At 38.2% G+C, this 72,089-nt stretch overlaps 2 protein-coding genes across 2 annotated transcripts; one reads left to right on the forward strand and one right to left on the reverse strand.

Annotated features, from left to right (window-relative positions):
• Window positions 1-3,384: 3,384 nt before the first annotated feature.
• On the reverse strand, window positions 3,385-37,924 carry LOC137944349 (mitochondrial Rho GTPase 1-like). The gene is made up of 14 exons (XM_068790008.1): window positions 37,457-37,924; window positions 37,222-37,354; window positions 36,927-37,079; window positions 30,591-30,767; window positions 30,130-30,381; window positions 29,127-29,195; window positions 23,959-24,014; window positions 21,611-21,692; window positions 6,678-6,889; window positions 6,241-6,310; window positions 5,582-5,694; window positions 4,399-4,549; window positions 4,042-4,228; window positions 3,385-3,921 (listed from the first exon to the last, which is right to left on the reverse strand). The coding sequence occupies exons 1-14, from the start codon at window positions 37,669-37,671 to the stop codon at window positions 3,848-3,850; spliced, it is 1,944 nt and encodes a 647-aa protein (XP_068646109.1). The 5' UTR covers window positions 37,672-37,924; the 3' UTR covers window positions 3,385-3,847.
• Window positions 37,925-62,860: 24,936 nt separating this feature from the next.
• Window positions 62,861-64,878, forward strand: LOC137943536 (putative pectinesterase 14). Its single transcript, XM_068789028.1, has 5 exons — window positions 62,861-63,297; window positions 63,660-63,831; window positions 63,963-64,169; window positions 64,265-64,524; window positions 64,607-64,878. Exons 1-5 carry the CDS (start codon window positions 62,861-62,863, stop codon window positions 64,815-64,817), a joined length of 1,287 nt encoding a protein of 428 aa, XP_068645129.1. The 3' UTR covers window positions 64,818-64,878.
• The last annotated feature ends 7,211 nt before the right edge of the window (window positions 64,879-72,089 follow it).

Genomic DNA, 72,089 nt, shown 5'->3' on the forward strand with positions numbered 1-72,089 from the left:
TGCTCCACACTAGGGTTACTTTTTCACCTTTGAAATTGAGCGGAAAGTATTTCTGACTATGACCATTTGATTGGAATATGAAGCTTGGTCATATGGCTAGGAATAATTTTTTCTCTCACCATTATTGTGTCAGTTGGGTCTCTTGACAAGAACAAAGAAACCACCAGCTTGAGGGAGAGTCTTGGCAGATATGGTGGACTACCAATTTATACAGGAATATCTTATACACCATTTGCATCAAGCTGGATGTTTATGATGCTCTCTCACCCCCAACTTGAGGGGGAGTGTTGGAAGATGGGCCCAAACGCACACGACCAAGGAAGACCACATGTCCAAGTGTGTGGAAGATGGGCTCAAGCCCACAAGACCAAGGAAGGCACACACATCCAAGAGAGGCAAAAGATGGGCTCAAGCCCACATACCAAGGAGAAGGCCCATACAGTTGTGGCATGATGGTAAATAAAGAGTCATTTCATAAAGATGGTATTGTTGTAATTAGTTTAAATTTCAGAGGTATTATTATAATATTATAATCTTATCCATCTATAAATTGTGCCTCAGGGGGAGGGTTAGGACACAAGTCCATAACCCTTTTCTTCCTCCTATTTTTCTCCCAACATGTCATCTCTCCATTTCTCCATGAACTAAATACATGGAGTCCTAAATATCAACACAGTATGAGATAAGAAAACAAACAACTTGTACCAATCTCAAAGGTACTTGTCATCCTCTATCTCATTTTGTATCCTTTGATTCTTTGTCTAACAGTTATTATAAGTTTGTCTTGTCTATTTCCACTTACACTATTCCTTCTTCGGTGCGTGAAGCTCTTTTGTTTCCTCATTGGAAGCAAGTCATGGATATTAAGATGGAAGCATTAGTAGATAGAGGTACTTGAGAGTTGTGTGATTTAACTGTAGGGGTTGTAGTGGTTGGTTGTCAATGAGTGTATATAGTAAAGTGTAATATAGATGGGACCGTTGAGAGATATAAAACATGCCTAGTCGCCAACGGATACACCCAGACTTACAAAGTTGATGTCTCTGAGAATTTTTCTCATGTTGCTCGCATGTCTTTTGTTCATATACTGGCTTCTATCGCATTGAGTCAATGATGGTCTCTATACCAATTGAACATCAAGAATACTTTCTTGTACATTGACCTTGAAGAAGAAGTGTTCTTGGAGCAACCTCTCGGGTATGTTACTCAAGGGAGACTCATAAAGTATTTAGAATCAAGAAAGTTATTTACGGGTTAAAACAAAGTCTATGAGCTTGGTTTGAAAAATTCAGCCAAGTAATTATGTCCAAAAGATTTTTCATAAGCCATTGTGACCATTCCTTATTTATTATGAAGAGACCATCTGGGATTATAATCTTACTAGTGTATGTAGATGATATAATTCTATCAAAGAGTGGTGGTTCTGGCACTAAAGAAGTTAACTTGGCAACTCACTTCCAAACTAAAGATCTAGATCAGCTAAACTATTTTATGGGGATAGAAATAGCAAGAAGCAAAGGAATTGCTTTGATACATAGGAAATACATAACTGATATGCTTCAAGAATGTGATCTTTTGGTAGCTAAATCAATCGATACACCTATGGAGGTAGGACATGATCTCCATGATGATCAAAGTACGGAATTGAAAGCTAGAACAATGTATCAGAGATTAGTGGGCAAACTTATATATGCTACAATCACTAGACCGAATATCTCATTTGCAGTTAGTGTAGTGAGTCAATTTATGGAGCATCCATGTAAGATTCATCTAGAGGTTGCACAGAGAATTTTAAAATATCTAAAAGGAGCACCAGAAATGGGTCTTCTCTTTAGACCTAGTGATCAATTGAGGATTGAAGCATTTTCTGATGCTGATTATGTAGGTTCTAAATTGGAGAGAAAATCAACCACTAGGTACTCTGTGTTTCTGGGAGGAAATTTAATCAATTGTAAAAGCAAGAAACAAAATGTGATTGTTTCATCTAGTGTAAAAGCTATAGAGCAATGACCTACACAATTAGTGTTAGGAGTTAGGTTTCTATAAGAACGAACCTCGAACTATTTTCAATGATATCTAGGTAGCTATCTTCATTGCCAGTAAAAAATACATAGAGATAGACCAGTACTTCATTCGAGATGTTGTGATAGAGAAGGAGGTGATAATCCCATATGTTCGATCTAGTGATCGGGTTGGTGATGTTTTTACTTGAACACTGGGAAAACGTGAACTTGTGAGCTTTTATAACAAGCTAAGTCTCTTCAATATATATGCCCCATCTTGAAGAGGAGTGTTGTAACACCAACCCAAAGGCATTTTGGTCATTTCACCTTATCCTCATACTCATATTCTTTTGTAATCTTGTTCTCTATGTTAATTATGTCTATAGTCTACGTTCCATGTACATAGAACATATAGAATGGGAGATAGTCTAAGTTTCACTTAAGTGAAGTTACTTTTGTAGTGCAACTAGACTCAATTAAATAGGTTAATGGTCATGCACGACTCTTAACAAAACTCATTCTTGAACCTTTCCATCTCTCTTCCTTTTCTCTCTTATTCTCTTCACTCTCTTTATACTCTTACTTTTTATAGTCATTTCAAGCATTTTCTTTTTAAATAAATAAATAAACTCACCTAGAGTTCCAAGATATAAACCCCACATTGAAGTTCATAGAATTGCCCCTCTTGTTTTGGTGCCTTGCACTCGATCATCGATTTCTTATGGCCCTTTCCATGCATGAAGCACCAATCAAACCGTAACGTCACAATTGCAAACATATACTACGTGGTTGATCCTACCAGTAGTCATATGTTTGTCTCAAAGATTAAACCATGTATATATAAGTACGTAATCATATGGTTATCTCAAAGATTAAACCATGTATATATAAATATGTAGTCATATACTTTGTCTCAAATATTAAATCATGTATATATAAATATGAACTATTTTTTACTATGAAATTGCAAATGACTCATTCACTCACTTAACCTCTCACAGTTTACATAAACAGCTTGAAACACATGAACATATGTTCAAGAAAACTTCCTTCTTTATTAATATACGTACTAATATTAAAGCTAACTGCTCGTATGATGGAGCTGACTGATTAAAAAACATTTATTGTTTTGTGAAAGAATATGAATATTAAGTATTATCGTTATCATACTAGGGACTAGATCCCATTTACCCATTTAATTTTAATTGACAGACATTTAACAGCCAAACATAAGATCGTATTTGTTTCCTTGCCTACATTATTTGTTTCCATGGGCCTACAAAACGAGTCCCCCATGAGATGACTACAATGCACCATTTGCTTAAATTGAACGAATCAAGTATCCTAGAATTACTTTACAAGAATGGAGTCAAGATCGAAGTAAAGAAATCACACCAGAAACATATTATTGTGCTTGTAAAGTTGAAAACCGCTTGGGGTGCTTCCATACCCAAAACTAAAATATGCTTTTGAAGAGATCACATTCAAATATGTTCCAACGAGAGATTTTTTCAGTTCCTCCCCGTTTACAAAACTGCAAGAGACAAGTTATCTGCCTCGATACCTATTCTTAGAACTAACGATGCAGGCATAAATACGGAGCAACTGACATTTTGATACACCCCAGAGTATTTTTGGATCGGTATAATAGGACCTTATTTAGCCCAAATATTAGCCCACTGAGGAATTACAGGAGATATAATGAGGCTCATGAAAATTGCAACTGCTCTGTACATGCCTACTCTACCGAAGATGAACCAAAGAGTATCGACTGGCATACAAAAAATCATTCCAAAAACAAATAGATACCAACGTCATTCTACGAAGTTGCGGAAGATGGAATCCTAACCAGACACGTTCTTCCTTGTGGCATATACCCTGTAAGCAGCAAAGCCAACAATGGCAACTGCAGCACCCACTGCATAACAGAAATGTAATGGGTCCAAGGTTAACTGACAACAAGAAAAGGAGAGAAAACAACTACAATAGCAGAAGATAAAATAAATAAGGCCACAAGAAAATTAGAAGCTTGCCATACCTGAAACAAACATGAGAGAGCGACTAACAAGGCGTTGATACTGTTTACGGTTTCTGCCAGCTTCAGTTTCAGGAATGCTCATATGGGGGTGTTGTGCTGCATTAACAATTCTACGGAATACATTATTAGAATCCCCAAGCTTCATGCTCACAGGGATTGGTGCTTCTACTCCCATATCCTGGCTAACCTACATAACAAACAGAAAATAATAATAATAATAATAATATTTTAAAAACATTTATGTAGAAAGTCGCAGACAAACCAAAAGAAAATTATCAGGGAGGCTTTAATCTGGTCCCAATCATTATGGCCAACAAGAGAAAGATCAATGGTTACACCAATAGAAGAGTCATGTACCCTAGTAGAATCCTGTACAGCCTGCGATGATGGTTCCATATCATCCTTTGCTGGCACAATAAGACAAGGCACCTCATAGCCAGTGTTTTCTCCATGAGCAGCAACAGTCAAAAGTAATTCTTTTGCTTTCTTCCAAGAACTCTCATCAGAACTGACAAGTGGAAAAAAAGATTAAGAAGATATCATCACCAGTATTTTCAGGAAAAATTATGAAACAATAAGGAGGATTCCTGCAATAAATCAGAAACAAAAGAAGACACTATTTAATCTATTCTAAGTGAGCTCCAATTTGATGAGCAAAGGAATTTAATTTAGGGTTAATCATTCTCACCCTCTCACAAATTGCGAGCTACTGTCAACCTCTGGATTTCAAAAATTATTGCAGTCACTCTCTCATTTAAATTTTTTACCCAAAAAAAGTCAACAAATCTAACCTTATTTTAGTAAATCATACATGTTTCTAATATTTCAATAATTAATCATACAACCTCCCCCTCCCTGAGCCCTAGCCCCTCCCCATCTGGTAGTGAAGGGGGAGGCAGGGCCTTTTCCCCTCTCCCCCCAACAGCAGGCAGTGGGAGGAAGGCCAGCCATCTTGCCTTTCTTCTTTTGTAAACTTCTCTGTTTATAGAGAAGCAACAGAGAAGAAAGAAACGGAGAGGGTAGAACCTTCCCCCCTCTCCCCACACCATGCCAGGCTACTGATGGCAGCCCTGCAGGCCCTACTGCTGTGTGGGGAAGGGGATGACAACCCCACCCTCCCCTTGTTTTTCTCCGTACTGTTTACAGAGAAGCAACAAAAAGGGGGAGAGAGGATGGCCCTGGCCTCTTCCTTCACTACCAGAGAGAGGGTTGCCCCATCTTTTTAGAAAATGAAATAGAAATTTTAAAGGAAAATTTACAGAATATGAATAAATAAAATTAGATTAAAATCAGGATGGACTTGTCAATTTTTAGTGAAAAATAATGGGATGGGTGTAATGACTTTTTACATCTAGGGAGGACAGTAATTTGCAATTTATGAGATGAGAGTAATTCCACATTTTCCAGGAGGTGAGTAATTAATTATTTATTATCTTTCAAAATGAAAGAAGGTAAAATAAAATAAACAAAATAATGCCACTTTAACCAAGATATAATAAAGCAGAGAACAACCAAAGAAAGAACTAAGTAGTTCAAGTACCTATCATAAACAAACACAGCAATATCACAAGCCGCTAACGACTCTTTATTGGCAAGCAGCTTCTGAACCTCATTTTCGGTTACCTCACGCATTATAAGAGTCTTCTTGGCTCCCTTCATCAACAAGACAATTTTCAGATGCAGTAAGATATAAAACGATTATGTACATTTCGAACAAAAGCAAGTAAATGACACAGGAAATTAACTAGTCAATATTTGACTGAAACAACAATAAATGGCTTTTCTCAAACTGCTAGAGATTGTATCTTTCATGAATATAAGGTTTTACTTTCTTTTGCCAAAGAAGTGTGCACATTGGGCCCTTGTCTTAATTGTATTTATTGCTTACTTTTTTCTCAAGTAAACAAACAAACAAAAAAGTTTCAATACATTCAACCAGATATGGTCCATGACAATTAGAACATATTCTACCCAAGATAAATCTGTCCAGTATCTCAAAAAGCCCCATGGACATTCCATGGACAATTAGAACATATTCTACCCAAGATAAATCTGTCCAGTATCTCAAAAAGCCCCATGGAATGTATCTAGAATACGTAAAGAAATCTATCAAAACTGTAAAAGATAAATAGAAGAAATACAATGCAGTAGTGAATCATATCAGAAGTAAACTAATGCTTCTTAAAGAAGAAATCTTACCCCCAGTTGTTCTACAACATTGACAGCAAAACGCTCATGGGATGTAGCTGCATATCTATCTAAGAAGGGCCTACACCAAAGAGTTACCATTTTTAGGTCTTCAAGGTAAAGGGAAGTCAAAAATACTTGTAAACACAGCCAACTAACGATAAGAGCTCATCGCAACCAAAGAGATAATTAAGGAGTTGCTTATGTAAGTTGCAAAACAGAGCTAGAATTGTTTCCAACTTCCATGGCTTGATTCAGAAGCCAATCCAGCAATTCAAAGGCAGTTTCAACATGCAAAATTCAAACCAATAACATGTGGATAGACTATTATTTCAGGGAAAGAATTCCCATCTCAAGCATTACCGCAGCTCTAGGATCTCCTAAGAAACAGCTCCCTGAAAATAAATCTGCTCGTCCTTGCTCAAAATGTAAATTAATGCATGATATACCTTCCAATGAATGAGTTCAATAATGTAGACTTTCCAGCACTTTTAGGTCCAAGAACATAGCATTGGAAGACATTTCTTGGTGATTGTTGCCGTTTACGGTCAAATCGTCTACGTTTGGTTATATGGAATGCTGAAGCAGGATCGCCAGCATAACCAATGTATATCAAATTAGCCAGACTACTAGCAGGGTCCAGCAAAGTCATAAGGGCCCACTGCAAAAAGAGGATATAATTTGCTTAGAAGACCGAAATGCCTAGAAAGTTGAAGAGAAAGCATATATATTGTAATTCCACTAGTCCAAATGGACATAAACAAGAAATATTCTTTACGATACAGAGGCTCTGCTTTTTTTGGAATCAACTAAAAGAGAACTGTTAGATAAAACAGTTCCTCTGTTTACCCTATCTAAACGGTAAGCCAACCTGTCTACCTGCTACAATGACAACCTTACTAACAAACCTATCATTCAAGAAGCTATATAGAAACTCAACAACTTTTGACTGGTAGCTCAATTTTCATAGAATCCTATTATCTATAAAGTACTTGTATTGCTTCTATTTGTCTGCAGAAACTGAAAAGCCTCATAGTGTTCAAGTGATAATGCACTGTTGAATAATGTACCTTCCAGAGGTATTTTGGTAATTATACTTGGGGGTAGTTAAGTAATTTAATTATTCTCTCACATAGATTCCTTAGAAGAGTAAATAGTTAAGCTTCTGCATTTCTGTAGCAAGGAGTTATAAAGAATAAAGTGATAACAAGATGGGTATTTTTGGGTTCTTGACAAGTGTAACTTAAGTGACATAATAAGAGGAGAAGATGATGTTTTTTGTCCCTTAACTGACTCTGGTCTTCTCACATTGAGAGCCAGAATTCTGCAGCAGCTTTTCCTGCCTCTCTTTTTCTCTCTCTCTCTCAATTCTCGTTGTCACTATACATCTACAAACTCTATGTGGTAACAAAGCTGTAGAAGAGATTGTGGCAGACTTCTAGAAATCTTTCTATGCTTTTCTTCATCTGCACCAACTTCCAAATTTGGAAAAATACTATCTTTGTTTGTTAAGAGGACATTCAGGTTTGTTGTTCTCATTCTTCTTGTGCCACAGACAATGGGCTGATGGTTTAACATGATTTGTGAAGGATTAATCATGCTGTGCCCCTAGTTGGGTTTAAGACCAAATTTGGTCAGTGCAGACCAGTTTTTGTCCTTCTGAAGTTAAAAGTTTCTTGCTGTTCTGGTTGAGTTCTTGTTGATTGGTTGTTAGTGGTTCACTGGAATTGAGTGATTGGAGATCTAATTGCTTGCTGGGTGAATTTTGTGCATGCAAATCATCTGCATACATATCTGTTTTAAGTATTTTGCTGCTTCTAGTGGTTGAGTTTGGTATTTAGTGTGACACAAAGTGCTGTTCAGAGTTGAGAAGGGTAAGTGGTGGGTGGAATTAGTGTTTGTTTTCTGTTCACCAATTGATGGCCTCTTCAAATAATTGTGAAGGTAGTTCAGATGTTAATAAGGGAGTAGAGGAGGATGTTTCCCACATGCAAATTACTAGCACAAAGCTTTTGATGTTTCCATTCGTGTTCTTCGATGTAATAAAGGTCATGAGCATTGTGAAGTATATGTTTCGTTACGGTAATTCGGCAGAGGTTTATATGGAGCAACCACCGGGTTATGTCGCTCAAGGGGAGTCTAAGAAGGTATGCAGGCTAAAAAAAAACTATATAAGGACTGAAACAAAGTCCAAGAGACTGGTTTGAGAAGTTCAATAAGGTAATCATGGCCTTCACTTCAGAGAAGTCATTGTGATCATTTGGTGTTTGTCACGAATAAGTTTGGAATCATAGTCCTGACTGTATACACGTGATATTGTCATTTATGTTAGTGATTTATAAGGTATCGAGGAAGCTATGGACCATCTAAAAAGTCGCTTTTAAACAAAGGATCTTAGACAGTTGATATTTGGGAATTGAAGCGGCAAAAGCTAAGTCTAGGTTGGTTTTGTCACAAATGAATTATATAGTGACTTGTTAGAAAAAACTGGAGACTTGGGGGGCTAAACCAGTAGATGTTCCTATGGATAGTCATATTGATCTACATGATGAGTACAGCCCAATATTACATGACAAGACATAGTACAGAAGACTAAGTTGGAAAGTTCATCTCTGCTACTATTACCAGATCAGACATATCCTATGTTACCAGTGAAGTCAGTTAGTTTATGGAATCACCTTGGAAGATTCATCTCAATGCACTCTACAGGATATTGAGATATCTTAAAGATTCGCATGGGAAAGATCTTATGTATAGGTTGAATGGACATTTAGAGGCTAATTATTTGGGTTGTAAAGTTGCCTCCCCTCCGGGCACGTATTTGGGACTTCCGCTTTCCCCTATCTAACCTTCAAAATCTACTTGGCACCCAATCATTGAGCGTCTTGAAGGTAGATTTGTTCTTATTAAGTCTTGTCTTCATGGTATACTGTCTTATTTTCTGTCTTTGTACCGTTGCCCTGCTTCTGTCAAAAATAGAATTGATTTCTTAAAAAGAAGATTTTTATGGGGTGGGCAAAATGGGGAAAGAAAATACTACCTAGTGAAATGGGTTGATGTTTGTAAACCTCTTGTTGAGGGTGATCTTGGGATTCAGGACACTGCAACAACAAATTCTGTTTTGCTTATGAAGTGGATTTGGAAATTTAATATGCAACCATCATCGATTTGGCGGAACATAGTGGCGGCAAAAGCAGAAAAGTTTTTAGGATGTGGACAGGAGGAAGGTATAAGAAATTATCTCAAGTGTGGAAAAAGATAGCACAATTGTTGCCAGCTTTCAAAAACACCGTCAAGTGTTACACTGGATCCGGTAGTCGGACAAAATTCTGGACAAATTGGTGGGTGGGCTCAAGTAGTTTCAATACTAGCCATGGTCAAATTTTCTCTCTTGCCAAAAACAAAGAGGTGACTATATCTACAATCGGGAAGAATTCTGATGACTGGAACTTAAACCTCCGAAGAGCGCTGACGGATGATGAAACCCTTGAAGTTGCCGATCTCATCAAGAGATTATTGACGGTTCGTATTAGAAATGCTTCAGACACACTGATCTGGACTCCATGTCCCAAAGCTGTGTTTTCTACTTCAACTGCCTATAACTCTCTTCTCTCTCCCTCCTCTACTCAATCCTATCATCCATCTGCCATTGCGTGGTCTTTACTCGTGCCACCGAGAGTAAAGTTTTTCATCTGGACAACATGCCAGAACAAAATCCTGACATCTGATTCGTTAATGCGCTGGGGAACGCATGTTCTGGATCCCCTGTGACTGCTTTGTCAGACCTCTCCTAAAACTACGGACCATATTTTGTTGCATTGTGATTATGCTCACTTTGTTTGGACTGGACTATTCAACAAAATTGGTTTGCAATACTGTCCCTCCCAAAATCACACATTTACTATTCACACGGTTACAAACACCCACCTCCCAAAGCTTGGAAAGTTATTAATCTCATGCTACGTTGGTCACATCGTTTGGGCCCTATAGAAAGAAAGGAATAACAGGAAGTTCAATAGAAAATCTCTTCCAAAAAATATTCTAAGCAATAGAATTGTTGGGCAAGTTACCTCTTGGATTCTTATGCGAAAAGGATTTAAAAATCTTAAAGGAGTAAACTTACGAGGAAATTGGCAACTTGTTGCGGCAATGTCTCACTTTCCCCGCCCTCCAGTTATGAAAACTTGGACTCCTCCAGTAGGCCATTTCAAATTAAATTTCGATGGAAGCGCTTGGGTTGTCTTGGCCCTACAAGATATGGAGGGGTTATCCATGACGATCAAGGAAACCTTCTCTCTTTTTCTAGGCCAATTGGCGAATCGAACTCAACAACTGCCGAGCTATCTGGTTTATTTAATGGATTAAATCTTTTTCATCAACGGATGGTAGGTCCTCTTTATGTCGAAGGCGATTCAAAAGTTGTCATCAACTGGTGCAAGAAGTCTTGCAAACCTCCTTGGCGGCATTGGGCTCTTTTTGAGGAGATATGTAATTTAATTTCTCAATTGCAATGTAGTTGGAATTATATTCCTAAATCTGCTAATCACTTGCAGATAATCAGGCTAAATTACGTGTTTTCCTTCAACATCTTGTTGTGAAGGAAGGCTTTGTACAATAAGGTATGTATATTTTCTCTCAGTAATACATTCACACCATTTTCTCAAAAAAAAAAAAAAAAAAAAAACTATGGACTATGGAGGGTCACAGTGGATGAAGGCCTACAAGTGGATATCGTAATTGTTGGATGAAATCCAGTAACTTAGGAGTAAGATGTAGAATGTAGTGGCACATTACATGGCAAACACAACTTGTGTATGAAATATGTTATGCTTGAGTTTGGATCTGAAATCAAAGAGCAAATTGTTGTGGAATGTGATAATCAAATAACTTGAGCCTTTGATTCTCTTTGACTCGATGGTCACATGGGGGCGGGGGCGAGGGGGAGGGGTGGTTATGTAATGTAAGGGCTTGGGTTCAAGTCTCACCAGAGGATAAGAAGGTTATGTGGGTGTCTACACAATATTCAAAACAAAAAAGAAGAAGTGATAATCAAGTAGCTATTTACATCACAAGTAAATCAGTTTTTCACGAATTCACAAAGCCCATAGAGGTGGATTGTCATTTCATCAGATACACGATATGAATGGGAAGGTTTGTACTCCATATGTTCAATTAGTAAATCAGCTTGCAGATTTGTTTACTAAAGCTTTAGGAAAACACTAGTTTGAGATCCTTTAAATCAAGCAGGTCATGCATATTGCAATTTTTTAATGCATGTATATTGCATATCTATAGCCCAGCTTGAGGGGGAATGTCGAATAATGAATCTTTTGGAGTATTTTTGTCATTATACTTGTAGGTAGTCATGTAATTTAGTTACTCTCTCACTTTGGTTCCTTAGAAGAGAATCTAAGTTACTTATATTTTTGCATTTCTGTAGGAGGGAGTTATAAGGGATAAAGTTATAGTGATTTTTGGGTTTTTAATAAGTGAAACTTAAGTGAAGTCATAAGAGGATTAAGGGACAGCTGTCTGTCCCCTAATCAAATCTGGTCTTCTCGCATTGAGAACCAGAATTCTACAGCAACTTCTCCTGCCACTCTCTTTCTCTTTTTCACTCTACATCTCAAAATTCTACAAATAAAATGTTGAAATTGCAACTTATACACATTACAGCAGGTTCCACCTCAGAGATGCCCTCCAGGGCCAATTTCAATGAGGTAGATGCTGTGCGTTTCAAAGAGGTGCTAGAGGACACGGTATAGTATATAAGATTTTGCTTTTGATTTCGACTGTTTTATCTGATAGCCATTTCCATCCATGACATCATTTGTTAACTGTGGGACTGAGAAGGTACTGGAAGCACTGTCTCTGCGCTCAAAAATAGCAAAGATGAGTCCTTTTCCTTCATCATGTAGAACAAAATTATATTGCATATTTCTGGACCATGAAGTTCTCTTTTTTTTCTTAATGTTGATGACACACACTGCACCCTTTTCCTCCAGTGAAACTGAACCCTAGACCTCACTCTAGAAATCCCACCATGTACCATTAAGCCAAAGGCCCAATTCACAGTTTTCTTTTCATCCAAATCCTTCAGTCTGTCCTCCAAAGCTTCATGAAAAGTGTTTAGACATTCCAACCGAACTTGAATAAACAATCTTTTATCTAACGATTTCACCACTTGGTTCATCACATGTCCATGTTGAAAAGCAGTGATATGGATTAAGGATGGCGATGAGAGAGGCGAGATGCAGCGACTGTAGCGGGGAACCTCACTCACCTGTCCGGCAAGGCAAGCCTGCTTTGGATGAGGCGATGTGGATCGCTCCCACAGAGGTCTGCATGGGACACTGTGGACCCTTGCTTCCCTCACAGACCTCTTCTCCAGTAGTGATGCAGCAAAGGCTTGAGAACCACTGCAGACAAGGAAGACGAGCAATGAGTTTGGCAGACCGTTTCCAATCATGCTGAGAGAAAGACAAGCATCAACAAGAAGCTCCACCACCCACAGATTTGGCTTCGGGAAAACAAACATCATCATTTGTAGATCTTTAGAGCGATCTGGGCAAGCTATTCGCGAACCAGCGACAAGTCTTCATTTCCATCCTGGTTGTTGCTGGTGCTTCATTCATCAAGCCGTTTGACTCGGTAACTGTCCACACCTCCAGGAACAACCACACAAAGGAGCTCTGGACCGGCGACCTGGTCTTCTAGCTTTCAACTCAGTTTCATAATGGCTCTAGGGAGTGCAAAATCTCTCAATGTCGCCAGGGATCTATAATGGGTATTCTTTATATCCCTCAGCTCACCAATTCCAATTTTGGATGGGAAGCCTTCTGCACCAGCTTACTCCCAACTCCAGCCCCCCCCCCCCCCCCCATATCCGACAAATTGAACATTCATCGAACTTCATCTCTATCTCTCTCCCTACCTACGCGCTCTCTGTGGGCAGGAAGAGACTGGCCCACGCCCTTTTCGTTCATGATTTACCACATTGTCATCTGGCCACCTTATCTCAAGTTGGTTTTCAAGTCACCTTCATCTTGATTACACCCCCACATATCTCTCATGCTAAAAGACACTTGGATTCTCACCTTTCAAAACCCGGAGGATAAAAGCCTCAACAAAGGAAGTCATCTCCCACCCAAGTTCGCCCATACTTGGTCTCTATGTCTGGAAACCTACCCAAACCAACCAACTCCTTTGGTCAGTGGGTTTCCATCAAAGGCCTACTAGTGGAACTCTGGTGCATGCACACTTTTCATGCATCGCCAGTGCTTTCGGTTCACTCCCACAAACAAGTCAACTTGGCAACCCCTGTCTCCAATAATTGATGACCCCAGCCCAATGCACACCCATCAACTGTCGGGGCCATCTAACATCCAACTCACGTGGTCTCCTATCTTGGAGGTAATTGATACTCCCAGTGGAAGTGAAGCTCCACACAACATTGAGCAAAAATCAATCAACTGATCCCACCAACAACATGTACCCGCCTCACCACCCACTTTCCCCTATACAACCCTCTATTTCTCACCCCAAGATGCATCTCCTTTCCCCTACCCCTCTCTCAGTCATGAACCCCTGACACTCTCCCCTAGCACCCCAGCCCCTAGCATACCATTCTGATTCAAACTCTTCCCCCTCCATCACTACCACTCCTCACTCCTGCCTACACACTCCCCCAACCTCCCCAATCCTCTCAACTACCCTACGAGTGCCTCTTCCCCCTTTTGGCCACTAATAGTAGGATAGGGAAAGGCCGACTGCGCCATCCTTCCCCCAGGGAGACGAGTGATCCCCTACAACTCCTAGATGACCAGACCTCTGGACAAATTTCCTTCCCCCATTCGATGAACGATCCAGACAACTGATTGCGAGACTCCAATTAGAGAAACACAAATATAACTAGGGGACTTGAAATCAAATGATGGAGCTCACTAATAAATTTGAGCAGTCTACTATGGTCAGCTTCCTGGTGTTGACGGGTCTGTTGGAATCCCTAAAACAAACCAATGATGATTATTGTCTTCTAGAACGTCAGGGGAATTGGCTCGCATCTCAAGCGGGCTATCATCTGAAACATCTTCACTGATAGTAAGCCCTTTATTGCCATCATCCAGGAATCCAAAGCCCAATCTCAGGAGAGCAGCAGTGTCCATGACCTCTGGTACTGCCCTGACCTTGAATGAACTGCTATCAATGCCATTGGCCATTCTGGCAGCCTGCTCTTACCCTGGAATCCCAACAATGTTGAAGTTCTCATATCCATTTCGAGCATCCACTCTGTCAGTCTAGCTCTGGATCGCCAATTGGGCCATACCTGGGGACTTGCTGGTATCTATGGTCCCACCCGATACCGTGATCGTGCAGCCCTTTGGGACAAGCTACTTGACTTGCTTCAGTGTTGGGACTTACTTGGATGCTTGCTGGGGACATCAATGTCATTCAGTTCTGCAATGATAAATCCATGCCAGCCACCACGATCATGTCCTCCATGAGAGCCTTCGCAGACTTCATTGGAAGTTGCAATCTTGAGGAATTCCCCCTCTCCCAGAAAGAATTCACCTGGTCTAATGGGCAGCAACATCCCATTTTATCCAAGCTCAATCGATTTCTTGCCAATTCCTGCTGGCTTTGGCTCTATGAAAACATCTCGGGCAAGGTCCTCAACTGTGCTTGTTCTCACCATTGGTCAATCCTCCTTGACACAATGTTTGGACGCTGGGTGAACAAGCCATTACAATTTGAGAATAACTAGTTAAGAGACTATCAATTTGATTCTTGTCTCACAAGCTGGTGGCAAAATCTCCAGCCCAGCGACAACCTGAGCTGGATATTTCCACTCAAACTCAAGCTCCTCGAAGCCAAACTCAGATCCTGGTCCACTAGTCATCGCTCTACAGCCATTGCTGAGAAGTGCTCCTTCCTCAACCGCATCTCCGATCTCAAACACACTGAGGATCAAAGGTCCCTCTCTCCCCTTGAGCTCCCTCATTATAATAACCTTACTCAAGAATTTCAGTCCATCTCATACAATGAAACCATCCTCTGGAAACAAAGAACTCCATTCCGATGGTTGTCCGATGGAGAAGGAAACACCAAATTTTTTCACTCCATTGCCTCAACTAAATGGAGATCTAAAAGAATCACCTCGTTGAATATTGGAGGCTAGGAGTGACGGGCCCGACCGAGTGGAATTTCCCAGCCAAACTTAAGATGCTAAAGTCGTTGTTGCGATCATGGGCCTCTGCGAGAAAGGCCTCTTCCCCAGCCGAGAGAGCCGCCGTCATTTCTCAGATTTCCACTCTTGACTCTGAAGAGGAATCTAGAAGCCTCTCTTCCTCATAAGTAACTCAGAGATACGCCCTTCAAGGGCAAATGCAATCCTTCGCTCATAGTGAGCTCGTGCACTGGAAGCAGCGTGCAAGATTTAAATGGCTCGTTGAGGGGGATGCCAATACTAAATTCTTCCATGCAGTCGCCTCTGCTCGGAGAAGAGCCAACCGCATCACCGCGCTCAGCGTCAATGGTGAGAGTACCTCGGATCGATCCCTTATTTCAGACTCACTGGTGAAATTTTTTGCAAAATTATACTCTGATGGCCAACTAGTTCGCCCTTTCTTCGAAAGGGTTCATCTCCAGGCTATTCCTTCGGCCGCAGCTAGTCTCATCGAACTCCCTTTCTATCTCCGATGCTGGCCCTTCATCAGAGACGATATTGCTTGCATGGTCCACTGTTCCATCAACATGGCATCAGATATAGGAGCATCGGAGCTTCGTTTATTGCCCTCATCCCTACAAAAGATGGGGCGGAAATTCCTTCTAACTTTCGGCCGATCAGCCTCACCACCAATGCTTACAAGGTGATTGCGAGCCTCCTTGCCAATCGCCTCAGGGCGGTTCTCCCTATTGCCATCCATCATGGCCAGAGTGCTTTTATCAAAGGAAGAAATATATTAGACTCGGCTATGGCATGTCACGAGCTCATCCACCATTTTAAGGCTTTAAAGCTTCCCAGATTCATCCTATAGCTTGATTTTGAGAAAGCCTTTGATAGAGTTAATTGGAAGCTTTTGGACACTCTCCTGGGGAAGATGGGATTCGGGAAAAAATGGCGCTTCTGGATTCAAAGTCATCTCCTCTGCAAGCTATTCCGTTCTTCTCAACTGAACGGCTTGCTATTATTTTAAGGGATCCATGGGAATCAGGCAGGGATACCCCCTTTCCCCTTTGCTCTTCAATGTGGTAGCGGAATACCTATCATCTTTGATCTATTCGGCCAAAAACCTAGGTTGGCTCCTCCCGACAACGAACTATGCTTTGATGTGCCGGTCCTTCAGTTTGCAGATGATAAAATTTGCTTTGGGGTTGATACTATGGATCAGATCCAAAAATTGTGTGCTGTATTGGAACTATTTGAATTGGCTTTTGGATAGAACATTAATTGGAAGAAAACCACTCTCCTAGTCTATCATATTGACTCACCTGTGCTTCAGGGAATGGCTGACTATTTGGGGTGCTCAGTGGGAAATTTGCCATCTACATATCTTGGACTACCACTCTTTGACTCTCGGCCTTTGGCGACGCTTTGGTCCCCCCTTATTGAGAAATTTGTGAAGCGACTAGCTACTTGGAGGGGCAAGCTTTTATCTACGGCTGGGCGGCTCACTCTCCTCAAGTCTTGTTTAGCTGGACTGCCAAACTATTTATTATCATTCATGCATTGTCCGGCCTCCGTTTGCAACAGGATTGATGCCATCCATCATCATTTTCTCTGGAAAGGATCAGAGGACACCTTCAGATACCATTTGGTGAGTTGGAAGGATATTTGCATGCCTCAAAATCGGGGTGGTTTAGGCATTTGGCCTACGAAGTAGATGAACAATGCCCTTCTACTCAAATGGATCTGGAACTTCAACATCAAGCATAATAGCCTATGGGGTGATATGGTTAGGTTCTATCTTCAACCTTCGGGTGCTTGGTGGAGGGAGGATGGCGCTACTTGGCTCCTATCCCCGATATGGAAATCAATTCAAAAGCTCCTCCCAATATTCAAAGATGCAACTTCCTTTCACACAGGCAATCGAAGGACCCTCCTCTTTTGGTCGGATGAATGGTGTGGCCCCCGCCCCCTCTCCGAGGATTTCCCGGGACTCTCTAAGGTGGCGAGGGACCTCTCTTGCTCAGTGGCTGATTCTTGGAGAGATCGCTCATGGAGTCTTACGTTTCATTGGGGATTAAATGAGGAGGAAATTATTGCTTTTTGCTCTATCCTCTCCGGACTCAGTAGCGCTACTATTCGTGCGCATGCAGTTGATAAACTGACATGGAAGCCCAACATTAATGGCCGATTCACAGTTGCATCTGCCTACTCTCACATTATAAAACAAGATTACAGCATGCATGAGCAAAAGGCAAACCTAGCATGGAAGCTCTCAGCGCCTAATAAAATCAAATTCTTTGTGTGGACAGCCATCAGGGAACAGATCCTCACCTCTGACAACCTCCATAAAAGAGGTTACACTGCCCCCGATCACACTTGTCCCCTTCATGGTGTGTGCGATGAGACAGTCCAGCATGTTCTCTTACATTGCGGTTTTTCATGGCAAGTCTGGATGAATTTCAGAAGATTGGTCTCCAAATGGGGCTACAACAGGACCTTTCTGGCACCTTTGAGATGCTTATGGGGATACGCCTTCCTAAGTTGGGCAAGATAATTCTCTTGGCATGCCTTGCGCATGTCCCATGGTGTATATGGCTAGAGCGAAACAACCGGAGATTCAACTCCAAGGCCAGCAACCCGGATAATATAGCTTCTCAGGTAGTGGGCCTTATCTCAAGCTGGCTACATTCTAGGAAAGAGTTTGCTTCTCTATCGGGCGTCTCCCTTCGAGAAAATTGAGGTTTGATAGCGCACATGGCGGGCCCCCGTAGGAATCCGATTATGGCCACCTAGGATCCTCCCCCATACGACTGCATCAAACTCAATTTTGATGGCAATGCTTTAGGCTGTCCTGGGCCGTCTGGAGCTGGTGATGTCTTCATAGACAGCAATAGAGACCCTATTTTATCCTATGCAGGGCCGGTGGGTATTGCTAATTCAAATACTGCTGAAGTGAGTACTCTTCTGTTCAACCTCCAAATCTTTAAAGAGCGGTTCCATGGCAAGCTGATTATTGAAGGCGATTCAAAAACTGTCATCAACTAGTGTTCAAAAGAAAGCTCCCCTCCTTGGCGGCACTGGCCAATCACTAATTGTATTATTGACATTGTGTCATCCATTCATTGTAATTGGAACCTCATTCCTAGATCAGCCAATTCTTTGGCTAATAAATTGGCAAAATCCGGAACCTCCTAGCAACCTCTCATTGTTTGGGAAGGCTTCCCCTCGTGTAATCTGCTCGTTTGAACTCTCATAATAAAATTCAGCATCATTTAAAAAAAAAAGAATATTGGAGGCTAGGTGAACTCAGATACTCTCAATTACTAATGCCATGTGAATTTTTTCATAGAACTATACACTAAAGAGTGTTTCAACTAACCCATCTTCCAATTCCAATTCAAGCAAATCAGCAGCCAAGCTGCTCTTCAACTTGAGCAACCTTTCTCCAACTCAGAAATTGAACCTGCTGGCCTCGGTATGCCTCTTGACCGGCCCACTGGTCCTGATGCCTATAATGGGGAATTCGACTGCCGTTGCTGGCATATTATCAAGGATGATATCTCTGCAATTGTCTACAATTTCCACCAATGCGGCATCACCTACTGTGCAATGGGGGGCCTCTTTCATTGCTTTAGTTCCCAAGAAGGTCAATGTCAAGCGCCCACAAGACTTCCGGCCGATTAGTCTCACTTCTAGTACCTATAAAGACATTGCCAGGCTGCTTGCGCATAGAATTAAGGTTGTCCTCCCCCAAATTAAGCAAGGGCAATGCGCAAGCATCTGTGGGTGGAACATCCTAGACTCCGCCATGGCTGCTCACGAATTGCTCGACTCCTTCAAGCGACCAAACCTCCCTAGATTTGCTCTCAAAATGAATTTCAAAAAAGCTTTTGATCATGTTAATTGGAAGCTCACGAACCGCCTTCTCATGTGTGTATGGGTTTTGGCAACCGATGGAGATTTTGGATGCGTAGCTGCATCTCAACGATGTCCTACTCCCTCAACGACGCTTCTTGTGGTCATTTCAACAGCTCGTGGGGAATCAGACGAGGAGATCTCCCCTTTCCTCTTCACCATTATAGCGGAGTACCTATCTACCACGATTCAGCATGCTAAACAAATCGGCTGGCTCGCTCCAAATTCTGGTGAGCAATGGCAACCAAACAAAATACTAGACCGATTGGTGGCTAGGCAGCAAGCCTCTGGTAAACTCCTGTAACATCCTCACAAGCATCACAACGAATCTCTCCGCAATAGTGGCTAAGGTCTGGCAGGACAATTACAAGTGGAACCTCCAGCTCCGGTGGCTTATCCAACATTAAGGCCTTAGCAGCATCCGAACTTGTTTCAGACCTGTTGAAGCCAAAATCCAATCCCAAGTCCCCAATAGGCTCATCAGGCTTGCCGACCCGAGCAGCTCCTTCTCGGTTCCCTAGGCTTACTCTCAGTAGCACCATGTCCTCACTTCAGACGGCCAGCCTCCTGCTGCCAATGACTGGCTCCTGTTGGCCCCTTGCATGCTCGGTCTTCATTTGGACAGCCAGCTTAAACAAAATTCCAACCACTGAAAAACCTCCTCTGGCATGGTAATTCAAGTCCAGACCCTAAATGCCCTCTTTGTAACACCGAGGCCAAATCTGTCAACAATGTTCTCCTTCACTGCCCTTATGCTTGAAGCGTCTGGACTAACTTGCTGCATCGGATTGGCCTCCAGATCTGCACCACCCACGATATTCCCTCCATGATCCAATCCCTTCAGGGCTCCCACCTTCCCAAGCTCGGTAAACTTCTCCTCTCCACCTGCATGGGCTTCATACCCTGGTCCCTCTGGAATGAATGGAACAGCAGACATTTTCATTGCAAATTCACCAACATCGAGTCCCTTGCTGATGCCATTGCTGGCCAGGTATATCCACCTGGCTCCTGACCAAGAAGAAATACCTCCATCTGCAAGGCACGTGCTTGAGAAGTAATTGATTGCCTAGATGGCCGGCCCCCCTCAGCTTGCTACCATGGCTGAATGGCAGCCCCCTCCTGCTGGCTCCTTCAAGCTGAATTTTGATGGCAGTGCCTCCGGCTATCCAGGTATGGCTGGCTTTGGTAGTGGCATTCGCTCAGATAATGGTTCCCTCCTTGCTGCCTATGCTGGGCCTCTTGGAATCTTTAACTCCCCCTCTGCGGAGCTTGCAGGCCTACTTAATGGCTTCATTATCTTTGGGCCACTCATCATTGAGGGAGACTCCAAGGTTGTAATCGACTAGTGTGCTAAATCCAAAGCCCCTGCGTGGAGACATTGGAACGTCTTTTTAGACATTTGTAATATCGCCTCCAGCTTGCTTTGTACCTGGGCTCATGTCCCTCAGGCAGCAAACTCTTTTGCTGATGGTCAGGCTAAATTGGATACATCTCTTTTAATCTCTTGTTATAACGGGAGGAGCCCGCTAGTTTGTACTTTTCTTTCTTTTAATAAATTCACTCTTATTCAAAAAAAAAAAAAAAAAGTAGTGACATGGACAGTGTGATTAATTTCCATCTCTAAAAGGCTCAGAACTTCAGAGATTCCAGAGGTTTTCACTGGAGCTGGCACACAGAGGTGGAATGAAAGACCATGATCCCATACTCATGCTCTCCTGTCATAGGTTTTCAGTATGTAAGAGACTACCACAAAAACTTGCAACAGAAATCAATCCTATAAACAAAAAACAAGGATGCACTGTGGATTATATTTGAGCAGTCAATGCAACTACTGCATTTCCTTGACAAGAATAAACACAAAAATCAAATTAGTTCTTTCTGGCTCCAAGAATACTGCTCTTTTTTACTTGATCGAAAAAAAATTGCAACACAAACTGATAAAAGAAAGGAGCCAGATTCAACCCACAGAGCCAAAAAAAAATAATAAAGTTTGAAGCACCTGCAGGTAATCATCACCCAACCAGAACACAAGAATTGAGATTCTATCCCCAAGTGCCCTGAGGACTATAATAATGTCTCAAAATTCATAATGCCATGCAACCAAACAAAAAAACAACATGCTACCACTGCCTATTGTAAGCCAGGTGAGAAAAGATAAGCGGAAAAGCAAATCCGGAAAACTCCAAAGCCCAACTCATGGTGCTCCACAGGAAAACAAGATAGCGCAGCAGCAAATCAGAAAGCTGTCTCCACTCATAAAAAAAACTACATGCACAACAAAGACATACAAGAACAAACCTCTGATAGAAACCCATCAAGCGACAATCCTCCTAAAGCACTTTTTTCAGCAGCATCCCTGTATGGAATGTCACTCCAAGGACTACAGCACATAAAAACATACTTTAGAGAACATCATTACAAAGGAAAGGTTATGCAGTCCCCTTTTTTGAGAAAAAGGTGCATTTCATTTCTCCACTGCCTTGTTATACAATCCCATGAATAGAAATCAAAAGAAATTGCAATTTTAAATAGTTACTAAACAGAAGATAGATATGAGCTTTTAGACAGAATTGTAGGAACCATTAATAGGAGTTTTGAGAGCATAAAAGAACTACATTAGATTGAAAATATTTAAGAACCGGGAATTTGTGTCAGGAACAGGCATCTTCCCCATGCATTACACAATTTTGGAGGGACCCATATAATTTGCTTAATTCAAGTTATGGATTGATAATGGAAAATATAAATGAGTGACTTGACCAAACGCAGCCAAACGCAGGCAACTGTAGTTCTTTCTTCTTTTTGAAATAATGCTAATCTACTCATCCAATCAATAGGTCTCAACATGGGCAAAGTACCCTTTTAGTGGAACAATGCTAATCTACTTGTTCAATCAATAAATCTAAAAATAGGACACAGTACCTGTCAGAAGACAGCTCAAATTGCACCTACTTGTGTGTGCTATATATTGGCATCTTTTTTTGGACGAAAAATGCAGACTGCATGAATTTAACTGGTGTCTCTCATAGAAGTTCTACAATTCTGCCATTCACCATTTACACAGACATGATGTACTCATAGGATCAGAGGTCATTACACAAAAAACCTCACATCTCCTCGCAGGCAAAGCATGCAGCATCTATCATTCATGCCTCTTAATTTTTCAGACTGTCCCTTCCCACAGGCCATATTCAACTGGTTGAGACAGCCAATACTGGCAGCAGTCAGCCAATTGCGAAGGGCTGCACAAGAGCAAGACTCACACAAACTTCTATTTGCCTTAAGGTTTTGGACTAAATCACAGTGAAAATTTTCTGTTCTAGTTGGTCATTCTAGCAGCAACATCAAAGGTGTGAGGGGAAAAGGGACCTTCCATAGAGACACTTTCTCATTCAGCGAATGGTCATAGCTGATGCTTTATATTAAGAGGGAGTTACCCTCCAATCCCTCATTGTAAAGGGTTCCCATCTTTGATTTATTCACTTTCCCTTCGGGCTTTGGGATGAAATACGGCCCATTAAAAAAAATCTGTTCAGTATTTAGATGATTTGAAGATTGATTTCAGCACAAAATGGCACATCCCGTGCACGAGGAAACTTTGCATGCAGAATAGCATTTTCTTTTTTAAACTTAGACTAGCATTTATGTTAGTGAAAACACCAGGCATGTGTGTCAGAAGACTGTATGATCTTCAGAGAACAGAGGAAAGAGGACTTCTGATTCCAATTTTCTGATCGACAGAGGACACCTCCAGTAGGACACATCCAGCAACCAAAAGAAACTCTGAAAAGCCTTTTCTTTAGTATGAATTGGACAGACATAACCAAGATTTTGAGTCTCTGCTCTCTCTTACTTTTTTTTTTTGAAAAAGTGTGTAAATAGATTATAAAAGAGAAGAGTAAGTACAAACAAACCTAGGTCGGAGGGCCTTCCTCCACAACAAGGTGTTGGAGTGAAATGCCCGCCTTAGCCTGGGTGTCTGCCAAGTGATTGGCAGAACGAAGAATGTGCTTCCAATTATAATTCAAATGAGAAATTAAATTACATGTTTCCGAGTGCATATCCCGAGTTCAAATGTCTTCTGCTCTCACTCTTACTTGACAACTCACTGCCTACAGGAACCTAAATTCTAAGGGAGGACTTATTAGCAACATATTTCAGTCTACAATACCTAGGAGGGCATTTGGCCCTGCCTCCTACAATCTAATGAGACAGTTTAACAGAATGGAACCTAATATGTCAAAGAGCTCAATCTGAAATTTTCTGCTTTTGTTAAGGCTGAAATTCAGTCTCCCAAGGGATCTAGACATCCAGCAGAAGATAAATTGTTCTGAAGAACCCGTTTTACCCATGCAGCAGCATCTGGAAGCTCAAACCTTAACACAAGCTTAGCTCCCTTTATTCTACGATTGTAGCTCTTGTGCTGCAATTTTATCCTCCAAGGAGTATCATAATCAAGCATATGATTCTAATCGATTACAATTGCTGGCTACTGACCAATCTCATTTACAGGTCAGACACAATAAATTAAATTAAGCGGCTGCAAAATCAACTGCTTCTCACAGGAATGCCTCTGCTTTAACCATAATTCAAGAAAAAGTAAGGGAATTCAATTATGAATTATCAAACATTTGAGCAGATTTTACCTTTCTGGTGCAGTTGAAAAAAGATCCTCCAACTCTGCTGGTCGTAGAAAACCATCCTAGAGAGCCATAAGAAAAAAAGACGCTTTAGATGCAAGTTGTTTTCAAAATAGCAAAGCTTTCTTGATCACAAAGTTACCAGATTAGAATTCGTAAGTGTAAATATTGGTAAAATACAGAAACAGAAACACAGTTCCTTTATGTTCATATTTTGAGCTCCTTGTTGCTTTAACAAAAAGGCCCTTGTTATGGAGATCCTTGCTTTTGATCCACTTTCAAAAAGAAAATAAGGCAAAGCTTCCAGGGCATTTCACATTAATCAAGCTCCCATATACTACACATTGTGCTAAAAAGAAGCGGATACTTGGATCTCTCAAGAAGAAGGTACTGTCCAAGTGTTTGCGTGTAAGTTTTCCTTTCTTTATTTTCATTTGAGAAGAATCTTGCCAACCTCTTGGGGAGATTGCGTTTGTAAAAAAGTGTATTGAACTACACGTGACCTCAAGAGAGCTGGAATCCCTTTATGTAATTCCAGCTAATAAAGCTTTTAAGAATAGTGGAATTTCACACACAAGGGTTTTCGATAACAAAAATTCTCTCTTATGGTGTGTGCATGATTATTTTAATTTGCAATTGCTTTGTCGCATAATTGTTGATTACATGCACTACTTAGTTTTTAATTTGAAATTCTCAATTCACCCCCCTCTTGAGAAGCCACCTGGGCCAACACTACCTACAAAATTAGCATAAAAATGTTGGGGCATGAACACCCTCCTATCACATTTCTTGGCCATGATGGATGGCTGATTAACATCTTCAGTCCCTTGGAGGTTCAACGTACTCTAGAGCAGGACTGCTCGGCCAACAATGAAATTTTTGTTGACCTAGGAGAATTCAATTCCAAAAGTGCTATTGAAAGTCTGAAACCTTGAGAGGGAAGTCATAGAGGGGGGAGACAACACAAAATGGGGATGGAGCTTTGATTAAGGTCCGGCCGCTTCTATTCATCCCACCCCCTACAAAACAGTCTCTTCAAGGACGCATCAAAATGGCCTCAATCAAATGACCTCTTAATGACACCATTTCAGCTAAATGCTCTCCCCCCCCCCCCCCCCCCCCCAGCAGCAGCAGCAGCTCTGCTTAGAGAAACACTTGGTTGGTGCCTACATGAAATCCCATTGAGTGCAAACTTATTTACGTCGGCTAATGGTCAACAATTGCTGCCTCACTGGCCCTTTCCTCATAGAAGGAGATTCTAAAGTGGTCATTGGTTAGTGCTCAAGCTCGGCATCGCCTTCTCAGAGGCAGTGGACTAATTTGTATTCTATTTTTAACATTACCTCTATTATCTCTTATTTCGGGGCTCACGTTCCTAGATCAGCTAAATCTTGTGTTCATAAGCTTGCCAACATCGGGGCCTCCCTCCAACCTCTCATTGTTAAGGGAGGGCCCCAGTAATCTTGTTTTTCTGTTTACAGCTTTCAATAAAATCCAGCACCATTTCAAAAAAATTTAAAAACAACTGCCAAGCACTAGTGTACATGAAATCCCATTGAGGTCTTTCTCTTTCATACCAATAGAAGGCACCTATGGCTCAAGGCGGTTGTTATAGAAGCCATGCACTGGTGTAGGCTTTAGGCAATCCACCTGTTGTTAAAAAGGATATGGCCGAATGGAAAGCAGACTCATGAGAGAACAGGTTCTGCCCAATTTTAATGAATAGGAGACAAAAACAACAGACTCCCAATCCATGAAGGAATATACTTAGACTTAGAGACACCTTATGCACATAAAACTCCAACAGACATTGAAACTTTGCACAAGGAAAGACCTGGAAAGAGATGTAATCAATTGGGAATCAACAACCGAACCCTTCTGATGTCTGAAATGTCAGCAAGCAGTTGCTGTTATAGCTTGTCCGATGGCAAGGAGGAAAGATAGTCATGTTCCAGCAGCAACCAATAACCCAGCTGCTGTTCTGTTTTCTTTGCTTCCGCAGACACGTAGAGCTGTATAAAGTTGAGAAGAATCAGAACACAAGTGCGACTCTGAGGTGGCGGGCATTAAATCCCTTGATGCTGTCATCTCCTGGACTTGAAAAAGGGGATTGGTGAAGCTTCAGAATAGTGATTTCTGCTGGAAACAGACTTTGTCAAGCAGCTATATAAACAGAGACCACTCCACTTCAGCTGCTGGAACATCCAGAACATTTCAGGCCATCATAATTCTGCTGCTGGAGGAGGTTGAACAGACCAAGACAGCAATCAATATGCTGCTGCTTCCAACATTTTCTTCAAGTAGGTAACCCAAAGGGACCACTCAAAAACTCTGATTGACCTTTAATAACAGAACCCTAATTGAACTAAAAGACAATTATAACAGCTTCAAATATGAATCTGAATATGATTCTATCTCAAGATCAGACCACCAACTGTGCTGACATGATTTAAAAAAAAAAAAACGGCCGCCCAAGAGAAAGCTCTGAGAGGTATGCTTAGGAAGGAGTGTGTGTTATGCTAAATTACGAAAGCAGTGCTGAGGGACGGGACAATCATAGTTGGACACAAAAGAAAACATGGAAGAGTTGCACCAATCCAACTCTAAATCAGAGGCCTATTCTACTTCAAAAACTAAGAAAAAATCGAAGGGAGCAATACTCTGATTCAACTCCAAAATCCAACTCCTCTTCTTGTCAGGACTGATACTCTGATTCCATGTGAATTTTCATGAAAGGAGGTAGGAGCAACCGACACTGGTACCAGATGAATTTTCATGAAAGGAGGTAGTAGAAGAGAAAGAACATGAGGAAGTGAGAGTAGGGAAAAAACTCTCATTGAAACTAAAAGTGGGTGGGCGTAATTAGGGTTTTTTCTTCTCTCTTATTTATAACATAACATAATGATAAAAGACAGTCATTGCCCTGCTTCTCTTTTTTGAGAAAGGTGAAGCTTTAATAAAGCACAAAACCAAGATACAAAAGATCAAGGGAGCACTCCCTTTACAACAAGGGATTGGAGGGAGGCTCCCTGCTTAGCAATCATATCAGCAAAAGAATTCGTAGATGTAGGGATGTGAAACCAAGTACAGACTTTATGGGGTACAATATTCATAATTTCATTAAAGACATCCCAATGTCACTAAGGCGGAATTGAGCAGGAAAAGCACCATCCGATCACCACTTTGGAGTCACCCTCGATGAGAAGTGGACAATGAGGCCATGAAGGAGAGTCGAAAGCTCGGCTGAAGAGGAGCCAGCAATTCCCATAGGGTAGAGGAGGTGATGATAGGAGTGCCCACCGAATCACAGAAAAGTCCTCCAAAACCAACTTTTCCTGGGTTACCAAGGGAACTTCCATCAAAATTAAGCTAAAGAAAACCCGACTGAGGTGGTTGCTATTATTATTTTTTTTTTATGAAAGTGCGTATATTGATAAATAGAGAGAAATACAAACCTAGTTTTAAGGGCCTGGCTCCACAACAAAGTGTTGGAGAGACACACCCGCTTCAGCCTAAGAGTCTGCTAAGTGGTTAGCAGAGCGTGGAATGTGTTTCCACATACAATTTAGCCTAGAAAGTAAATTACAAATTTCATTGAACATATCCCAATGTCGCCATGGGGGGTGGGCATGATTTGCATACCAATGGTTGCTATTCCTGAACAGTTGAGAGCTTTCTTGTGTGAAGCCAAGAAGAAATTTGTCAGGCGATGCTGCAAGTGACCTCCTCAACAGTCCCAAAATTACCGTTTAAATCTTTTGTTATTCCTTCTTTCCAAAAGCACTAAAGAATGAATGCAACACACGCCGAAAGTAACAACTTAGGGATAGTGGTCCTTAATAACATTTGACTGATAGTAATAAGGTCTAGGAGGGCACACATCTGAAGCCCAATGCAACTGAGAAGGGAGGCCCAGACCTGCCAGGAGAAAGAGTAAAGGAGAAGGAGATGACTAACCAATTCCTCCCTCAGAGTTGCATAATTGGCAAAGGATGCTCAGGTTTGTATTTCCATGTCTTCAAAGATTATCAACAGTGAGGATTTTATTGAGATAGGCACACCATAGAAAGCATTTGATTGGGGGTGAGGATTTTATTTGAGATAGGCACACCATAGAAAGAATTTGATTAGGGGGGGGGGGGGGGGGGGGGGGGTGCTGCCATGCAATGGCTGCCTCAACCTCCGTAGAGTTGGAATTCGAACCATTGATGTGCTTATAGGCTGAAGAGACCGTGAACAAACCACTCTTATCAAGTATCCAAATCATCCTATCACTCATATTGTTTCAGAGATTTGAAGTCCCAATGCCATCAATAACGCGAGAAGCATCAAAGGCTTCCTCATCATTTAGCCCCAGTTAGAAGTGAAGGTTCCATGAGCTAGCACCCCAAGCATCAGAAATAGATAAAATTCACGTTGGTTGGTAATTTGCAAGAGGTTGAAGAAAGTACCCTTTAGAGGCCCACCACCAGAACACCAATCATTTAAAAATTTGACTTTCAGGTTGTTTCCATCATGACAGCGGATTGCTGATCCGAATGTTGGGAGAAGAAGAAAAAGGGACCTCCATATCGGGGATAAGCTACATCTCGTAAGAAACTACTTTCCTAGAAACCTGAGTAAATAGAAATTACATCTTCTAACTAGCTCAATGGTCATGTGGGAGGGTCTTAAGTGTGAGGTATAGAGTTCAAGTCTCACCAGGGGGAAGGAGGCAGGGTGCGTGTGCCATCAACATTCAAAGAAAAGGGACAAAAGATTCTTTTTTCTTATGAAATAGAAAAAAAATTATTTTATCAAAAGGAAACTAGAAGGGAAGTCACATACAACAGAGATCATAAATATTACAAGCTCGAAGGGCAGCAAGCAACAATACCGAGGTGGACAAACCCCTCTCAAGTAGAAGAACCCGCAATGCAGTTTGCCATGAGAGGTAAGAATTCAGAGCGTCCAGATTTGGATATCTAGTCTAATTCTGAAGTACTAAGTAAAACATCAGATACCAAGCTACAAAACAGGGGAATCATTCAACATCTTTCAAGAAATTCCAGTGAAGCTTCACCTCAAGACTTTGATATGGAACGTTAAGACACAAGTGCGTAACAGTGTAACAACATAAAACAAAAGAGCCACATAGCAATTCAAATCATAAGGAGAGAAATAGTAATACATACACGATCGACGTCAAACATGTCAAAGGTCCCCCTCAGAAAATCCAAAGCTTCACTTGTCAGCTCTACGCTCTAACCAAAAAATATTCTCTCAATAAGCAGATGAAGAAACAGAAAAAGAATTTTCAATATTTACATCAGAACAAAGACATGGTAAAATAGCTTCAACCAGTAGGAATAATCAACAAGTAGAGGTAATAACAAAGACAAACTCACATAATTTTTCAGTTAAATACATCTCATCCAAACTTATATACGGTCATTGTTATAATGATAATTACCTTCACTCGTTGCATCCGTTATTCCACTTCATCACACTAGAGCAATCTTGCAACATTTTTAAGAAGGAATCTTGACAAACTAAGGCCATGTTTGGCCACCTAAGGCAATCTGGCTGCAACAAACTCTAGCCCCACAACAGCAGTTCAGAGTAAGACTTGAAAAGAGTGTGAATGGTAGGTACTGCCCTTTCTTTCTTCTTATGACTGTAGGGAGCAAAAAGGATATGTATAGACAACAGGCACAAGAAGGAGATGAAACTATCCTCAACCAATAGTCTTCTAGCATACAATCACTAGTTGAAGGATTTCATCAACTAATGGTGCTAGGAAGGACGAACCATAATTTCCTTCTTAATTTTAGGGATTCCCTATGAAGTTCACATTGCAGAACCGAAGATACATTTTTCCCTTAGAACAGCAAAACGACAACCTGCTATCCAGTAGCAACAAAACACCCTTGTTGAGGCATGCTGAAGAGTACTTCTATGAAGATCACACAATGGGGCCCATACCAATATCACTACAAAACCCCATTACAGTGCCAAAAATGTGGGCAACAACTCACATATGAACACCATAACATGCACACTTGATTGCAACCACTATCCAGGAAAGTCTATTTCTTTCTAAGAGCTTGAGCATGTAATAGACGACAAGGACCTCCATCTAGACTTCTAACCCATAGAACAGAAGCAAGTAAATATGTATATAACAAAGAGTAGTACCTGATCTGGAGCTCTTTTAAAAATCGCAGGAATGAGATCATCCCTCAGCTTAATATCATTATCATATCCAAATTTCCTCAGGACCGTCCATGTTGTTTCAAGACGCCCTTTCTCTATAAATAGAGCATGGAGGAAAAGAAACCCAGTCAATGTAAGACCACGTTCGTTAACACCATCAGGCAGTTTCTCTTGCACAACTTTCTTTACACCCACAATTTCAGAAGGCTGTAGTGGAGCATTGAAACATCTAACCTGGTTGTACAATTATTTCTGAGCTACTTCAGACACTCAACAATAAAAATTTAAATAATCACACATTAATTACTTCCACACACACACACACACTAATTACATGCACACACCTTCACTAATTACTCATGCATGAGCATACACACAGGATAACTTTACACACACGTGCACTAATCACGCATACACCAACTAAATTGTATAACAATTGAGACCTGAAAGTCATTTAACTCTGCATCACTTAGAGCTCCATCCCTGTCATTGTCACAAAGGATGAATATCCTTTTCAAAGCCTTCACACACCTTGGCTTCAAAGTCTGTGTCTCTTGGTCAAACAGTGGAGCTGTGGGATGAAGTACTGCCTTTTGAGCATAATAAAAAACCTCAGGGACCTGAAACATGAAGCTTGTCAGGGGTGCAAATAACCATCTTCCTCCATGCACGAAGTGTATCATAATGAAAGAAACAACAGGCATCATTGAAGGAGAAACATGACGGAAAGATAATCACATAATATCCAAGAAAGAAGTATCCCTGCCAACGAAAGAAATACATACATTTCTGATTCATATAGGCATCAATCAATAGTAATATTTCCAACTTGTGCAGCACCAATAAATTACAATATTTATAATAATCATTAGAAGAAATATGAACACAAGAGATTAAGGTAGATGCACCCACTTTTTGGCTTAGCAATTCAATTTAGATTTCAAGGGGTAAAATTTTATTTTTTTCTGTTTTTTTCTTGTCTTATCTGTCATGGTTCATGAGGTTTCGAACTTGTTTTCTATTTTTTCACTTTTTATAAGACAACTGAAATACTGCAAGTTGTAATATAGCGGAATAAGCAATGTTGCAAAAGCTGACCAGGTGAGGTGCTCAAGTCCAGTTGAGCCGGGTCAACCGGGTTTGACCACCTATTGATCTGGTATGATGTATCATGTCATCATCATCCTAAAACATTAAAAAAAGAGAGAGAGAGAGATCGGGGAAGAAAGCTTCCCCCAATCTTCATTACAACGAAGAGAAGCTTCTTTATGCTGGTATGATCAGATCTATGCTGCTTCAAAGAAAGGTCAAATGCACTCCAAGTACAAACTCATCACACCTAAGTCATACTTCTTCCCTCTCAATGCTCCCTTTGAAAAATCCCTGCCTCCGAGGAACCTTCATGCTCCTTTTGTTGCCAACTACTCCAACCTCCAACAAAAGCCTTGCCAACTACTATGGCTCATCCTGCCAGGTTTTAACAATGACTTCTGTCAACTTCCTGAGAAACCAACTTCAAGACGGGGTGACCTGGTCACCCTTGTCTTCCATGCGACAACCAGGTTCCATGTAACAAAACAAAGACAATGAAGTTCTTTCCATGCCCCACCCCCCCTTTTTCTAGTGCTATCTACGGGTAGTCATTGCTGCTCAACAAGTCGCAAGATAGAGACAGTGAAGCTCTTTTCCAAGCCCCTCCCCTGCTTTCAAATGCGGCTAGGAGAGGATCCACTAAATGGCACGGAGCCAACCCCACCCCCTGTTAGAAGATGTAGACAAGTTTGGGTGTCATTGATGTAATTATCTTATGATCTTTGTCCCTTATTCACTCCTTCTAGAGTGACGAGTCTACTAGTAATATTGGTTTTTTTACATCTATAAATAAAACTTAGAGGGGAGGGTTTGGACTAAGTCCACAATCTTATTCTCTCCTCCCTTTCTCTCATTGACATGCACTCATCTCTCTCCTCTTCTCCTAGATGTCACCTTCTTCTTCCTCTCTTCTCCTTTCTTCTCCTTTCTTCTTCTTATTCCTTCTCTCCTTTACCAAAGTTTTTTTTTAAATAGTGCTGGGAATTGTATTAAATAGAGAAAATTACATCAGGGAAGGGGACCGTCCCATACAATGAGAAAAATGAGGGAGGTCCCAGTTTTAGCTAACATGTTGGCAAAAGAATTTGCCGAACAGATTACAGGGTTCCATTAACATGAAATAATTGTTACAACATTGGAAATGGAGTGCAAAGTAGGCCAATGGCGCCAAAGGGGAGGGGTCAATCACGATCCCCAGCCAATAACGACACTAGAGTCTCCTTCAATGAGAAGACGACTAGATAGCCTTGCCGAAGGTCAGGTTCTTTTGCTGGACTACAATCCTCAACAAAATCCTCACAACGGACAACCTCCATTACCAAGGATATCTAAGACCTAACCCCATTTCCTTGCTCCGCAATGCCAATGATGAAATGGTTAACCACCTCCTCCTGCATTGCCCCTATGCTTGGAAGGTTTGGTCTTTCCTACTCAATAGGATTGGCCTTCAAATGTGCATCCCCCTCAACTTTCTATCCACCCTCCAATCGATCCTAGGAACTAGGGTACCTAAGTTGGGCAAAGAACGGAACAATTAACGTTTCCAGTGCAAATTCAGAATTGTTGAGGAGATCTAGGAGACAACCGTTGGTCATGTGTCCACCTGGTTACTTACTAGAAAGGATTTTCAGCACCTTCAGAACACGACCCTCCGCCACAATTGGCGTCTTGTGGCTCCAATATCCTCCCCCTCCAGTCAGCCGACTATGGAGGAATGGCAGCCCTGTTGACACAATCAAATAAAATTTAGATGGTAGTGCCATAGGCAATCCAGGTCTCGCTAGGTTTGGAGGCATCATCTGCAACTCTGAGGGAACAACACTTATCACTTATGCCAGTCAATTAGGAATTTTCGACTCCACTATTGTCGAGCTCTCCACCCTTCACCGTGGTCTTATCATATTATGTGTTCAGGCTACTAATTGTTGGATACGACTCCGAGGTGGTGGTAATTGATTAGTGCGTGAAAGCCGAGGAGCCATCTTGGAGACACTGGATTGTTTATCTTGACATTTGTTGCATTATTTCCAATTTAAGTTGTACTAGGAACCATATTCCCCGTTCAACAAACTCATTTGCTGACAATCAAACTAAATTGGAAACCTCCCTTCAATCCCTTGTTGTCCCGCAAGAGTCTCCCTAGTTTGTAATTGCTCTTTTCATTAATAATATTCACACCATCTTCAAAAAAAAAATTAACAAACTACCCATATGTAGTTTTATTTTCTCAACAATAACATCAAGCAATTTATGTTCTTTCTACTTTAAAATTGATAAACAAATCAATCAAGAAATGTGAGTCGGACCACTGGCTCAAAGACCAGATTGGGGTGGGGTGTGGGTGCAATTAGTACATTGCATAAACCACCACTATCTAGGGATTATTTCTTTCTCAGACCCAACTTCACCTTGTTTGGAAATGGCACTAACTCTCTGTAAGACAAAAAATGGTAATAGAAGTGACCACTACATTTATGACAAAATGGAAGCATAAATCATACAAGAGTTTTAAGTAAAAAAAATTAAAAAGGAAAACTGAGAAAGAAGCTCCATCAAATCATCTATCTAAAGCTTTTTTAGTCTTTACTGGCCAGCCATAGGCTCCACAAAGTAACCTATGAGACTTGTAATGAGCTACAAATCCCCATGATCTCTTCATGTGTATATAACAGCTTCTGACACCAACAGAGTTCCTCCCCTACTATCAACTTTAATGAAAAGTCAACATCTAATTTGCAAGATCAAAAAAATTTATTCAAGCTTCAACGAGATCAGGACTTCTTTTATCTTCCCAATACATGTTATAACATTAACAAGTGGACCTTTCAACTCTTTTATTATGATCAGTATTGACGACCACAGACAACCAAATATTCCAAAAGACTTTCAAAAGCACCACATTGAGATCCTAGAAGACGTTTGAGAATCACCAACTGGAATACCATATTTATATTCAAAAATGAGCTTAAGTTGTTACAATTTCATCCTCGTGAATATAGAAAGCTGGTGTAGACTTCCACATGCCAAACACCGCCAAAGTCTAGTCAGTCTACCCTCATAACAGCTAAACCAAGCCAATCTTTCTAGCATTCATGAAGTAGAAGATATCCTCAAGGGAAATCAAGAAATCGGGCACAACTACAGGAAGTGTCAACCGAAGTAGAATTTCCTTGATTCATTAGTGCCATGCTGAGGACATGGACCACTTCCAATCATGCTTATCCAAGGTACACATGTCTAGTTTTCCCACTGGAAGATCATGAAAGATTACCAGTGCAAAAATGTCACCCATGTATGTCAGAGAAGTCCTACAATCATCATCTTCTAGGTTAGCAGCATTTTTTTTCTGATATTTTCATATATAAGTCCATTAGTAAAAGGTTAACCATAGCTAAACCAAAGACCAGAAGCCACAAATCATTTGCTTTGTCACTGCTTCTCCTCAACAAGGTTAGAAAAGGTTTTCTGTTCTTCATATCCAAACCTTTTCGAGGTTCAGGATATAAGGCAATGCAATTTTTTGTCCCATTGCAAAGACCACAATTATCTAGGGACTATTTCTGCCCAGACCCAACTTCACCTCGTCTCCAAATGGCACTAACGCTTCATAAGACAAAAAATACTAATAAGAGAGAAACCACTGCATTTATGACAAAATGGAGGCCTCAGGATCCGCCTTACCAGAGACATGAATCGTGTCCTACTCCTAAAATAGATTTGGAGATTCAATCGACTACTCCAAACCTTTGGAAAGATATGGTGCAAGCAAAACTCAACATTTCCTCGAATTGGTGGACCGAGGGGGAAAACATAAGGCATCTATCCCCTATCTGGAGATCTCTCTATCTCCTTGTCCCAATTTTCTCCTCGACAATCCAATTTTATGTGGGTAATGGCCAATCTATTAGATTTTGGGAAGATTGGTGTCAGGCGATATGCCTCTTCAAAACTCCTTTTCCAAACCTCTTCAAAATCTCCAGACTAAGAAGTTCAGTTGTTGAAGTCGCCAGTAACAGGGGATGGAACATTCACCCTCGCCCGGGTCTATCTAACTTAGAAGCTCTGGAAGTCAGTCGCCTTTTGGAAGTCATTCAGCCAACCAGGATTCAGGCTAGCATATTTGATAAATTAATTTGGTGGAGAGTGGCTCTTTTTCGGTTTCATCCGCCTATCTTGTTATTCGAGGATAGCTAGCTCATAGTTCCCAGCATGCGGTAGAGTTCACCTGGCGTCTCAATGCCCCCCCAAAAGTAAAATTCTTCATGTGGAGTGCTCGCCTCAACAAAATCCTCTTTGCTGACAATCTCAGAAAGCGTGGCCAATTTCGGAGATTATGAAAATTGTCACCTTGTTTGATTGTTTTTGGCTCCCATCCCAAGACCAGGAAATTTTGTGGCCGATTGTTTGGCCAAGTAGGGAGCTTCCTTGCAATCTCTTGTTGTTAGGGGATAGCTCCCCCTTTTTCTTTGATTCTCTTAATAAAATCACCTTTCATAAAAAATAAAAAATAAAAACATATGAGAGTTTTGAAGTTAAGAAAATAAAAAAGTAAATGGAGAAAAAAGCTCCATCCAATCATCTATTCGAATCCCTGGCCCAGATATTTCTTTGGTGGCAGGGTCGTTATCAAATTTATAATTCAACTTCTAATTTGAAAGATCAAAAGAACTTACTTCAAGAGTTACTCCCTTGCTTCAATGACAACAAGACTCGAACTTACTTCAAGGACGCCTTTTATCTTCAAAATACTTTCTATAACATTAACAACTAGACCTTTCAAATTATTTATTATAATCAATACTAACACCCACCAACAAACAGATATTCTAAAATTTTCAAAACATCACATTGAGATTCTAAAAGACATTCAAGAGTCACCAACAGCTACCATGTTGATATCCCAAAAATGAGCTTAAGATGTTACAATTCCTTCCAAATGGCTCTAGAAAGTTGGTGCAGACTTCCACGTGCCAAACACTAGCCAAACTTTAGTAAGTCCACCCTCCTATCAGCTCAACCAAGCCAAACTTTTCTAGCATTCATCAAACAGCAGGGGATCCTCTAAGGAAATCATGAAATTGGACCAGAAGCCACAAATCATATGCTGAGAAGATCCATTTTGAAATCAGAAACCAGATGCTACTGTGCAAAAATATAAATAAAACTAAAAATAAAATATTTGCATGTCAACACATTTGGACCACTGGCTTTGTGTTTGAGTCAACTATGTGGTTCTCTCAGTCAAAGTTAAGCATTTCCGGGTAGTCCATCTTACTATATTGAAGACCTGAAAGAATAGTGACTTAACATACTCTTTTTGAAGGGTTGTCTTCTGGATATATGCTCATGAAACTGATGTAATAAATCTAATTACTTTCCTCCAACATCAGTTCCCCCAATTCCATTCTGGAGCAAAGGGATCAGATTTGAGACTTTTTCTGGAAAGATAGATTTGCCTTTTTCAATACTACTATGCAGCAATTACATTGTTTCATGTATGAACATGCGATATTAATTTAAATACCCATGGAACCGGTAATATGAGTTAGTAGTGAGACTAACCGAACACAAAACCCAACTAGAAAAGAACAACAGAGCCGAGAAAACCGATGTTGAAGAGAGGTACAAGTCCAAAAAAGTTGAAGAAAATCTAGTAAAAATTCCTGAGAGGGAAGCTAGTATCAGACCTGAATTTGTTTCAGAGCTGAACATTCTATACAAGTCTCAATCTCCCGAAACTGCTGCATGATGGGTGACATCACCTGCTCCAAGGTTCTTTCGTCCTCATGATTTTCTCTCAAATCCAACTTACAACCAACCACAATCACGGGTACCTTCACCTGTTCACTCAAAATGAAACGGAAATAGCAATAAGAATGGCGTAAAGGACAAAATCAGTACAGTAGCGAGGAGAAGCTAACAAAATTCTATTCACGGTAAAGTAGTACAGGCAAATCAAAATAAAAAGGAAGAAAGATCAACCTCTAATCGCCTTAGTTCTGGAAGCCAATACGAACTCAGCCGGTCAAGTGTCGCCGGTTGGTCACATGCATAAGTTAACACCACAGCATCCGCTAGTCTGCATTCCGCAGCAAGCTTCGGTCTATCATCCGGACTGCCGAGAAAAATATCGTCTCAGTGAAGTAACTCATACACCAACCAGAACCCCAAAATTAGACACACACACACAAAAAAAAAAAAAAGTCGAACACGGTACCTTGATGAAGTATCAATTATGGTCACTGGAACCCGATCCGGATAAAAATCCGAGGGAAGGCGAGTCGGCGGCAAGACCGGCGGAACGTTGTCCGGGAAGGATTCAGCTGCGACAGTAACGATCAGGCTCGATTTTCCGGTGCCTCGGTCACCAACCACGACTACGCGAACACTCGTGCGACCGCCGAAGTTGGCAGCACTGGCAGAATTCGCCATGAAATCAAATACGTAATTCAAATAACCTGAAAAGAAACTGAAAGCCCTAAATGAAGCTCAAAGGGCTTTAGGGCTTTAGGGCTTTAGGGCTTTAGGGCTTTAAAGGAAGGAGATTACGTGACACTTTCTGTGATTTCACGAGCCCTAATTTTTCAGAGGGAGTAGGGGAGACTGATTGGAGAGGAAGCAGACGCAGGAAGAGGGCAACAGAGTAGTGTCACCAGAATGCTACAGAATTTCTATGTGCGTTTGAAGCCGCAGTGCGCCGCCGTGCTATGCGACCACTTCTCTTGTGTTGCCTTTAGCTAGACTAGAGTTGGACGGTTTAGATGATGTGTGACAAATGACCCACGATCTACCTCGACTAAAGTGCATGTGGAATGTTAGAATGGAATTCACTTCATTTGAAGATTGTGAATTATTCCATTTCATTATAAAATGATAAATTTTATGACAGAACTTCACTTGCCATTATTCAAATTCAATCCTCACCTTCCTTCTTCTTTATTCTTTGTTATTTTTTTCTTTAATATAACCAAACAAGTGAACCCTAAGGAGGAAGTAGGGCAAGGGAGGTCCTCCCCTGTTGTCATTGCCTTCCCATTCCAATGATGCAAAATAAGGTCTCCTCCTAACATATGTGAAGGAGACAACTTAAGGGGGAGGCTCTTTTTTATTTTAAATAATTATAATTGGTGTAAACTTTAACAATTATTTTATTTTAATTTTCATTATAGTATATATATTATAAATTTTATTGATAAATTTAATTATTCACCTTGATTATCTAGTATTTTTGTCCAAGTTAAAGAGGTTAAAAACCTGATTGACTTGATCAGGTTGACTAATTTTACTAGTGGATTGATTGATCCAATCTGATCAACTCGGTCTCAAACACTAGAGGGAAAAAATTCCCCATACAAAGAGGAAAGACAGAGGACGAGGAGGAACCATCGCCCCTTCCCACCCATTTGACAAGAGGGAACGAGTCGTTGAAACTTCCTCATACTGTGCACAAGGGAGGGGTGGGGATTTCCTTCGAGGCTAAGGAAGGAAGGGTAGGACTCTACGCCCTCCACCTCGGCGAATCAATCCATTTTTTATTTAATAGGTAATGCCATGATGAAGTCATTTTGGTTAACCACGATCTAACTCGATTGAATCAGACCCATCATCTCTCCAGATCGATGACCAAGTCATTTTTTATAACATTGGTATTAACACATATTTCATTATTTTAATAAATTAAAATTAAAATTTAACACATAATTCATTATTTTAACACATAATGAATTATTTTAATAACATAAAATTATTTTATACAATAATTAATTTTGTTTAAATTTTAATTAATTATTTTAAAAATTAAAATTTGTGTCAAGTTATAATTATTAAAATAATTCTCTAAAAATTCAAACTATTAATCATTATTTAATTAAATTTAAAAATAATTAAGAATCTAATTCATAACTATAAAATGATTAAAATCTATCTAATTTAAATTTTGTATCTATCAATAAATTTATATATTTAATTCAAAATTATCTAATTTATGATTTTTTAATAATTTTAATAAAATAAAATTCATGTTATCAACCTAAAATTATTTTATAATATATAGTAAAAAATAATTACAAAAGTGCCCCTTCTCCTTAATATTTTTGTTGGAGTGAGGTCTCAAGATTCCTCTAAATGTTCTAATTTTGATGATAACACACCTAGAAGAGTAACCATAGCATACAAGTGTATTTTTGTAGTAAATTTGGGTAATTTTGTAATATAAGCAAAAGGAGTCAACTACTTATAGAGGAATCAACTACTTTACCAAGAAAAACACATGAAAAACTAAAGTTAAAAGGAGATAACAACCAAAAAAAATATAAGTTTTTGAATTTAAAAAAGGACATGACCATTTTATTCGGAGGTTGAAGTTTTCATGGGCAAAAGTTCAAAGGATTTAACCACATTGAATTAGAGAAAGTGATAAGAGGAGTTGACCCCTCAAAACTGTAGATTTTTAATGATAATGAAGTAAACCACACTGTGCAAGTAGAAAAGCTTATGAGGTAGAAAATGAGTCGTTGAAGAGTTGATTACATGCATCCTACATAAGAACGCAAAAATCTTGAAGCTGTCAACCACTACCAATGGGTTTTACTCATGCTATAGAAATTCAAAATTTTAATCTTTTAACCTAGATCCAAGAGTTGTGGGTGTTCTAATAATGTAAGTGATTTATCATTGTGTTCTAATAAATTCTAAGGCCTTAATTCATAGCTCATGTGCTTTAAGGTGTGACTGAGAAGGAGAGGAGGAAGTGTTGAATTTCTAGAAAAGAGAAAAACATCACTAACTTGTTGTAATTTGAGTACATGAGCCAATTACAATTAAATTACCCTAGTCCAAATTACAAAAAAAAAAAAAATTAAACACTAAAAGATAAGTCCTAAAACAATTAAACAAGTGAACATAAATAGAAAACTAACATAACTGAAACACTTTTAACTGAGATTTTTTTGCGAGAGCTCCTCCTGTAAGACTTCACCATATTAATTTTGGCTCAATGAGACTTCTTATTGTGAGAGACATATAAGACTTCTATATTTGTTTTTCGACAAAGAAAGAAGAAGAAGAAGGAAGAAGAGCTAGAGAAATAACATGTGAGAGCAAATAAGGATGTGTGGATAGAATAGGGATAGGGTTGATTGAGTTGAACAACCCCTTGCCTCCTTGAGCTTTATTTATAATTGTGAGATGTTTCACATAATGATAATAATGCTTTCAAGGCTACATCTTCTCAAAGAAAGAAAGACTAAAAAAGATAATAATCAACTTGAACATTACCTAACTCAAGAATAACTTTTAAAGCTCCCCCTCAAGTTGGTGCTATTAAGAGATACCCATATGTATAGGGGTGACATGACTAGTAAATAAGGAGAACTTCCATACAAATAACATAGAGTTGGAATTATGCAAACTGGTGTATGTCATCTTATGTCTTTTTCCTTTGAAGCATGTAACCTTAATGACAATATAGTCATTGTAAATACCTTCCCACGACTATAAATATAGCGTCAAGGCATGGGGTACAATATTCAAGCCTTTCTCTCTTGGCTCAAATTTGTCCTTACACCTCTCTCCTTTTTTTCTCTTCTTTCTCTCCCTTGGTATATTCTCTCCTCTCTTCCAAGAATCATACTTCCTCTCTTCTCTCCTTCCCTCTAAGATCACTTGTGTTAATGTGTTGGTCCTAGAAATCAAGATGGTATCAAAGCGGGAAAAGTTCTGATATGGAAAAGGAGAAGAAGATGGAGAAGAAAAGGAGGAAGAAGAAGAAGAAGAAAAAGCAAAAGAAAAAAGAGGAGTTTCTCGTTTTTCCTTAAGTCTTTCTTTCCAAATTCCTATATTTTATTAGATATTTTACTCTCTTACCATATGTTTCCTAGGAAAATTAAATTTCATTGAAAATATGTTTAAGTCTAGTTTCCAACGCAAAAAGAATCATTGAAATCAAATTTTTCTATAAAGAGAAATCAGTATTTGAAGCAGTAGAAAGCCTCAACTTCATGAATGGTGTGTACCAACATTACTGAGAATTTATATTGAGAATTATATCTCAAAATAAAGATATGTGAGTCTAATTTCTATCCCATTGAACTATTTCTCAATCAAATCTTTCTAGAGGGAGATATCCACTTTGGAAAAATCAAAAGTCATGCCGGTATCCAATTGCATGCGAAGATCCGAATTTATACCGAATTTTTTGCTTCAATTTTTGAGTTGCGAATGTTGGTTGAGTTTCCTATTTGTTTTCAAAATCTAGTCAAGATTTTACCAAATTGAGTATCTTTCCTTCCTTAAAAGTTTCTTTTGTTTGATTTGACATTACATTAGTTTTCTTAAGAGAAGTTTTTCCCATTGTGAGTTTAGTTTCCATTTTTTACGAAGTCTACAAAATTTTAATTATAACGCCTGGTTTGCTCATTCTAAATTCCAAATCTTAGTGTCCTAAAACCTCTCTCATTCCAAAAATTATCTCTTCAATATTTCCTTTGCAAATTGGTCAAGTTGTGTTAAAAAGTAATTGCCTTATTAGAGAAGTCTATATTTAGAAAATTTCCACTGTTATGTTTCATCTCAAAACTTTCTTATTGAAGATATTATTTTAAGTTTCCTCAATCATCATCTTCATAGAAGATTTTTTTTTATCTCCCTCTTGAGTCAAACCTAGTCACTTTTTATCCATCTATTGGTCTAAAAGCACCTCCTTCCGTTTGAAGTATGAGAGCTACTATGAAGTAATCCATGTTGATAATACTGACTTGTAATATTTCTCTGACAAAAATGATAATATATTCAATGTGTTTGGTCCTCTTGTGGAAGATTGAATTGGTAGCAATATGAATAGTTGCTATATTGTCAATAAAGTTTACTTGAGACCCTAAAAAAACTCATTATAAATGATAGAACACCAAACATTGGGCCATTTAAAGTGTTTATATGTAGTTCTTATATTCTAAACAGTAAGGATCACTTGGAAAAAAATGATTCCACATCAAATGAAGTAATATTTATGAGTGCTTACTCAACTAAGAGCAAGGCATGATGGATATTCAATCGAAGAACCCAATCCATAGAAGAATCTGACTATGTAAAATTTGATGAAAGAGATCCTAGGAAACCGTGTCTCAATTAAGGCAACACTGCTGAAGAAGAAGAAGTGCATGAATTCCAAAAGAATATTCATGAAATAGACTTAGAAGGGATGAGGTTGTGGAAGATCCTTAGGACCTTACTATGCCAAGTCCTAGAGTAAAAGTCCCCCAAGACTTTCCTATAACTTGGAAATGTAAGTCTGCCCATCCCCCCCAAGTAAATCATAGGAGCCATATGTTTACTAGCGCTCCACTACGGAAAGAAATGAATCCATTACTTAGAACCTAAAGACATAAAAGATGACCTTAAGGACATTTTTTACGTTGAATTGAAGTCATGCAAGATGAAATAAACTACTTTACTAGGAGCAAGGTACGAGATTTGGTTCCCTTACCTGATAGTCATAATGTTAGTAACCCAAATAGGTGTTTAGAAACACGTTTGATGAGAATGACAAAGTGCTTTGAAGCAAGGCTAGGCTAGTTGCCCATAGATATTCTCAAGAAGAAGACATTGACTATGATGAAACCTTTACTCTTGTGACCAGATTATAAGTCATTAGAATTTTATTAGCTTTTACATGCTTCAAGGATTCACACTAGAAAAAATGGATGTGACATCAACATTTCTAAATGGCCTCATAGAAGAAGAAGTCTATGTTGCATAATCCCCCTAGATTTTAAAATGGCGCAAAAATAAATCACGTGTTTAAAATTAAGAAAACCATGTATGAATTGAAGCAAGAATCTAGAACTTGGTATCATAGGCTTAGGCAATTTTTTATTGATCATGAATTTTCTAGAGGAAATGTAGACACCATATTGTTCATAAAAAAAGGGGATCCCATAACGTAGTTGTCCAAATCTATGTTAATGACATTATAATTGATTCTACTACTGAATTACTTTATAGGGAATTATCAAACAACACATAGTGAAATCAAGATGAACAATGATGGGGGAAATAATTTTCTTCTTAGGGATGCCAATTAAACAAGTTATGGAAGGAATGTACATTTATCAAATCAAGTACATTAATGAGTTGTTATTAGAAAAAAATGTACAAATGTTACAATTGTTAGGTTCTAGGGTTTTATACTTAAAGGGGCTGGAGTTGAGGTGAAGAAGAGAGAGGAAGGAGAAGAAGAAAAAGTGGAGAGAAAAACTTAGAAGAAGAAGAAGGAGATGAGCAAGAGCTGGGCGAGACTTAGGGCTTCTCAAGGAGAGATTGATTATGAGCTTGCACTCTCTCCTTATTTATAATGAAGAGTAGAAACCCTAATACATGATAAAAATGAAAAAGAACTTAAAACTCTTAATAATTACAATGTACATCACTAAACCACTTAATTATAAGAGATGTCATTAGTACATCTTCAACAACCCCCCTCAAGTTTGTAAAAAATATCTACTAGTTAATTTCAGGAGGGAATGTATTGCAAAGATATAACACCGACTTATAGCTTCTTCTATAAAAAATGGCAATTAATTTGATGTGAATTGTTCTTTCATGAAATACCGAGTTAGTTGTTGTGGAGTTAGATGAGCTTGATTATTGAAAAACCAAGTTCCGCCATTAGGGATTTAAGCCACAATAATTCAGTTACTACATGTGCTATGACTTTATGTTCTGCTTCAATACTAGATCTAGCCACCACACCATATTTTTTCCTTATCCAAGTGACCAAGTTACCTTCTATTGTAATGCAATAACCGAAAGTAGACTACCTATTATCAAGTAGGTCAGCACAATCTGCATATGTTAATCCTTGAATATTGGTGTGCCCATGACATTTATGTAATAATCCTTGACCTGGATTTTTCTTTAAATACCAAAGGATTCTTTTTGATGCCAACCAATGTGGTTGTCGTGGTTGATGCATAAACCGACTAATAACACTAACCAAGCAAGAGATGTCTAGTCTTGTAACTGTGAGATAAATAAGCTTTCCAACCTATCGTTGAAATTTTTCAATATCCACGTTATCCCCAAATTGAGCACATAATTTTACATTCCTTTCCATAGGAGTATCAACTGGGTTATAACCAAGCATCCCTATTTCATTTCAGAAACCAACCACATACTTCATGTGAGGCAAAACTATGCCACGACTAGATTGAAGAGCTTCTATACAGAGAAAATATTTTAATAAACCAAGATCTTTGATTTGAAACACCTTATTCAAAATTTCCTTAACTTATTGAATGCTTATTGAATCACTCCATGTGATGATAATATCATCTAAATAAATAGCCATAAGTATCATGCCTTGTGCAATGTTTTGAGTAAAAATGGAATGATTACTCTCACATCGTTTAAAACCAAGTTGTACCACAACCTTGGTAAATTTGTCAAACTAAGCATGAGAATATTATTTTAGGCCATAAATTGCCTTCCTAGGGTGACATACTTTCTCTTCCTCAACCACATAACTAGGTGGTTGAACCATATAGACTTCCTCAGATAAATTACCACGAAGAAAGAAATTTTTACATTCTAAAAAAAATTGTGGCAAGGGAGTGTAGAACATGTACCAAATTCAGTTTAGCCACTGAGAAAAAGGTTGCATTGTAGTCCATGTCATATGATTGAGTATACCCCTTGGGCTACTAATCGTGCCTTATACTAAGCAATTGTTCTATCTGAATGATATTTTAAAGTCAATACCCATCGACAACCCTCGACTTTTTTATGGATGGAAGTAAAGATAATTTCCAAGCTTTATTGTGATATATATCTTGCATCTCCTCATCCATGGCAGTTGTCTACCCTAGATCACAGGAAACCTCTTCATAAGAGGTAGGGATAGTAGAGGATGACAAGGTTGCCAAAAGTGACACAACTAGAAGACAATCAATGAGTGGATAAAAAATGTGTAAGAGGATGAGAGGTAGAGGAATAAGGATCAAACACAATATGAGAAGATGGAGGAGAACTTACCTTAGGAACATCACAGTATTCCATTGGAGAGTGATCAACAAAGAGAGAGGAGATCTTAGGAGGTTGCTCATTCTGTATAATAGGCTAATGTGGTGGAATAAAAGGTCTTGGCATCCTTGTAAAAGGCTCTAAACCAAGAGGAAAAACACTAAAGGGGGATTAGTCCACAAAGAACTTGAATTGAAGTGAATAATTGAATTGAACTTAAATGAATTGATTCAACTTCAACTCATCTTTAGGTGTTAGTGTAGATGAGTTCAAGTGCACTAGAAAATAGATTCCAGTGTTAATGCTCCCAAATGAAAAGTATGATATAAAGAAGAGAATGAGTAACCTTTTATAATATACTTAAATAGAATATATACCTAAATAGATAATTAACCAAAATAAACATGGTTACTATACTTATAAGTGATTTAACGTGTAGTATTAGAATATATTAATATCCTAATTAATGAAAAACTATATTATATTACTTAATGATTATATTTTATTATAAATTAAAAAAATAATTACATGTGACTAGAATAAATTATTTAAAATAAATAAAAAAGTTAAAAATAACATAAGTGAATATAATAAATAAATAAATAATTGTGTAATAACATAAGATATAGTTTAACATTAAAACTCACTATTTTAATACAAAATAAAAAATACATAATAAATAAATAAATATTAATTTATCAATAACATAATATATATTTTACATATTATTAATTAATAATATATATTTTACATATTATTAATTAATCATTTAGTAACAAAAAATGAAAAACTAATGGTTTAATTAATGGGATAATTAAGCCAATTATGACGATGGTTTAATTTTTTCTAACTTAGGAAAAATTAAATATCGTCTTCCATAGCGCACGTCGTCTTCCTCAGCGGCGGGCCAGCTGGCAACGGTGACGGAGGTGAGGCTCTGACGGTACGCCGAGAGGGAAAAAAGAGGGAGGCCGAGAGAGAAGAGAAGTCGGGAGGCCGAGAGGCTCTGCGACGGAGGTTGAGAGAGAGAGGAGGTCGAAAGGAGAGAGGAAGGCCGACGGGGGGGGAGGGGAGAGACTGAGAGAGAAGAGAAATCGGGAGGCAGAGAGGCTCTACGACAGAAGCTTGGCCTCCCGTGCTCTGTGACGGAGGTCGAGAGGGAGAGGAGAGGGTGGTCGAGAGGGAGGAAGGCCGACGGGGGTGGGGGAAGAGGGAGGAGAAAAAAAACTTTGCTGAAAGATTGTGGGGGGAGAGGGTAAAGGAGCAACGCGCGCCGTGCGCTTCAATCGGTTGATTCGCAAAATAGGTATGAATCAGCTTTCACCGATTTTTTCCTGAGCGAATGAAGTGGTGTAATCTCACTTCAATGTAATTAATTCTACTCTAACGCCATTATTTAATGAACTAAGTAATGCGGGGGGAATTCATTCCACTTCATTGTGGACTAACCCCCCCTAAAACAGATGGGTTGTTCTTAAAAAAAAAAATGACATCCACTTAAATAAATGTTTTTCTTATAGACGGATAATAAAAAATGTACCCTTTTTGAGTTTTAGAGTAGTCATGAAGATACTTTTATTAACTTGAGGACTATTTATTTTGGATATTGGAATTATTTTTCACAAAGCAAACACATCCAAATACATGGGGTAATGGAAAAGGAGGTGAATTTATAAATAATTGTTATCTTTTAGGATTCCATGGTTGTAATCTTTGGTATTTAAAGAGAAAAGAGGAAGAGAAGAGAAGAAGAGAAGGAGAGAAGAAGGAAGAGAGATGGAGAAATTGGATGAAGCAAGTGGAGAAAGAGCATGTGGCTTAAGAGAGTGAGTTGTGATAAGAAAGAGTGTGGGAGGATTAAGGTGTTCAAATGAGACCCCAATCCTCCCCCTTTATTTATATTGAATTGAAGAAAGTAAATACATACATGCCCCTTACCCTAATGGCTTGGGAGTATGGGCAAAGAATATAAACTTTTTACGTCAATGCCACTCAAAGTTACTAGTGCCTTCTAACACTCCCCCTCAAATTGGTGGTGCAAAGACATCATATATTCCTGGCTTGGTGCATGTAGTGGTTAAATTTTTTATGCAATAAACTTTGTGAATGAATCTACAACTTGGTTTTGAAATGAGACATGCTTAAGACTTATAGTGCCAACTTGCAAATTTTCTCTAACAAAGCGATAATCAACTTCAATAGGCTTTGTTCGTTCATTGAAGACTGGATTAGAGGTAATATGGATGACACCTTGATTATCACAAAGGAGTTTCATTGGAATATCTCTATCGAATCACAACTCTGTAAGAAATTATTTAATCCATATTAGTTCAATTACCTCATGTGCCATGGCTCTATACGTAGCCTCAACTCTGGATCTAGTGATAACTTTTTTATTTTTGTTTTTCCATGTTTCCAAGTTTCCTCCAACTAGAGTATAGTAGCTAGAGATGAATTTCCTATCAGTATTAATGTGACCTTGCCACTTATATAAGAGTCCTTATCCAAGAGTCTTTTTTAAATACATGAGCATCCGTTCCAAGGCTTGCTAGAGAGTTATTTGAGGTTTATGCGTGTATTGGTTAACAACTGTTACTGCAAAGGAGATATTCGGTCTAGTAACAATGACATAAATCTACTACCCTACTAGCCTTTTGTATTTGCCCGCATCTACATCTTCTCCAAAGCCAACACATAGTTTCACATTTGTATCCATAAGGGTGTCATCAAGACAATATCCCATCATCCTTCTGTCTTTAAGCAGGTCAAGAACATATTTTCTTTTGACAAAATAATACCATACTTGTATTGTAAAACTTAAATACCAAGAAAGTACATGTGGAGCCCCAAGTCCTTCATCTTTATTTCATTGCATTACTTTTCTTTGACCTAACAATTAATTTCTATATCACTTCCAGTAATTACACATCATTAACATACACGACAAGTAGCACAACCCCCTTGTTAGTATGTTTGACAAAGATCGAGGACCCACCATATGTTAGGAATTAGATGCCCTAAATTCTAAACTAACGAGAGCAATAATAATAAACACAGAAGAAGGAAAAAAGCAAGTACAAGAAGAAACAAGATTTATATAGGTTTGCCTCAAGGTGAGACTACGTCATGTCTTTCGTCGTTGCAGTAATCCACTATGAAGATGAAAAAAGTTTACAAGAGAAATCGCACACACTTACAAGTATTTTTCTCTAACCTCTCTCAGGGGCCGCAACTCAAGATGCTCCTTCAAATGATGATGATAAAACCCTAATGCAGGCCGCGACCCCCAAATATAAAGAGAAAATTCGGGCAACCAGATTACAAGTTTGAAATCCTCAAACTGTCCTTAACAAAATAATAGTCAATATATTGTGGACCTTTCGGGGGCTCCCCACCCCCCTTTCAACCCCCACGGTGACCTTACCGTGAAGGTCGATCCAAGTACCGACTCAGCGCAAGGCGTTGATTAGGCTCCACAACTTAACACCATACATCTAGTAAATCCAATCCAAAGCATTGGTCAGCTATCCTTGTCAAACTAGGCTCAAGGTGACTGTTTTAGCCTATATAAAGATTTTTGTAATCTGCACACAAACTCCCTCTTAACCACAAATCCAGGTGGTTGATCCATATAAATTTCATCCTTAATGTTTCCATTGAGAAAAATATTTTCACATCAAGCTGATATATTGAGCAACAAGATTTGACATCAAGAGATAAAAGAACTCATTCCGAATTTAAGTTGGCTACATGGGAAAATGTCTCCTAATAGTTAACACCATAACACAATATATCCTTTAGCCACAAATCCAGCTTTAAGGCGGACCACTGTGCTATCCACATGATGTTAATTGTGAATATCCATTGATATCCCATCATTTTCATGTTAAGTAGAAGGGGAACAAATTGCCAAGTTTGATTCTCATATACGACTGCCATTTCTTCTTCCATTGCCGTTTTCCATCCTGGATGCTGAAGGGCCTCCTAGTAAGACTTAGTAAGAGGAATAGAAGAAATAGAGGAAAGGAAGTGGCAACAAGTAGAAGACGATCAATGAGTAGATACAAAATTAGATATAGGGTGAGCTATAAAGGGTCGAGTGCAAGATCATGGTTCTTTTAAGAGCAATTGGTCTGGTATTAAATAGAGGTCCAATCATAATAGGAGAAGGAGGAGAACTTACTTTAATGGGATCTATTGACTCCATCGGAGGGGTGTTAGCTAATGCCACAAGGGGGTTGTAGATCAAGCTCATCATTGCTAGAACACAATGGATCTTTTATGGGCACAATAGGCGTAGGAAAGCCTATTGTGGGAGAAAATCCAAAAAGGGCAACACCAAATGGGTAAAAGGGATGGTCCTCTAGAAAAGTGACATCTATGGACACAAATTTTCTTGAGAGAGAGGCTATAACATATATATCCTTTTTGAGTGAGAGATTAACCCAAAACAAAAACAAAAAAATAGCCCAATGGTCTAATTTGGTAGTGTGTGGAGATGTATCATGAACAAAATAGGTAAAATCCAACACTTTCAAAGGAAGGGAGAAAATGCCTTCATTAGGAAACAATATAGAGTATGAAGATTTATTATCAAGAACTGAACAAGGGAACCTATTGATGAGAAAGTAGGCAGTAAGAACAGTATGAGGCCAATAAAATGAGGCACATTCATATGTTGTCATGGGGCCAAGCAACCTTAGTAGGTGCCTATTCATTCGTTTAGCCACTCCATTCTGTTGTGGAGTGTGAACATAGGAGGTTTGATGAATAATGCCTTGTTCACTACAAAAAGATTGAAATTCACTAGACATATACTCTTTTGCATTGTTAGATCGAAGAATTTTCAATTTTGTACTAAATTTAGTAGAGAACATAGCACAAAAGGATTTAAAAATAGGAAAGACTTTTGACCTATCTTTCATAAAAACAACCATGTTGCATTATTATAGTCATAAAAAGATAATGATGTATTTAGAATGAAAAATATTAGAAACATTTAAAGGTTTCCATATATCAGTATGAACTAAAGAAAATGGAATAATACCTTTTATTTTAGTCCTAAGAGAGTAGGTACTCCTTTGGTGTTTACTCAAATGAGAAACTTTACAATTTAAATTAGAACCAGATTATAAAGAAGGAAGCATGCATTGGATAAACTGAAGAGAGGGATGTCCTAATCTATTGTGCTACTGAAGGGCCTTTGTGTGAGTTTGACGTGACAATGACTACTTGGAGGTTCAGATAGTATGAAATTCAAAAGATTAATATTACATGTCAGATGCTTAGAGGCCCCAGAGTCAATGGTCCAAGATGAAAAAGTAGTAGTAGAAACCATACCTATCATAGTACCTGTAACAATAGCAGTGATAGGAGCCTTGCTGCAGGTAGATTCCATCATAGCCTTTAATTTTGGGAGTAATTTAAAATCTTCTTCTATTAAAGTCTATTTGCCTTTTTTGAGCTCAATTTTCCGTTCACTCTTGGCTAAATTATTTGTAGAAACCTGCTTAGCCATAGCTCAATCCGATTTCCCGTGTATTTTTTAACATGTATCAACTAGGTGATTTAGACCCCCACAATAAGTACATATCCCATTTGAAGTTTAATTCCTTTCGAAGCTTTAAGCAGCCCTACCACTTGTTCCTCGGGCACTCTTATGACTTCTTCTTCAACCTCTATTATTCAAATTTCTTCCCGTATTATGGGAGTACATGGCTAATGATACATCAATGGGTGGATAAAATGATGGACAAAAATATGTAGCATTGTGGCACATATATATCAAATGAGGGAAGATCAACTGAGCTAAGAATTTGAGTCTTAGCCACTTCAAGATAGGATTTCATTTCAGCAAGGTAAATAGAAGTTGCTAATGCTTCTTTTTGTTTTTCTTGACCGAAGTATCAGTGGAATATGGTTGTACAATCTTCAATTTTGTGTAAGGCCCTTGAATCGGGCAAAATAATCATGCAAATTTTCCCCTTCTTTGGTATTATACATTGTTTGAAATACATCATATAATTTTTGTAACCTATCAACATTGGAATATATTTTTGCATAGGTATTAGACACTTGTTTGACTATCTCAATATGTACTACATTATTTGCAACCCTTTCTTCCATATTGTTAATCGGCCAACTAATAACAAGTGTAACTTCTTTAAACCACTTTTTGTATGAATTATCTTCCTCATCCACAAGAGGAGGTGGCTTAGTTAGATGATTTGATGTGTATCGAGTGATAAGAAATTGCTCAACCGACTTAGACCAACTCAAATAATTCGATAAAGCTTTCAAATGAATGATAGTGATTTTAAGAAAATCACTTTTACCAACCATGTTAGAGTACATTTCTTCAGCTGTGAAGTAAATTCTCAGTCAACCAAAGAGGAGAATAGATATCTACTAGCAGTTTAATACATTCAAGATTTAATCAATCCCATAAATCATAGATCGAGGAATATATTAAGGATCGGTACCTGGTTCAAGACAATTTTCTTCCTCATAAGTATGCTGAATATATGAGACAAACTAGTTACAAACAAAGTCAGATATCACCAGTAGCAAGTGTAATATTGATATGATAAGATCACAAGTCCTAATGCAATAAGAACAAGTCAAGTAAACTACAACAAGTTAGCTTGATCCTCGAGCTGCATAACCTGCTTATCTTACATGTTCCCAGCCATAGAATGTTTTATATATTCTTTTTAGTAATCTGAAAACCAAATTCCAATTCCCCTCAAAGGAAACACCAAAGACCAGGTGCTTAAACGAGAGTAAGAGTGAGGAAAGATGCTGATCTGAGAGGGAGTTAAATTGGGAAAGTGGATCACTAAGCAAGAAAGTGCTTTTGTAACACACTTAGAAAACACTTTCCGAAGGAAGAGGGGACGTGCGGGGGTCACTTCCTGATTTAGACCTTCAGTTTTAGAAGCCTCTTTCCAATTTAAATCTCATGAACTATGAATCCAAAAAACAAAAACTTTCCACATTGAATATAATGGACTGAAATTCAAAAACCAACAATTTTCCAAATTTGGAAATCTTACTAGATTGAGTCCCATGAATTGGATGTTTCTGAATTCCTGAACTTGAGCTCTGCTTCCCCTTGTAAAGAATTCCTTGAAAAACATCTCTTAAGAATATCCTTGTGGCAAACAAGTTGATGAAGTACTTAACCTAGGCAAAGGCAATGATCCATGAAAAAAAAAAAACTCAGTTGTTGCTGCACTTCTAATCATAATAATAGAAGATCCCATCAGCCAAAGCAGCAATTTTACTGTCGAAGATTCAACTTGAATCAGGTAGTATGTTCAGTTTTAATTCCCATAGATATAAGCTTATTCTGTCAGTAATTTAACACTTGGTTCATGGATAAGCAAGACTAGAAATCGATGATATGCATCAGCTTGAGTTGTAACGCAATGTATGGATATTGAAAGGTAAGAATGGAGTTATTCCTTTAATCCATGGATTGGTACATTTGGCATGTAACCTAGAATAGCATTTTTGAGCCTCAAAAGCCTCGGAAGTGGCATTCCGGTTGCAAAAGAATTTATTGAGTTGACTAGAGAAGACAAAGAGTAGCTCAAAACAAACTCCAAGGCTATAAACCCATTGTTATGTGCCTTAGGACCAAATGAGTTCAATAGGGTCTCCACATGTAATACCACTAAAGAAATTTGAGACAAAATTGAGCTCACACATGAAAGAATCTCTAGAGTAAAAGATTCTAGTATCAATTTATTGATAGCCCAATATGATGAGTTCAAAATAAAACCGAGTGAGTCAATTATTGAGATGAACTCATGGTTCACTCATATAATAAATGAATTTAATAGCTTAGGAGAAGAGATTTCCTTATATAGGCAAAATGATAAACTTCTCAAGGTACTTCCAAGGTCATAGGACATGAGGAAGACAACTATTTGTGAGAATGTTAATTTTAGAACTATAGCTGGGAAGAGCTACTAGGAATCCTTCTCACATGTGAGATGGGACCCAAAGACGTAGAGGAAAAGCAACCTAGGAAGAAGATCATTGCTCTTAAGGATAAAATCTACCATCCTGTGAAGCCACCTGGACCAACAAAATCTACCATCTTACTTAGATGTTGCCATGTTACAATACCCAACTTTGTAACAAAATGCTCCTTAAATGATGTATGTGCTACCATGCTACGGATTCCAATTAAGGAGTCCAACAATTAGCCAGACTAAGAGGAAAATTTAGCTATGTTCTCCCAAGGCAGGGGGAACAATAGTTATGGTCGAGATAAAGGAAGAGGTGAGAAGAAATCTGGGAAAGGAAGAGGTGGATGTGGGATTGTTCTTACCTCTAGTTCAAATAACACTAGTGGTCAACAAAGGAAGTGTAGTTTTTTAGGCTGAACAATAATCAAGTTGAGAATTGTTAGAACCTACATGGGAAACCACCATACTTCGAAGTTAATCAAGCATCAAATTCTATGCTCAGTGAACCATCTTTAGATCCCTCGAAAGGAAAATTGACCCTATCAGTAGTGAATCATAAGGATAACAGGCTGATCTTTCCCAAGAGTTCACATCAATGGGAAGTTTTGGCTCCTCGATGTCGGCTCTTCACCACCTAGGGCTGTAGTATGTTCCAAGGTTGGGTTGTTCGCCCATTAAAGCGGCACATGAGTTGGGTTCAGAACGCCGTGAGACTGTTCGGTCCATATCCAGTGTGGGCGTTAGGGCATTGAGAGGAGCTTTCCCAAGTATAAGAGGACTGGGAAGGACGCACCTCTGCTGTACTAGTTATTGTGCCCATGCTAAATTTTGGGTAGTCAAGTGCGAAGCAGATAATTGCTGAAAGCATCTAAGTAGTAAGCCCACCCCAAGATGATTGCTCACCTATTCCAACTTCCCCAGAATTGTTTTAAAAATTTAAGAGTATGATGGTCACTCCTCAAAGCCACACTACAACCACAATTGCTACTACTAGTACATATTCATTTCTCTCATGTTCTAGCAATTCACCCTATATCATTGACTTTGAAGCCTTCGAACACCACACAGGTAAAATTGAAAATTTTTCTTATGTGATACCATGCACTTCAGATCAATTTTTATCTATTGCAGATGGGTCTCAAACAAGGATTCAGGGTACTGGTATATCCACAATTTCACCATTTTTTTCACTTTCAAATGTTTTGTTTGTCCCACAATTTCCTTTGAGTCTTTTGTTAGTGAGTCAAATAACCAAGAAACTAAATTGTTTTGTTACCTTTTTTCCATCTCACTGGGTATTTCAGGACACCAAGGCGAGATAGGTGATTGACGATGGCCATGAGAGAGGAGATTTTTACTATATGGATTCTTCCATCCTGCCAACAATAGCAACAACCACATTAGAAGAGGCTTCTCAATAGTATAAGAGGCAGGACCATCCCTCCTTTGAAAATTTTAAAAGTTTAGTTCCTTTCCTTCATTTTGTTTCACAATTGTCATGTGAGTTTTGTGAGCTTGGGCAACACCATAGGTATGTCTTTCCTCCCAAGAAAAACAATAACGCTTTGAGTCCTTTTGCTTTAGTTCATTAAGATGTTGGGGACCTGTTCATGTGCCAAATATTTTAGAATCCAAATATTTTTTCATATTTGTGGATAATTACATGAGAGTTACATGGTAATATTTGATGAAGGATACGACTAAAGTATTTTCTATTTTCACCTCATTTTGTGCTATGGTGGAAAATCAGTTCAACACTAGGGTAAAAATCACCCCAAACCCCTTTCTATCAATTACCTTTCTCCTACCATCCTTTTTTTACTCTCACATACCCCTTTGGGCCAACCTCTTGTGCGTTGCTTCGGTTGGTTTTTTTTTTTTTTATATACATATGGGTGTTTTAAGTCTATTGAGACTTTTTTATGAGTTCCCTTAAGTGGGTTTTTATCGTTGTCCTTCAAGTGACAGACATTATCCTTTTAGTGATTATCATCACTACTTTTGATTGAAATCCAATGATGTTGGTTTTGACTTTTTTTATACATACATCACCCATCTTATTTTTTGAGAGTTTGTGTCCGATTGAGTTCTTATCCTTGGGACACCTTGAAGGAGGAGATAATAAATACAATTATGTTTTTGTTTCAAGTTGGGATTACACCGATACCTATCAGTTTGAGGGGTAAGTAGAAGAAGAAGTACGAGAAAAAATATTTTATTCTACATGTTGTGGTAATTTTTATATGACCAAAATATTCAAGAAAGAGGGAGTACAAAAGATGAAGTTTTTGCATCTATCAAGAATTGCATTTGTGAAGAATTTTTTTCAACAAAAAAATTGAAAACTAAGAATAATTTTCCATGCAAGTTGAAGTTATAAACTTATAAACTTCACCTTGAGGGTTAGTGTTGAAGAGCATATATGGAAGAATCTTACACGACTCACACAATAAGGAGTCTTATAAAGCCAAAGTTATTATGGAAGGAGATCTCACAAAAAATGTTTTAATTAAAAGGTGTTCTAGTTATTTCAGTCTTCTATTTATATTCAATTGTTTAATTATAGTAGGACTTGTTAGGAATTAGACGCCCTAATTCCAAACAAACGAGAGCAATAATAATAATCACGGAAGAAAGAAAAAAACAAGCATGAGAACGAATAAGATTTATATAGGTTCGCCTCAAGTGGGACTATATTTTGCCTTCCGCCACTGCAGTAATCCACTATGAAGATGAAATAATTTGCAAGAGAGATCGTGCACACTTACAAGTGTTGTTGTTCTCTAACCTCCCTAGGCAGCAATTAATGCTCCTCAGATGATAAAACCCTAATAGTGGTGCCCCAAATATAAAGAGGAAACTAGGGTAACCACGATATAAGAGTAAAATTCCCAAATTACCCATAATAAAATAGCAACTAATATATCATGGACCTAACGAGGGCTCCGCCCCCACATCCCCGGGAGGTTGGTGGAGCACCCCCACGATGACCTTACTGTGAAGGTTGATCTGCATACTGACTTAGCGTAGGGCATTGATTAGGCTCCACAACTTAACACTTGCTACATATCAAACTGATGATACTCCATTTGACCAGTCACATCTAACTAGTTTACAACTGCATGGTGAAAATCTAAAAAAGTGTAATAAAGCTGTTACATCATCTTCCTTCTCATAGTGCTATAACAGGCATCAGATATTAGAAGATAGATGTGAAGAATTGTGACTAGTTCCAGGTAAAGAAGTAGCCCCTAAAGGGTTTTTCAGCTCAGCCTTCTAGTAACTCAAGGTTCTCTCTCAACCAAAAACAAAAACAATAGCTACAAATGGAGAGCAAGACAAAAGATTGAAACCTTGCCAAAAGACTCAATAACACCATGTAAGAGTAGAAGCAACTCATAGAGTCATTCATATTCAGAACCAAGCAATTGTTGACACCATAACTAGAATCACAATGAAGTTGTATGAGGGAACGAAAGACACTTAATTCAATGAGGAAAGTATAAATTAAGACTGCAGCATAGAAATGTATGCTTGTGTGCTTCTTGAAAGTGTGGATCAAGGTAGGCTGAATTGGTGGTGTTCTACTCAACTTTGAACACCAACTTCTTCCTTTTTTTGGCTCAACCATCTTCTATTGATTGAATTTGTTCCTCAACTCGAAGAAAACTTACACGCTGCATCACATGCCAATATGCAACATCATCAAATTTGTCGATCTATCATGGACACAACAAGTAGTTTCATGGGATTTTTTAGGGAAGTAAACTTCATCTCCTTCATGGTGTTGAATTTCTAGGAAAGTGTAAAAAAATCATTGACTTGATGTAATTTGAGTACAATGAACATCTATTTATAATAGAGAAAACAAGTAGAAACCAATTACAATTAAACTACCCTTATCCTAGTTACACCCAAAGTTAAACACTAACAGATAAATTTTAGAATAATTGAACAACTAAACATAAATATAAGACTAGCATAACTAAAACACCTTTAAGTGAGACTCTTCTATGATACCTTCTCCCATGAGACTCCTACAAGACTCCACCATATTAATTTTAGTTTTGTGAGAGTTATGTAAGATTCTTTTGAATCTTCTCTTTAACACACGACTCCATCTCTTAACCAAATGGCACCAAAAGTACAAAGATGATTCAAAAAATAAAGAAAAAAGGAATCATACTAGTCAATTAAGGAACCTAGAGGATTATACCTGCTATTCTCATTCTTCAAGAAACTTCAGATTTGATAAATTCTTAAACTACTACAACATCGAGATTGAGACAAATTTGGAAACTTCAAACTTTGTTGCTACTTTTTTTTGTCTTTCTGTCCATCCATTTTCTTTCTGATTTATGATATGCTTTAGACGTGAATGCTAATGATAGGAGAAGTACCAGGAAGAGCAGCCCTCGTTGAATAAGGAAATATTAGATTTTTTATCTTGCAGGTTTCTACTTGGAACCAAATTCAATGGCAACTTGAATCGATCTCCTAATAGAAGTTCACTATTGTAAGGATTGTCTTTGTCTTCCACAGGATTGTTGCAAACCGAAGAGATAAAGTTGGATTAAACATGGGATTAGACTATGATAGCTTCTAAAAGATGCTCTAGACAACAAAGACATTGTACGAGACAACACCAAAATCAAGGTTCAATGATGGAAGGAGCATTAGGTTTGGAGTAGGGGAGGAAATAAACATGATTAGGGAGGACAGATAGAATAGAATGCAAAGCCTTTTGAAGCAGCATAAGTTAGTATAGGGGCTCCAATACAAAGTTTAGCAACAATCGACAAGCAACCATATGCACATGAACTTGAGAGGTCTTTGTCTTTCTAGCTACTTCTATTGCTGCAACAACAAAAACAACATATCCACTCAATGAGAACACAGTTGTAATCTAAAGATTATTGTCAATGAGAATAGGATAGGGAGAAATAGCAATCTCAGCAATCTTAGTTTTCGAATGTAGAAATAGCAAAATCGGAATCTCTGTGTGGGCAGGGAAACAAAATAGTTTCGACAATAGAAATAACTCATAATGGTGGCTAAAGGAGATTAGAAGAAGCTAAAGAAATAAATTACACTAAAACTTGATTGCGAGAGAGAAACACATCATCTTTGTAAATTGACGTTGTGACAATTTACAAACTCTGCTTTGATACAATGTAGAATTTTTGAGAAAAGAAAATAATTCATTCACTTGATTAAAATTGGGTACAATGAACCTCTATTTACAATATAGGAAAGAAGTAAAATCATATAAAATTAAACTACCTTGTCCCAATTATACTCAAAGTCAAATATTTAAAAATAAACTTAAATCCAATAAAATAATTTAACATAAATAGAATACTAACATAACTCAAACACCTTCAAATTGAGACTCTTGTATGAAAGTTCTTTCCCATGGGACTCTTGTAAGACTCCACCATGTTAATGCTGGCTTTGTGAGATTTCTTGCTATGAGCGTCATGTAAGACTCGTCCATACCTACTCTTCAACAAATTTCACTAGGAGTTGGCAATCTCTACAAAATAAAAGTGTAAGTTTAACTTTTTCACTTTTATATTTGTAGTTTTTTTTATAGACTTTTTCTAGAACCTTGAATCTAGAAGGGGAGTGCCCCCTAGAACCAAAATATAATTTTGGATTAAAGAGACCCAAAATCTCTTTGTAATAATTTCCAATAGTGAACTCTTCCTCTAAAGGGGAAAAAAATCTTTGCATCCTTTGCAGTCGTGCGTATTTGTTTTTGTTTTTAATTATACTCCAATTCATCCCCCCTCGAGACACCATCTCGGTCAACAAGTGGGTGCCATTGATACCATGTCCTAGTTCCTAGTGCTCAAGATTTCATTTGGGTTGATAGTAGTGGAAGTTAAGGTAATTCACTTAGACCTTTGTATATTTAGATGGTTACAGATAGGGTTCTAGGTATAGGACCATGCACTACCAAGATGTCGCATCATCTTTTAATATAGTGAATGAATAACACATATGACGGGTGACCATATGATTCGGTAATTGAGCCTTGAGCTCATGATCATAATCACCTTCCTATGTCACTTATAACTTAGAAATTGGTCCGAATTTTATGGGAGGTACGTGATTCTTTTAGAGTGGAAATAATCGTATAAATACATTATTTAGTGCATCTAGCCACTTTGGTGAGTTTGTATTTTCTACGAAGTTGGGAGGTCAATATTCCATGAGAAGCTCATCTCAAGAGTAAAATTATATTTTTGAAATAAATCAATAAACCAAATAAATTATTGATTATACTCCACTTTATAGATATTTTGATTCCTCTAAATGATTATATAAATTAACAATTTCAAAATTGATTTGTGAAAGTTATTTTTCAAAAATATTGTTAGATAAAATTTTTATGGGAATGAGGCCTAATCGACCCCACGTATTCGATGTCATGTTAGGGATCCAACTCAGTTGTTGTAGGATGCCTTAACTAGTTAGAGAATTTGAGTTTGAGTGGGAAGTTGAAATCGAGGTGAATCCTTATTAGAGTCAGATAAGTTGTTGAGCCACTGGACTATATATAAGCATATGTTCAAGAAGTCACTCCAATCCTCAATTAGACTCTATCCCATCTCGTAACAGTGGGGTCTACTTCTAATAGTTATCGTCAAAGAGGATTGACGGACTTCAAGCAAATGAGAAAATTTTGCAAAGAGTAAGCGCCCCAATTTGTTTTATTTTTTTTGTAAATCTAGAATTTCTAATCAATTCTTGAATCTAAATATTATTTTTGGTATAACAATCTCTTAATATGAAGATTTGTTTGATTCCAAACTTGATCTGAAAGAACTGAAAGAAGAAAGGATAAAGGAGAAGCACATAAATAGAGGGGCAAGATTTTAGGAGGAAGCACATTCAAAGAGTTAGAAAGGAAAGAATTTAGGGGAATCTCTTTGAGAGAGAGAGAGAAGATTAGGAAGAAAATTGAATTTGTCCAAGCATACCACCATCTACTTTGTATAGAGTTTGAATAGGTAAAAAAAAAAAAAAACTCAAATCCTGGGTTAACTTCTACCAACTCCTAAACTTTGGAGTATGCAAAACTTCAAAAAAGAAAAGCTTCTAAACTGACTTACACTCAACTCTTTCCTAAGGTCTACTTCCTATTTTTTAGACTAATTTATGCTTCTCATGATGGACCTCGTTGCTCATATCTCAAGGATCAAAATTTACTTCTATAGGAGAGCTGTCTAAAAGCGCATCCAGTTACAGTGGGATTGCATGCAATGCAGTTTAAGATCACAAGAAATTGCTAGCGTGAAATAGTAGTTTTTACATACTGTGGTTTGATCTTCTCAATCTTTTCTTTTAATGAAGGATACAAGAACAAGAAAGACTCCAAAGAAGAGATAAAGCTTCCGTGTTGTGTGCCTTTTATTACTTTGGGAGAGTAAACAAAGCTGAATTTAGATCGTTTTCTACTTCTCCAATGTGGGCATTTCTTTACTCAACATGATTGGTTTGCTTTGCTATGCGACAAAGAAAAGAAGGAAAGAGGAGGAGTTACCATCATGGCCATAGCACTTTGTCATCCCAAGCCGATACTGGAAAATGAGCATTCCTCCTTACTCCACTACTCTTCTCTCTTGACCATATTTCCACTTGAAGACCCAGCTGGTAACAATCAAGTATGCAGAGGTATTGTACCTGTCATTTTTTGTCTCACTTATGGTAGAGTTAGAGAATCCTTATATAAGAATGAAAAAGGCAGATGAAAGTTGTTTGGTATGTTAAGTGAAAGAAAAATGAAGAAACCTAGAAAGAATTGGAAAAAGGAGAGAGCTCCATGGGGAAAAAATGACTCTCTCACTAGAGCACGATTTCGAAACATACCCTTTGGCTGTGTTTGGAACACGTAGAGAGAAGAGAAAAGAAAAGAAATAGAAAAAAATAAAGAAAAGAAAAGACAGGGAGTTTATTTTCTCTTGTTTGGATGTTCGTGAAATATAAGAGAGAAAACAAAAGAGAAACATGGTTTCTCTTGTTTTTGGATGCATAAAGAAAATGGAAAAAAAAAGAAAATTAATAATTTTTAATTTTTTTTAATGATATACAAGTGTAAGAACTAAAAATATAACTATTAAAAATTATTGATAAACTTCTATTGACCAATTAAATACAATATTATTAATAGAATTTTATTTATAAATATATTATAAATAAGCATATTATGATTTAATATTTCTATGAACTTGAATTTAAGACAATATTTTTCTCTTTTTTATATTACAATAATTTGAATTTGAATGTTTTGTATACTACGATAAAATTTTCTCACTTAATTCTCTTTCTTGTCTTTTTTCTCCAAATTCCATTTTTTTTTAGAGAAAAACAATTAATTAAGAGAGAGTAAGTTTTTGTCATACTTTCTTTCCTCTTCAAGAATTTGTGCCGCTAAAAACTAGAAAAAGGGCTTTATCTCCCGAACATACCCTTAGAAACATGCGTCTCTCTCTGAGAGAAAATGATACTATTCATTTATATAAGAACTACAAAAATAGAGGACTCTAATTTGATTTGGCTTAGATAAATAACATCTATATGTTTATGGGTTCATGTCAAGTCCAAATACCACAATCAATTTAAATTATGATGGTCCACAAGGAATAAGTCAATTTGCACCTTTTTTCAGATGTTAATGGGTTCATGCCAAGTCTTGATTCTATCATCCTGGCTCATCCATTTAAATCACAAGTGACCCACTAACATGGAGACACAAGTTTCATTGATTCCCCTGAGTTTAGATTTGTTAATGCATGTACTAGTAACGGGGTTTGTCCTCTCCAATTCTCTCTTCATGTGATTAAATGAGATCGACCCAATACTTAATACCTACATACTTAGCTGATCTAACACATTTTTGCATGTAATTGGAAGGAATGAACCATTCCAATACTAAAATATGAACTATCTCATATACCAACACTTTGCATTGAGTAAGGTGTCAGGGAAGGAGATTGGTACTATGCCAGTTTCGAACCTCGATGAAAATAAAAGAAAAAAAGAATTTGATCATTATCTCATTTTTACTAACTATTTTAAGGAATAATAACGGTCAAATTCTCATTTTCTTTTCTTTTCTAAGGGCTCCCGACCTTAGAAGGTGCAGCGGGGAACTACCAAATCTAAAGGTTTGGTGGCAAAGATGCCTTGAGTTCTTTTGCCATTTACCTCCAATAAATACTTATCCGAAATACAATACCACATCCGTTTTGGCTATGCTGCTCTGTCAACTTCCCTCTTCTCCGCCAAACAGGATCGCACTTCAGAACTCCATTGCTCAACGAGCCCGTGACGAGGCTTGGGAGAATGGGCAATGCTGGTCCCGTTTAAGATTCTCTTTTCATCCACATTCTCTTAAAACTATACAGCAGAAATGATTTTCCTTCTCATTATCTTTTATTTTCTTCCCTGTTTCTCTCAAACAAAAATGGGCCGTAGAATTTCTCTGCAATGATATCCTCCATGCAGAGTCATTCCTTTGCTTCCAAGACATACCTTCGACTCCCTGGCTTTACCGAATATTAAGCCATCCTCAACCCACTCTTTAATATTCAAAAGCTAAATCCCAGAAAGTAAGGATGACAACCGGCAAAAGTTCCTTACTCGTCTGGGTCTTAGCCATCTCTACTGCGGTCGTTGTACTTCTATTTTTTTCTTCTGCAATTCCCCCTTCTTCGTTGTTTAGCACTGGGGGAGCTTTTGAGAAATGGTCAAATGAAGGGAGTGTCATCGGAGAACTCATCTCTCTGATAGACAGTGTCGCTCGGAGAGCATCGTGGCATCATCGCTCCCATCACCATCACCTTCCTCACCACCGTCACCGGAGGAGGATCGCCGCTAAGTGTGATGATAAAAAATGGAAAGACATGATTGATCCCAATGTGAAAGCATCGCTCGTCTTGACTGTTGATCAGAATGGGTGTGCTAATTTCAGCAGTGTGCAGGCAGCTGTGGATGCAATTCCAGATAACAGTCCCACTAGGACCCTCGTCCTCATCGACTCGGGCGTTTACAGGTTCTCTTTCGCCAAACAGCACACTGTAATTCCATTGACACAAAAGGGTCCTTTTTTTATGGAGTCATAAACCAGTAATTTTGATTCTTTTGGCTTATTGCCTCCCTCTACACAAAGGTTTGATTGTGCTGGCATAATCTGGATGGACGGAAGCTCTGTTCAACCATGACCAAGAAGCCGATTTTATCTGCTCCCACCTTCTCACTTTACACCCAAAAGCAAACTTTCCATCTTTGCTTCGATTCCTTGAAGATAAGGAAACAGTCTAAGAAATCAATTCTAACACAAACTGAATGAATGCTTGGTGACATGTAACAGATGAAAATCGCACGGAACTCATGATTTTCTACTTTTGGCTGCAGGGAGAAGGTGACTCTACGTGCTGAAAAAACCTATGCGATATTCCAGGGCCAAGGTTACCTCAACACTACAATCGTTTGGAATGACACAGCAGCTTCAGCTGCCGGAACATTTTACAGCCATTCCATCGCTATCCTCGCCCCCAACTTTATAGCTAAGAACATCAGCTTTCAGGTACCCACCTATTCTAGAAAACAGTATTTCCTGCACTGAAGATAGATTTGCATTTCTGATTCTTTGAAATAATCGCGGGTTAATTTCTGGTTAATGGAGTTTCTGGTTTTTGTGTCACGGTGATGGGTAAGAACGATGCTCCGCCTCCGAGTCAGGGGATGGAAGACGGTCAGGCTGTTGCGCTGAGGATTGACGGGGACCAAGCTGCATTTTATGGTTGTGGGTTCTATGGAGCTCAAGATACACTTCTTGATCTGAAGGGACGACACTACTTTAAAGAATGTTTCATCCAAGGCTCCATTGATTTCATCTGCGGAAATGGCAGGTCTCTGTATGAGGTATGGGCTTCTCATGTAGAACATTAATTGGCTTAAAAATTGAAATTAAAACATTTTCTCACAAATTTAACTTGTAAAAAAAAATGTTAAAAAAGGATTGCTCACTTCACTCAATAGCAATGGAACCGCCACCTGGATCACGGTTACATACAGGAGCAGTGACTGCACATCATAGGAATTCAGAGAATGAGAAGACAGGGTTTTCCTTTGTAAATTGCAGCATCAGTGGATCAGGCTTGACATGGCTAGGCAGAGCTTGGGGTCCTTACGCGACTGTCGTCTTTGCTAGAACATACATGTCCAGTGTCGTTGCTTCAGATGGCTGGCAGAATTTTGGTGATTCCTCCAGGGAACGGTTAGTTGCCTATTTCTCTTCATTTACCATTCACTTCAGTTCAAAAATGGAGTTCTGATACATGTTTAAATATGCCATGCAGGACGGTGTTCTATGGAGAGTATGAATGCACGGGAGCTGGATCAAATTCTGCTTTAAGAGTACCTTACTCCAAGCAATTGAGTCGAGATGAAGCGGCTGTGTTCTTGGACATTTCTTATATAGATGGAAATGATTGGCTTCTTTCCGAAAGCAGTTCATCAAATCCGATTATCTACCATGATCAAAACGAAGAACTGATTCAAGCTTTATGACAATGGAGGATGATAGAACCTAATGTGTTTAAGGCGAGGAAGATAGAGGATACTAGTTGTAGCTTTGGTAAATGAAGATCACAACCACTAGTGAACAGAGAAAAAAAGCTAACTCGTTTTTTGAGTGCCAGTGATTCTTTGGAATGCAATCTTTCTACCGATTCATCATCCAGAGGCCTTACTTAAGTAATGCTTTTCGAACTTTAATTTTTTTAAAATCAATGCCAACTCTATTGATCCTTGCTTCTTGAACTTAAAAAGAAAATTTTAAAACGACCTCAGTGGTGGCATAGGAATACTACCACCAAATTATCTTTGTTTCTTCCGGACTTGAGTGCAGAAATAATAGAGAGCTGAGAAGAAAGCTCTAAAACAAAACACATTAAAATAATCACTAATATAGAATGTAATGCTGATTGTAGGTTGACTCCCACTTTGTTTTTTATGACAACAAAACTTAATTGAACTAATGTTAAGCACTTAGCCAATATTACCCAAAAGACCGGCCTGTTAGGAACAGAAGGCATAGGTACATATCCTAGGACCATAACATCACACCCACCTTCACGAGCCGACACTAGTGGCGGCCCACTCTCGCGACGACCCACTCTTGTTTCTGCTAGGTTGCCCCCTCCGGGATTCGAATTCGCGACGTAGCGCCTACTCTAATACCAAATGTTAAGCACTTAACCAATACTACCCAAAAGACTGGCCGGTTAGGAGCGGAAGACATAGGTACTTAACCCAGGACCATAACAACTAATAACTTACAAATCTAGTATTTCAGATACTAAACCTTCAAGAGCATTTTAAGGTCTAAAGCTTCAAAGCCAAAATGAAGACCTCAAACACAATTGGAGAATTTCTCTCGAAGAAGCACGCACAAGGAAGAAGATTTGGGTTCAAGCATCAAAGACATAAGTATGAACTTAGTCAATATTTGTAAGAGAGCATTCTTACTCCTATTCCTTAAGTACTTGTGAGATCGGAGAATTAGAATTTAAATTTTATATAGACATGTTTAGTATTATCATATACATCACTTAGAAACATGTTAAAACACTTAGAGAGAAATTCTCATGCTTTATAAATATATACATCTTTAATTGGCATTGAAATGATCGATCGGTCACTGATTGTGATCGATCATCCAAAACTACGCAAGCGAGAAATATAAAGCATGATCGATCAGTCACTGATTATGATTGATCATCCAAAACCGTGCAAACCAGAAATATAAAGCATGATCGGTCAGTCATTAACTGTGATCGATCATCTAAAACTGTGCAAGCTAGAAATATAAAGCATAATCGATCAACCATAGTCGATTGATCAATCATCTGGGACACGACCATTTCATGTTATAACGCATGATCGATCATCCCACATTGATTGATTGATCATAGTTGTCCAGGCAAGCAAATTAACATGGAATGATCGATCATCCCGCCAGATTGATAAATTAGTAAGAACCTTGCCTATAAGGGACTCCAAGCATGATCAGTTAAATGAAAATATACTAATTGATCACACTTGTAATGCAAAGCCAGAGGGAATCTCAATTGATTCATCATAGTTGTCCAGGATCGCAAAATTACCATGAAATTATCGATCATCCCTCTAGATTGATCAATTAGTAAGAACCTTGCCAGTATGGGACTTCAAGCATGATCAATTAAATGAAAATATATTAATTAATCATACTTGTATTGCAAAGCCAGAGGGAATCTCGATTGATCAATCAACCACTGACAATGATCGATCAACTAAACTTTTCTGGAGCAACATTAACATATTGATCGATCAATCCATCTATTAATAAGTCATTGTCTGACATAAAAGTAGCCGTTATGATCGATTGATCGATCGATCACTTACCAGTGATCGATCAATCAACCCGTTATGATCGATTGATCGATTAATCACTTACTAGTGATCGATCAATTAATGGTATGATTTTTTCCAACAATCAATTAATGACTTGTTTGACTTGGGGAACCTATAAATAACCCAAAAAACTATGAATTTATAATAGAATGAACATTAATTGGTATATCTTCAAGCCATAAATCTTTATCTTGCAAATTCCCTTCAAAAGTACTTTAGAGAAAAAAAAAAGAGCCTTATCATTGAAAAACCTTCCATCTCTTCAATTATCCTTGCATGCATCATAGTACAAGCTCCTTGATCATTCCACAATGTACTACAAAGGAGGAAACAACTTGAATCTCTCAAGGAGAAGCATTTCTCAAAGTAAGGTGTAATTTTTTTCTTTCTTTTATGTATTTATGAAAGATTCATCTAGAACCTGATAATCCAGATAGAAAGACCTAGCTAGAGCTAGAATCTAGCAACAATCTCTTGGGGAGATAGGTCTTGTTTATCGTCTTTTTCAACCAATCAATTTGACTCATACTACTAAACACTTTCCTCATACAATTTTTGTTTTTTGGGCTATTTTATATGGAAAATCTAGTCAACTTGGACCCAATAGATGACTTTCTTCTTTTTATATTTTTCTTTTTTTCTCCTTCAATTTTGGGGCTTTCTTGCTTACTGTGCTTGGCTCTCTTGGTTGAGAAAATAGTGTTGTTAGGCAATTTGATAGTGTGCATTTTGGCATGGACTATATTCTTCCCACATGTAAGGGTTGTTTGGTTGGTCATGTGTCGGTCGAATGAAGTGTATTACCAAAAACTTCTTTTGAGGCTTTATGAGGTACAAATCATTCTAAATATACTTAATTAATAACGTTGAGTGGTTTATATCATCAAAATTATCTTCATGGGGATTTTGAACCCAAAAACTAGTTGGTCTATTGTAAATGGTTTAACAATGAAATAACACCTATTCCATCTCTACTAGAAAGTTAAAGCAATCAAGGATTTAAAAATTAATGTTCTATTTAGCTTAGTAAGTGAAAAACTCAATACTAGATTTAAAAATTCAAACTCAAGTAAAACCTATTGGATTATTGAGAATGATTTAAAAATCACTTAGATTAGTTCCAACACCAATCCAAGCTAATTAAATTAAGGATTTAAAAATAAAAACTCTATTGTACATAGCTTTTAGAAAACCTCATATAGATTGAGCTTTTAACTCCTAACATAACCTCCAAAGATTATTTCAAAATATGAGAACGCTTTGGAATAGTTTGTGGTCACTTTGGCATGCTACACTAGATAAATGAGGCAGAAAATAACTTAAAAATGAAGCTATAACATTTAAAAATAGAGTTATTAGGTTTTGAAGGGGAAGTTCCGTCCTCTTGTAAAATCCTTCACATCCTTATTGAAAAATCACATAAAAATATTTTAAATAGTTTAAGTTACTAATAATAGTGGTAGGTCACTTAGTTTGAAGACATAACTTGGCTGGATTAAGTCTCAAAAATCTCTTTTGCAGCTTTTTGGGGTTCAGACCATTCGAATGTGGGGGAACCAATCAAATGCATGTCCTCTTGGACAACTTTTGTTTGAGCCACCATTCAAATGCTTTTGTGTTTTGGGCAGCTTCTATTACAAAATCCATTTGAATATTTTTTTCATGCGAATAATTTTTGGGTTCTAGACTATGGTTCAAAAAATTATTAGAATTATTTTTATCATTTGAATGCTTTATCTTTTCACATTTTTATCCAACTATACAAATACTCTATCAATTCAATAGTTTATGTTATAAAAGTTTGAATTGATTTGAAAATCTGTTCAAAACTTTCTTAAAATACATGAGTAACTCCTAATATTTGTAATCATAAATACGAATTGAAAAGAGGATTTTGACACCAATATGCTCCCAATATTGTTCCCTGTTTGTACAGTGCAAAGACATGTGGAACCTCCGACTCAACCCCTTCATCATCTATAACTAAACTTTCTTCTAATGCCTCCACTTTAACTCCCTTCATCCACCACTTTGCTTGGGCTAGTGTCCTTCATGCTTGAGATAAATTTATTATGTCTGGCACGGATGCCCAAACATATCTCTCTAGTTGCAATTATGTTAGAGCTTGTACTCTCATTGTGTGTGTATGCCTCCATCGGTTGCTTAAAGCTGACCCAAGGCCTATGCCCCCATCCAACCCGTTTGTTGCAACTCTCTTTAGGGCTACTCCCTATGGTCACAACCAAATTGTGCGATGTTGAATTACTTGAAAAGAAAAAGACTTCACTAACTTATTGTAATTTGAGTACAATGAACCTCTATTTATAGTAGAGGAAACAAGTAGAATTCAATTACAATTAAACTATCTTTATCCCAATTACATCCAAAGTTAAACACTAAAAAATAACTCCTAGAACAATTGAATAACTGAACATAAATAGCAGACTAATATAACTAAAACACCTTTAACTGAGACTCTCTTATGATACCTCCTCCTATGAGATTCCTCATAGACTCCACCATATTAATTTTTGTTGTGGGACTTCTTGTTGTGAGACTCACATAAGACTCTTCCATACTTGCTCTTCAACACTCCCACTTAAGCTAGAGTTTATAACTTCCGCTTGCAATAAAAAAATATTTTGGTCTTCAATCTTCTTCTGAAGAAATTTTTTTTCATAGATGCAAAAACTCATTTTTTGGTTGTCTCCCTTGAATAATTTTACTCACATAAAAATTATCACAACATGTGGAATAAAATACCTCTTTCTTGTATTTCTTCTTCCACTTCTACGCCTCAAGCTGAGGGATAAAAAGGACATAGAGACCCAACTTGGACAAAACACAATGTGAGAGAAGAAAATCATTCCTAGTCGTACGACAAAGCTCTATACACCAATAAAAATGTTCATAGTATAAAATATACTCCTCTCAATTTTAATGGCAGAAAAATAATACACAATTTTAGGGCTTAACAAAGAGAGTAATCACTTTTTAAGGGTAACTCAAACACAAATCAGCCCTTGGGTGAAGAATAAAAGACTTGCCTCATGTTGGACGTTGGGCACACTCCTAACTTTCTAGGTAGAGGGGTCTGGGCATTGCTCTAAAGTGATGAAAACACAAGAAGATTAACTAAAAAAAAAATTAACTGGAAGGAAGCGATTATGCAATACTCAATCTTCCAAACAAATCTAAAATATGACCCTTTAAAAAAAATAGGGGAGACTATAATGGTAGAACTTAATAAATTTGGCCAAGTATAATTTTTTGGGGGGTGACTACAATTTTCGGAGTTGACGTTGCGTAAGACACAACCAATTAACAACAACGTAGAACTTTAAAAGACATGGAAGTAGGAAATTTTTACATACCTTGAATGAGCACATTATGGAGTGATTAATTCTGACAAAAACTCAATTAACCCCAATGCGTATAGAAATAATAGGAGAGAAAATAGGAAAAATGAATTTTTTTTGACATAACTGACTTTAGTGTTTATGATATCAATAACTCCCACAATATGCATCAAAATCACAAAAAAATTGTTGTTTAAGAAACTAGACTAGAAGAGCTTTAATTTTTCCCTAATTTGATATAAAAATCTTCATTCTTGAATATGTTATGACCTCTTTAGTTTCTTCATTTTGTAACTTGATAGTTGCCAACTCCAATGCAAATATCTCCTTAAATATAGATCAGATTGACACAAATTTTTTTCCTTCTAAAACTAGACTTCAATATCTTTCATTAAAGTGTATTATTTCATAAAATATACTTATTTTATTAGAAATTATCTAATAGATTTTGGATTTTTTAATCTCGTAGGACTGAATACTCTTTTTTTCTTTGGCTAGCATGAGTATTCCAATATTGATATTCCCCCTTAGAAAACTCAGATTTAGAATTGGTATGATTAGTAATAAAATAGAGTTAAAAATATTTCTTTTAACATATAACTCTCGATATAAAGTTCCATTCTAGATGGCATAAAATGCCTTGAAAATTAAAACTTTTTGCAGCTACTCGAACATCTCTTGCAGTCTGACTTTTGCTGCTTCAAATATCAATTTCTCTTTGTGAAAAAAATGGATTGCCAAAATTATTTTTACGTTGGAAAGTAGACTCAAATATCTTTACGTTAATATATAACTTGTAATACTAGAGATAATAAATTAGAAAAGAATCACATGATTTGTGTGGGTTGACCTTGATAAGTCACAAAACCCATTCTAATACCATGTTGAATTTCTGGAACAGAAAAATATTCCACTAATTTTTTGTAATTTGACTACAATAAGCTTATATTTATAATAGAGAAAACGAGTAGAATCCAATTACAATTAAACTATCTATATCCAAGTTACACCCAAAGTTAAACATTGAAAGATAAGTCCTAGAAAAATTGAACAACTAAATATTAATAGAAGACTGACATAACTAAAATGTATTTAACTAAGACACTTGTACGTGAGCTCCTTGTGTGAGACTTCACCATATTGATTCTAGCTCTGTGAGACTTCTTAATGTGAAAACCATATATGACTATTCAATACATGTTCTTCAATATTCAGCTTCAATGGGGGTATCTTTCCCCTGTTTTCAACAGTCGCACCACCTAGTCCTCTGACATCCTTGCAAGTCCAATCACCCATAGTAATGTTTTCAGGGCTGATCCTATTTTTGTGGGTGCTCTAATCATTTCCACTATCTCAAAAAACGTCACAACCAATACATTCTTGGGCCATTCCTTCACCCTCATAACAAGCCTCTCACACTTGCCATGATATTGCGCAACCATGCTTAGCCTGACACAAATTATTAAGAATTACAGCAAAATTTTCATTCTTGGTCGGGGAATAGTATAGGTGCAAGGCCACCTATAACTGTTTCCATGTCAAATCTGGTTGCTGAGCTTGCTTGGGCTGCAGATCACGCGCCTGTAGCAATGCTGTTTAGTTATGATAGCGTCCAGATGTTTACATAATTTTGCAGGACTTTTGAACTGTGTACGATCTGGTACTGAACATACAAGCATGGGACCTCATGAATACCCTCCTTCCCAACTTGACTGTGCTGCTGTTTCCCAAACTGAAGGCAACGGCAGAGCGAAAGGGTCCGCCCCAAGATGGTGCAAAGCAGTGCATAGCTGTCTCTTTAACCTACTTCTTCGATAATAAACCTGGCCTCCCCTGAGGTGACCTGTTCCTCACCTTCGGAAGACAACCAAATCTCAACGTAGAGCTGTCTCCTCAACCCACTTCAATGTTTTTGAAGAAAACTTCTTCAGAAACTCCTCTGGCTTTCTCCAAGGAGATTCGGTAAAACATCTTCTCAACAATGACAATGCGGCCTCTTCTGCTCTCTTCACTACTTAAACATTCA

Source organism: Aristolochia californica, unplaced genomic scaffold (assembly GCF_029961685.1).
Source record: "Aristolochia californica isolate CCGP_79_NKW_82.1479 unplaced genomic scaffold, dmAriCali1.0.hap1 SCAF_11, whole genome shotgun sequence".
NCBI lineage: Eukaryota > Viridiplantae > Streptophyta > Magnoliopsida > Piperales > Aristolochiaceae > Aristolochia > Aristolochia californica.

Excerpts from the sequence above, each read along its gene's own strand:
- LOC137943536 (XM_068789028.1), top strand. The coding sequence starts at position 62,861 with ATGACAACCGGCAAAAGTTCCTTACTCGTCTGGGTCTTAGCCATCTCT. Across the intron at positions 64,170-64,264 it reads ATGGCAGGTCTCTGTATGAG|GATTGCTCACTTCACTCAAT; the intron begins GTATGGGCTTCT and ends ATGTTAAAAAAG. Across the intron at positions 64,525-64,606 it reads GGTGATTCCTCCAGGGAACG|GACGGTGTTCTATGGAGAGT; the intron begins GTTAGTTGCCTA and ends TATGCCATGCAG.
- LOC137944349 (XM_068790008.1), bottom strand. The coding sequence starts at position 37,671 with ATGGCGAATTCTGCCAGTGCTGCCAACTTCGGCGGTCGCACGAGTGTT. Across the intron at positions 37,355-37,456 it reads ATAATTGATACTTCATCAAG|TCCGGATGATAGACCGAAGC; the intron begins GTACCGTGTTCG and ends TTTTCTCGGCAG. Across the intron at positions 6,890-21,610 it reads TTGATGGGTTTCTATCAGAG|TGGGCCCTTATGACTTTGCT; the intron begins GTTTGTTCTTGT and ends CTCTTTTTGCAG.